The 72,089-nt window shown below is 45.0% G+C and overlaps 1 protein-coding gene across 1 annotated transcript; it reads right to left on the bottom strand.

Annotated features, from left to right (window-relative positions):
• Positions 1–16,956: 16,956 nt before the first annotated feature.
• Positions 16,957–40,423, bottom strand: DUSP10 (dual specificity phosphatase 10). The gene is made up of 3 exons (XM_008919861.3): positions 39,580–40,423; positions 21,380–21,757; positions 16,957–18,228 (listed from the first exon to the last, which is right to left on the bottom strand). The coding sequence occupies exons 1-3, from the start codon at positions 40,379–40,381 to the stop codon at positions 17,963–17,965; spliced, it is 1,446 nt and encodes a 481-aa protein (XP_008918109.1). The 5' UTR covers positions 40,382–40,423; the 3' UTR covers positions 16,957–17,962.
• Positions 40,424–72,089: the final 31,666 nt, after the last annotated feature.

The following is a 72,089-nucleotide window of genomic DNA, read 5'->3' as shown; positions in this document are numbered from 1 at the left end:
GATTTTATGTAAGCAAACTCAGAAAAACCTTACTCATCCTTATGTCACTAATCCACACACCTCATAATTTCCACAGGGTAGGGGGAGGAGAGCCGTCACACTGCTGCTTGCCAGCCAAAACATAACACTGATTTCTCACTATTTGGATTTCATTAATTTTCTGCAAGACAACAGTAGAATATTTACTAATACACAGGAAGTCATATACATACCCCTGTAGGCATTTATTGCCTTTGCTCATCAATAACTGCTATGTCTGACCAGATGTCTCTGCACAGGCAGACACAGAGGCACAGCTTTTTTTGACATGCTACATTTTAATTGTCATAATGAAATGAAAGTATGTCAGTGGCTGCTGTTAGGGACATCATCCCTCTAATTTCTGTATGGTTGAAGCTCAAACATTTTACAGATCAGTATATGTCTTAACATATTCTAGAGACAAGTCAGTCTCCCTCTTCATCCTTGTGCCTTCTCTGCTCTTGAAAAGACAGCACAGTCATTTTCTCCTCCGCTTTTCCATCCTTCCTTCCTTCTACCCACAAACACTTTGGAGTCATTGACTAATTCAGTCACTGCTTTCTTAGAACTGCCTCCTTACCCAATCCACTGTGAGAGCATACTTCTGAACAAGAGCAAAGAATGGAAGAGCACCTTTGAGGAAGTAAGGAAGCCTTAATGCACAAAGTCCCTTGATCAGTAGGAATACACGCACATCAAGCCCCAACACATGCACAATTAACAGAGTCATACTTGGGGACTTGGTAAGCTTCCACGCCATGAAGAAATGGATGTGTTTTTATCACCCACTGGCAGCACCAAAAGAGTGTCTCTGCATAACCAGAAAAAGCAAACTAATTAGTTGCTAAGACTTTTCCCGGGAACCACATTACCCTCAGATGTAATGATCTCCTCTGCTTGTTGCTGGCTTTCCCTGAGAAATGCTGTATTTCCCTGAGAATGCTGTATTTTTCATACACAAGCACATAATTGTCAAGGTCAAATGGTAACATCCACTCTACTTGAAGTTATTGCTGCACAATTACACCACCATGTTATGAAAATGTCCCAGCACCCGCACTCCTTAATCAGGTCCTACAAGACTTCAGGACTACAAACAGCAAGAAGGAACTGAACAAACACATCCACTAGGCAAGCCAAAATAGAAATATGTACCAAAAAGTTTCTAAGTGTTATCACCCCTGGAAACTTTGGTACCAAGTAGGTTGTGGAAAGGAAAAGGTGATGTCCTGACCTTACTGTCCCATCACTTAGTGTTTGGTCAGAGAGTCTCCCTGCCTCTTCAGCCAGGAGCAGCCCCCCACCCAAATTTTGCTTTAGTGACTTCCCGTACACGGATCTCCCTCCAACCAGCATCTGCCTCACCCACCCAGCAGTGGGAAACACCCATATCATCAGCCCTGACAGGTCCTGCTCACAGCAGCACTTAACACAGTATGGACAGTGGCACGTGTGGAGCCAGAGGCACCCTCAGGATTTCAGCTGGCAACAGCACAGCTCTGCTGTCACAAAGAGTAGGATTTCCTCTCTCCAAGAAAAGGAGGATGAGCACTCCTCACTCTGTGTCACACTGTGTTGTAACCCTCCAGGGAAACACGGTATAAGCTTAGGGAAACTGCACCCTGCATATTTCCTGCTTTATGTCTCCACAAGGCAGGGGAAAATGTGGACACGAGACCATAAGAACCTGAAGGAAGATGATGAAAAGTGCTCCCAGCTCTCCCTAGCCACAACCAGAAACCCATGTTTTGGAAGAGAACAAGTCAGTTTGGAGACCCTCCTGAGGAAGCCAGCTCCTTGTTTTCTGGAAACAGGGCACTGATAAATAAACAAAACCCCAAACCCAGACACCTGTGAGTAGTGCACACCTCTCTGACAGGTGTGTTTCACCACAGCTGCTGCTTCAGCCACTTCTAGCAATGAAGGTATGAAAACCGACACCAAGTTTCACAAGCTTTAGCTGTGCTATGATTTGCACTTTCCTGCAATTATTATAATTTAATGATTTCTAATTGTTATATTTCGATTCTATTACATCTAATCAGATAAGACATGGGTTTATGACAAGACTGTTCTTTACACCAGTAGATGGCTATTTAGTTTTATGTGACATTGAGCATTTTAAGAATTGTAATTCCCATTTAATTTCAGCTTTATTCCAAGCTCATGACACATTTATAATGAAAGGCTGGATTCCTGTTTGCCTTTGGGGCTCTCAGTCTGTAGGCTGTGGTAGCACAGGACCCTGAGAGCAGAAGCAGCACAGGAGCTACATCTCACCATCGTTGTGTCACAAAGGTTCAAGGTAAGGGGTGTCTGTAAACTTGCCACAGGGACAAGAGTCTGAGCACATGGCAGCACAGACTTTGGTAACTCACTATTGGCACTTCATACATGCATAAAACGGTATCTCACTCTCCCTGACGACCTCTCTTTGCAAGGGAAAGCATTGGGAATGTCAGGATCTCTCAGAAAAACTCACCGTTAGGATGAACTAGAACATTTATCAAAGGATGTGGTGCCAGACATGTCCCAGACTCAAGACTGTTTCCGAGTCAACTTTTAAGCTCTGTGTAACAATTCCATCAACCCATCATTTCCTCCAATGGAAATTTTCATTTACAACTGCCCATTTCCACCCTTTCCAATCATTTAGAAAATGTTATTTCTTGAGCAATCTCAGTCATAACCTATGTCCTCTTAACCAAGTACCCCCTTCGAGATCAGCAAGGGACAGATGTGGAGAGAGGATCATGGTTCTGCTTATTATCCAGAAAGCCACTTATTCTTTAAATATCTTAAATTTGTTTCTTTTGAGATATTTAATTCAATGCTTTCTCACTCCAAATTTTATGCCGCTAAGAAACACTATTCAGTCCTGCCCGGCAGCAATTACTATGGCCCCAGTTTGCTTCAGGATTTATGAAAAGGCTTCTATAGATTCTGGTGGCAGATTTGTTTGTTATTTTTATGGAATACCCATAGACTGCAAGTGATCACTGTGGGCAAGAGTGTTACTGATAAAGAACTTCCTTCAGGTTGGCAGTAGCTCAGTTTCCCTGCCCATGCACACAGACCAAGAACAGCAATGCCTTTAATTTGAAACTGTGAAGACCCAGCTGCCACTTATTAAATTTCTTACATATTAAAAAAAAAAAAAAAGAAAAAAAAAGGAAAAAGCATATTTTAATGGAGGACTGCAAGTTGCAGCCTACAGCAGGGTTTTAGTGATGCTGAAATCTATTCACTACTGATACATTTCTGATATGCCACAGGTATGTCTCAGCTTTTGGAAACTACCTGGCTGGACTGGATCTAATAAGTGACCTGACAATACAGATGGACTTATCCTGTCACCCTTCTGCTGAGCCACATGGTTAGCATAAGCTACAGAGTTAACACTCAAACTCAATACCATATTAGTTTCTCAAGTAGAAACCATGCTGCCCATTAGGGAGAGAGGAGACCACAGGAACACGGTGCTTCAGAAATTGAATTTGTCAGGTCAGAGTAGCTTAGTAGTAAGGCATTTACTTCTTTCCAACTTAGAAGTTAATTTAAGATATTCATCGGAATTTCAAAACCCAGCATTGCTATCAGGATTGTAATGTAGTAAGTATATAAAAACCTCAATGCAATTAAGGTAAAAATGTTGTAAAGTATGTTAATAAAATAATTACATTAAATAATTATCTCCTTACTTGCATTCGAAAAGAAATCCTTTAAAAGCTTACTGAATAAGCTTGAAATAAAATTAGTCAATCAGCCAGCTAGTATGTGATTAGGAGGACAGAAGGCAGGCTGGCTAATTGTTTGTGGAGGGTTATTTCTGTGGCATTCAACTTCAGGGTCAGGTAAGGAGAAGATTATGAAGGAACAAAGCTGAGCAAACGCAAAATAGACAGTATGAACTACCAGTAGCAGGAAAAATATGCTGTCAGTGGTTTGAGGTTGACCAAATTGTGAGCGTGACCAATGGTTGTCACTGTCTGTGGAGTCAGGGGCTATAAGCAAGTGGTAAAAAGCTGGTGCTAAACATGACAAGGCTTAAAAATCTGGATTTAGAAGTAAACAATTTAAAATAAATACACAGATTTTGGCTTGACCTGCCAACAATAGTGAGTAATTTTAAAAGCATGGGTACAGAGAGGCAGACATATTTTGTAATAACTCCAATACTGTGATTTTGATAACTAGATTGGAATTTGAACTTTCACTGTTTTATTTTCTGGGTTAGAGTGGGGCTGATAAGGAAGAAAAAAAGGACCACCTTTTCTGAGAAATATTGCGTTCTGCCTGGAACAGGGTAATCAAGCGGTCCAAATATAAGAAGGGAGGATCTAATTTAAAAAAAAAAAAAAAGTAAAAGGATATTTTCCTTATGAATTATCTCGAAGTTTCCATTTACAGAACATTTCCAGAACCTGGGGAGAGGAGCAAGAGGAACCAGGTCTGTGGTAAGGGCATCAAAGCTTCCAGCTCCCCGAAAGCTTCAGGCAGCATCTGCAAGGCTTTCGAGATGAGCAGTTTGAGAGGGTTTCACTTTGCAGGAGCTTAGAAGCTTTGGGGACTTCAGTCCCAAGGCAGTAAAAGGAAAATAAGGTGTTTAAAAGTAGTTTACTCACCAGTCACCTGGACTTTTTTAGAGGGCATGGAGCTGTAGATGTAGAAGCACCAGACTCTCTCTTGAGCTACATCACTTCCCACAACTGAGTCTCACTGAAGTGAAACACCATCTCTCCTTGAGAGCAGAGGGTGCCTGTGCCACCTCCAGTGGGTCACCAGCCTGACAGGTGGGACACCTCAGCCATAACCTCCATTTTCTTGTTTCTGAACTTGTGTTTGCTCCTCTTTGCCATGCTGAATATTTGGACAAGTTCTAACTGGGGTCTTCAAGAAACCACACATATCTTTCCTGAGGCCGCTGTTCAACATTCCTATGCAAAAAATGCCATAGCACAAAGACTCTATGTCTCTTACTTTCTTAAAAATTTACTCAAATTGCTAATTGCAAGGATGCTTTTGAGGAAATTACATTATTAAATGCTGTGATCACAGGTTTGTAAAACTTTTGCTAGCACTGTTCAAAAAATTGCTATAAACTTCTACAAAATAATTCAGAGGAGGCAATCCTAGTATCACCCATGCAAAACCAAAACTGGGTAAACAAGACACAATCCTGAAATCTACATTTTAATAGAGAAATGTTGCTGGGAAATTATTTTATTATTTAAAGTAATACCTTTTACCTCATCAGTGGAATTATCTGTAGGAGATATAACAAATATCCCTGACAGCTGTCCTGCAAACAACACGCAGACACTTTAAAAAAAATAAGAGGCAAAATACCAACTAAAGAACACATATCTGAATTATCAAGATATTAAAATCTCTTTGAGGCATAACTTGCTTGCTTCTAACTCAGCCTTAGATGTAGGGTTCTCCACAGGATTATGGTTTCATCATAATTATGAACCATTTTGTTCTTTTTGGCACATTTTCAGGTGATTTCCTTACATTGTATTGCAGGTCTTTGTACCAGCTTTTACTGCTTGTTCTCTTTCATCACAGAGAAACCAACTTCAACATGATGCTTTCTTCCTTTCACAATTCTCTTGACTACATTAAACGTCAAGCCTCCTTTAATTCAGCACTAATCATCCCTAGTGAATCCCTAAACCCTTTTGCTGCATCTCTGAATGACCCAGAATAATTATACACAAAGGCACGGGGGTCATAGAGCTGAAAAGACAACAGGAACCTTTTTCTCCCAAGATGAATTAAATGCTCCGAATTATAAAAGCCACGTGTTGCCTGTATCTCTTGCCTGGTGCTCGGGCATACCTTGATTTCTTATTAGCATCTTGCATTGGGAATACCATGCTTTCCCTCCAGCTCGGAACAAGCGCTGCACTTCAGGCACGCGGCTGTTGGCCCAGCCAAGCACGAGGAAAGCAGAGCTGAACAAGTCAACCCTAGACAATGTGAAGGCCTTGGCTTTCAAGCGAGCAAACTTGGATACTCCCTGCTTCTTGAATTGCTCTTTGGCAATTCAAAGCTCTGTATCGACTTCAGTTGCATAATATAGTTTCACAAACTTATAGTGTTCCTGATCTAATAATAAGCATTCCTATCCTGTTACAACATGCAGCATGTTAAGTGCTTTCAGGGTGAATCCAGAGAAGTGCACCATGGTAGGAGTGGAAATAGATGATCTTTAAGGTCCCTTTCAAGCCAAACCATTCCATGGTTTCTTGATTTTCTGCTTAGGCCACAACTTCTCTTGAAGGGTTTCCAACCTAACTTCTTCAATCCACACTTCCTGTGAGGAGAACCCCGAGATATAAACAATTCCCTTCCCTTATTCTACAGATAAGAATGCTGAGGATGAGAAGGCTATACTTCAGCACATAAATACCTGCCTGCCCAGAAAGAGGATCAGAAACAAGGAATCCCCCCGACATACCTGCAAGGTGAGATCTCAAGTAAGGGAGATCAGCCCCTGCTGTACACCCTGCACTGCCTGGTGGCCAGCCTCAGGCCAGGATGTCTTTCAGTGAAGGGCTGAAGGAGCTCACATCCCTCAGAGTGTGAGCATAGCATTGCTATAGCCACACACCCCCAGTGGCAGCATGATTTGCTCTTGATATTGGCTTGGAGTTGATAGTTTTCCCGGGCCCCCAGCTGGGCTGGACCCTTGCACAGAGATCCAACACTGAATGTCCAGCTCAAACACACGCCTCGGGTCAATAGCAAACAAGGAATGGCACTTCTCAAAACTACAAACTTAAAACTCCCCTGGAAGTCCTTCTCTTACATTTTCAGAATATCAAGTGAAGGCTTTTGCCAGCATACATAGCTGAATGCTTCTAGTCTGAGTGAGTGCTCCAGAGGGGATCAGACAAACAAACATTAGGAAGGAAGAAAAGAAATACCCACATAGAATATGTTGTAAGAAACTGTCATCTAGAAGGGAAGCTTCACTTCCCTCGAAGTCTGGCAGGCTGAAGAGACTGAAGTAGTAGTTTGGGAAAGCCTGAAACTCTGGGGAGCCTCTGTAAGTCAATATTTATTTTAAGGTCTCTCATGTGCATAAGAATATGTCATTATTTTCTATAAGGAGAACTTCACCTTCACATTAAGACTGAATTCAGGGATATGTGTCTATTTGGACCCTCCTTTGGAACCACACAGTCTTGGTAGAACAAACACATTGCCAACACCTGCCCTCCAGGCAAGGCACAGTCACCATGCAAGCCCTGTCTGCCATTGACATGGACATTTTCCTTTCCCAGCCATAACCCTACAAAGTCTGGTTTAGCGGCAGCATGACTGTAGAGTCCACTGCAGGGACGAACTGCACAAAAACAATACAAATAAGACATGGGAGCCTCTTTCTCTTTTTTCTCTCCCACCACAGCCAAGCTGGACCCTTCTCTTACCTGACTCCGACCACAAGTGAAATCTTGGACTCACCTGGAAGAGCAGCAGCCACATTTCAGGATGTCAGCACATTGCTCTGACATCATTAACAGATCTGGGTAGTGGAGGCTGTGCAACAGTGGTCCTGCTGGTGACCCACACCAACCCCTGCCAGGCACCTCCACACCCTCACAGTGCTTCAAAGGCTGTGAAGCAAACAAGACAGGCAGTCAAAGCTCCTCTCTCTCACACATTTACTATTTGGTATTATTATCCACTACATTCCTTATTGGAAGAAACACCATCATTTAAAAAACTACCTGCACTGAGCCATTTAAAAAAATGTTCATTTACAGATAAGCAAAAAGTTTTGAGGAAAGTCAGAGCACTTCTTTCCAACAGCAACTTTATTTCATTTTAGATATGCACTCAGAAGATGAAGTCCTTTTTTGGGGTGAGCAATTAAACAGTTTCATTGCAAAAAAGGTCAAAGCGACATGATCTGACCTTATCAAAAGGTTTCTTTACAATTATTTTCTAAACAAAAACCTCAGTAGAATTATGCATTCTATGCAATGCCTTGGTGTTAATGAAATTAATCATTTTCCGAATGAAAATTTAATTATTTTCATTTTCCTAATGAATAAAATCAAAACATCCCAAAAATTCTCACCGGTTCAAATTAAAAGAGCATTACCTAAGAATACAATGGCAATACAGCAAATCAGCTTCAGATGTGCCCAAAGGGGTGCTCAGCATCTAGCCAGCATGGAAAATTTTAGCCCCAAATAGCTCAGGTTCAGTATAAGGAACTGAAACCTGAGCCTTCTTGTGATAAGTACAAGGAAACCACAGTGAGACTAACAGAGCCAGCAGGGTGATGACAAAGTGCCCTGCCCAAGTCCCCTACATGAGGAGACAGAATTTAACCTTCATGGCAAAAGGGCTGCAGGGAAGCCAAAATGGCTCTCATGTGGGCAAAACTGCCAGTGAGCTGGACATCCAGCCTTGTCTCCCACCATTAGGATTGCAGTTGGACCCAACCAGCTTTCAGTCAGCTAGCTCCAGGCCCTTCCTGGGAAGCTGGGGATCCAGGAGGTTCTCAAACCCTTGGCACACAGTGATTCTGTTGCCTTCTACAGGTATCCAATCTCAACCCAACTCTCCCTGTGGCCCAGAGTGGGGACTAAGCTGGACTTTTGGCCACATAGAAACTCCCTGTCTATCTGGTCACTGTTTTCATCTCCCTGAAGCAGGCCAATATCATAAAGAAAGGTGTGAAGCAACACCAGTGGCTTGCTCCAGCCCAGTTCCCGGACCCAATTCTTTCTCTGATCAGCAGCTCATCTCAAGAGGTCCAGCTATCGGCTGCCAGAAGTGATATTCCCAATTCTCTACCACTTGGCAGAGAGCCATCAAAGATTGTCAGAGAGTGCCCCTCAAACCTAGGTGAGGAGGGACTCTCACTTCTGTGCCCAATTTTCCCTGTGCGTGCTATCCTCTGCTTCTTCACATCTCCCTTTCTTTTCAATAAAGTGGTTATGTCTTTTCCACCTCCAATCATTAAAAGCCTGATTTTTTTTTTTCACCTTAAGGGTGAAAAAGGAAGCAAAGAGAAACACCATCTCCAGCTGAAACAGAAAGGAGAATTTTAATAAGCAAAACATCAATACTCTGTGAGTGAAGACCATGTGCCTGGAGTGCTACCAAAGGCACCTGGCAGACAGAAACATAGAATAGGAGAGCTAAAGAAGTAAAAATACTATCATATACTTCCTTGGGATCTTAGAATGATCCAGAAATCCTTTTGCCCAGTTTCTCCATACATGACCCTTACTCTGACAGATTGCACCAAGTCATGGTTCCTCTGCTTTCTCATGTACAATGTGTGGTCATCCTAGCGAAAGCAAGGCAAAGGTAGCAGGAGTTTATTTTCTTAATTCCCCAGTGCTTTATCCAGCCACATCCCACCCAGCCACCTCAGGATTTCAGCTGAGAGGGCCATTAGGTTGTGCATATCCTGGACTGGACAGCTTGCAAGAAGCAGCTCTGTACAAGGTGGTCAGTGGAGAAGGGCTCAGTTCTACAGATGCCTGTTTTGAGATGGGCTGGTACTGACCAACCAGACACATCTGGCTGCCAGCATTCAGCCCACACATTCCCACCTCATCAGGGTGTGCTGTAAGATGCTGCTGTCTAACCCTACAGTCTTCAAAGCCAATATGTTATGCACAATTAAAATTAAGAAAATAGTTGAGGAAAAAATTCCTAGCTTTCAACAAGCATTATTATCCTGTCCCCAAACCAAATCTCCTGTCTGCACAGTATTTTGTGAGCTGCACACAAGTGCAAAAGACCAGATCCCCCTTGAGGAGCCAAAGCAGTGGTACCATCACACCTGTGCTTGCCCTGCACCGTGGTCCCTGGCTTTGCACAACTTTCCTCCCTCCTGAAACATCAGGTAGGCAGCACTCTGCATCCTGATGGACTCACAGCACAGCCTCTGCCATAAGCAGGAATGTTTCCTGACCTACTGTCAGACCACTACTTCGCCTTTCTTGTGTGTAGTCCCTGACTTCAAGCTCCTACCGTGAAGATTTCAGGATGATTGCAACAGTACTGAGTGTTGTTAAAGACTCAGGTGCAGTTTTCAAGAGGATCTTACATGTATCTCAAGAAAAAATTTCTGCAAACCCAGCTTAGACTGAAGTCACTGATGACAGCAAGGAAACACAAACCTGGCTTTTTAACAGCACTCACTATAGCCTCTGGAAAAGCTTTGTGTAAGTGTTAAAGAAGAAAGGGGAAAAAGAGTACGGAGAAGCAAAATAGCAGAGGCCCTTCACCAAACAGTGCTCTCTGAATTACATCCCTGTCTATAAAGCAGAGGTTGTAGCAGTGTAAAGCCATGCCAGCTTTATTCAGGGGGATGAGGGAATGCAACTCCCACCACACAGGTGCTTGTGCTACACAGGTGATGGTCATTGGCACAGGTAGCAGCCCCACCACCCTCTCAGCCACAGGAAATTCCGGTGTGATGGTTCACTGCTCACCAGCAGTAGTTAATGGTCAGACTTGATGATCTTAGAGGTCTTTCCCAATCTTAACAATTCTATGATACTATGACTGCCTGCACTGTAGTATCTGCCAAACCAGTGCTCTTACTGAGCCTAAAATCAGGGTTGCACAGACATCTGGATATACCCTGGTAGCCTCCCGAAATGCTGCAAAACCCCTCATGCCCTGGGTCATCTCTGCCATGGATGGGCAGCCTGGCCAAATGGAAGTCCCTTCGGGGCTCTGCTGGAAGCTCATCTTTTCCAAATACGTCAAAAACAGAAGGCCAGGGCTGGATGCAGGTTTGCTGAGATCAGGGCTATTCTGGTGCAGACAGGCTATGTGCTGCTGATAGGGAGGATTAATGAGCCAGGCTGCTCATCCGTTGCAATTAGAAACAACACTACAACTATTTTGGTGCCATTTCTCTGCAGAGTACTCAAACAGCTTACCAGCCCCTTCTGTATCAACACATGATCGTGGCTTTGTTAAATATAGGATGGCAACAGCCACACATATGCGATACTGTACGTTTGGAGCTAAGGTGTGGAGGACCATTTGCTAATGCTCACACAGCAGAGAAAGGGGTTTAGTGAATGGCACTAATAAGCCTTCAGTGTCACTTCATGGAAGCTAAAATTGCTCTGGCATTTTCAGTGCATAGAGGACAGCCGGACACAATGAGGACCTAATTTGCTCCGGCTGCAAGAAGGGCCTCAGTGTCTGAAGCTGCAGCTAATCACCACATTGATCAGCAACCAGCTGAAGTTTTAAGAAATGGCTATGTGATGTTAGTAAAGTAAGAAGAATTCTAGCTCCTGGCTTTTGTTCCTTACTCTGACCCGTGACTGTGGACATGCCTCTCATCTGCCCCAGCTGCAAAATGGAAGGGACAACATCCATCTAAAGGATGAGGTCTTGCCTCCTGCTTCCACATTGTCTGCTATTTACAAGTGTGGGTGATACTTAGAGGCAGAGAGGATTGCCAAAGAAACCCAATCCTCTCTTATATCCAGTGTACTATATACACACCCTATAGAGATTTAAAGTTTTTATCAGCCTAGATTCCCTGACAAAGGTTATGTATTCATGACCTTGCAACCAAATCCTCAATACACATCAAGATTCAGAGTAGGAACTGACTGTCTTCAAAGTTTCTGACATTTTTACTGATTCTTCATGGACTAGAGTTCAGCCAGCTAGAAGCAAGTGCTCACCCAGCACACTAGAGTTTCCCTTCCAGGCACTGTTGTAGATCCCAACCAAGAAGACCAAGGCCCAGAGGGGTTTCTCCATGAGTTGCTCTCCAGCTGGATTCCACACCATGACCTGATGGTCACCGCAGCCCTCATCACTCAAGGAGCGCAGCTGAAACCCTCCAAGGAGGGTTTGGAGAAGGGGCATAAAGCATCAGTGTGCCCCTTGGCACCTCACTTGGGGAACAAACCCCTACAAGCTGCTATCAGTAACTGCATAAGTTTAGTCTCAAGTGTTGAGGTTTTACAAGATAGAGTAAAGCATTTCAAGGCAGATGCACAACACTGCGTCAAAGCTGGATGCCTTGAAAAGAACTTTCAAATGGATGCTAGTAGGGCAAAGCTTGGTTCAGGACTGTCAAATCTTGTTCAGACCTCTGAAAACTTGAATGGCTCCAGGCAAGCTCCTCAGCCAGCTGCCAATATCTAACAGTTTTTCAGACCAGCATCCCCTTCCATCACCCCAATGGATTTTAACAAATGACCTGAACATGCTCTCGGGGAAGCCGCTGTCTATGCCTCTGACTGGACATTTTGTACCTGCATGTGTCCTGGACCAGAGAGAGATCCTACAATCCAGTAGCTCTTTATTCAGAGCCCCTGCATCACAGATAAACCTCTGCCCATCCTTATAGCAACTTACTACTCTGCTCTACAATGTGATCTTCTTTAAATGCTCCACTGGTGTCTGCCAGAAGTGCAACTTGATATGAAACCCACAAGTGCCAGACAGCTCCTTCATCTCTCCATGACAAATAAATCTTCATGATAAATCCATGCTCTCCAATGTCACCTCTTATATATAGACAATCAAAAAAGCTAAGGTACAGAAGTGTGAAGACAAGGCATATGAGTCAAATTATATTTAACCTCTGGTTTAGTGATTCTATCCATCAGAAATAGTTTGTTACATTTTTAACTTTACTCCCTGATTCACGTTAAGAATTTTTTTTTAAGTATTTCTGGACTGCACTGAACTCTTCCCCTCCAAGATGCAGCCATTCTTATCCTCAGGAATAAACCTTTAGGTTATTTTTCCTCATCACTAAAATGAACTTAGCCCTGAGGCAGGAGCTCAGAGGCTCTCTGCTCAATCTGACAAACTCATATCTCAGCCTGGGAAGATACTGAACAGATGGGCATCTCATGGTGGAGGATTTAAGCCAGACTGGATCCAGCCAAATTCAACAGGACCTCAGACAGTTTCCAAAGCCAGGAACTGCATCTCTACATACTCCAGGATACATAAAGATGCAAAAAGGACATCGGTCACTGAGTTAATAGCAGGATTTCTGGCTGCACACTCAGTAAGTTCTGCTATGGCTCACAGCACACCTGGGCAGCACCAACTGGAGACTGACGTGGTGCTCAGCAAGGGATTGCAATATGCAATTTTGCCATCTCAACAGTGTCTCTTGTTCCTAGTAATGAGGCAGTTGCAAGATGGAATTTTTGCAGGAGGTCTTGGGCTCTGGACTCCCTAGGAAAGATGCTGCCCAGATAATAACCAAATCAAACCATGAGCCCAGAGTCACTGGAAATATTCATCCTGCTGCAATATGCCTTAAAAATGACTGACTTTAAGTTGCTTTCCTCCAGTCTGAGGAATGACTGGAAAAAGTACAGAAGACAGCTAAAGCAAGACAAGAACCTGCTCCTCCGGCTCATGCTCCACTGGGACAAGGACCCAACAGAAGGAGTGAAGATAGCAGAGGAAAGTAACCCCTCAGCAAAAGGAGCACTGGACTGAGCAGAGGCATTAATACTGCATCCAGCAGTGAGAGGATGACAGGGGCTGGCAGCACCCAGGACCACTCCTGGGAACATGGCAGGGCTTGAACTTTGTTGCCAACGGCTGCACTCTTGTGGAGAAAGAAAATGGCACCAATTATCAGTTACTGATCTCAGGCTGCACTCAAACCATTCGAAACTGGCTCATCAGTAACCTCCTCTGTGATACCTACAGGAACAGCAAGCAAACAGGCCACAGGAAAGCAGATACCTGCTAATGAGACAGCCATCTCTTTCCCTCTCTTTGATTACCTCCTAAACTCAGTCAAGCGATAGTATGCTTTATTTTTGTCTCCCCTACCGAATCAGCATCTCCAATTCCCAGAGGCTTTCCTGCTGCTGGTAGTACACACACCAAGAGCCAGCTTCACCATGGCTAAGCAGGACTGGAGGCCAAAACACTCCCCCATTTGCTTGGCCCTTTCCCGCAGCCCTTGCGGCTCCCAACTCACTCTCTTCAGCTGCTGCCTGTGCTTTTGAACACATCTCCCTACAGCGAGTCCTTGGCAGATCTTGTGACCATAAGGTACCAATGCGCTTCCCACAGGATTGTTTCAGCTCAGAACAATCCTGGCCTGTATCTGTCAAGTGTGTAGGGGAGGGACCTTTCATGCATCTTTCCCCAAAAGATGTTGACACATTTGTGAAACGTAAAGCCATGGAAGCCCCAGAAAATCATCTGCCAAGACAAAAAGGGGGATTCAGTTAGCCCTGGTGTGACCAAGAAGAAAAAAGCACATGAGCTGCTTAGCACAGAAAGTTAATCTCCTGACTTTGAAAGCCAAACCCTTAAAATCAGAATAGTTTTCAAGCTGGTTAAATTGAACATGTTTTGCCTTAATAGAGCTTCACAACAGGTCTTAACAGTCTCACACACTGATAGGTCACCATTCGTAAAGAGAAAGTAAATTCACAACCAGAAGCAGCACTTGCTCCCAACACATTGCCTTGCTTTGCAAGTTGGATCTCAGGGACCCACTCACAGGAACTGGATCTCGAGAGCAATATTCCCAGAAACAAGCACTCAGGAGAGAAATGGAAAATAAGTTATGAAGGAACCAATTTTCCAGGACCGTGCCTATTTTAGTGTGCTTCGCACACAAGCACACAATGCTGACGCTAAGCAGGGAAAAGCAGGTCCTGTCCTCACCAACGCCCACGTGCACAACAAAGGCTACTCAATGATTTTCCCATTTCTTTTTAGCCGTGCCTTATCCTGGAGCAGCTGAGGGGGGCGTTGCAGGAAGCAGGGAGAGCAGGGGATGGGTGATCAAGCTTCAATTCTGATCTCAAAGTCAGAAATAACCTTTCTGGATGTTCCTGTGCCAAAGTAACACCAGTGTCTGCTTAAACCCCCTCACAACTTTGGCCCCCACACCTTCAGCCTTGCTCCCTGACAGAAATGAGAGAGCTCCAGCCCCTGACAAGGGAATGGGTCTGCACAAAGGAGGGTTTTGATCAGCCTGTCTCCACTATCAACAGACCCACAGCAAACTCCGGCTCACTCACAGCCTTGCATTGCCCTGCCCCATCATTTCCAAGATCATCACACTGGAGAACAAAATCAGGCACTGCTTCTCACCGAGACAAGCATACAGGCTGACAGGATTCCTGCAGCACAAACTCCAACTCCACATCCATGCATACAGCAGCAGCTGCACTGCTCAGACTTACTGAGGCAAACACTTTGGATCCCCTGCTGCCAGGAGTTTACTCAAGGCTGTGAGGGCTGCTCACTGGCTTAAGTAAAAACTAAACACAAGTACTTACATGGCTGCAAACTTCATCCTAAACCATGGGAGCATGTTGCGGGCGAGGCTGAACCAGAGAGGATGCTATGAGTCATGTTGGTGCAGCATACCCTTCCTCCCTCTCGAGGTGTTCAGAACAGGCCATTTAGAACAGGAACAAGGAAAGCAGTAACATGGAAGATCGATTTTAAACCAAGTCCTCCTTCCCTTCATGCTGAGTCCCAGGCAGGCAGCTTGCATGCTCCCCTTGCTGAATAACCTGTTTCCCCAGCAGAGAATTGGCACTATTACACAGCATTTATGGCCACAAACACAAGCTGCAAGGGCCAACTTTTGAGCCAGCCCTCGGCCCTACTGCAGCTGCTTTTGCTTCTCTGACAAGAGACAAAGAGGTTTACTAACCTCCTCCCTCCTATCAAACAAGTGGCACCTGCAGTTCATGGAGAACAGCTGGAAGAGGTTGGGCCCAAACACAAGGAAAGGGGGGAAGGAAGGGAGCAGAGCATCTTTGCTAAGGAACCTCCTTCCTTCCCAAAGCACAAGGCTCCCAAACAGCAAACGGTACCTTCTCTGTCCAGCCACTCTCTCCTTAGCCCCAGGAGTGGTCACAGTCCATGAGGTTTTGCTCCTGAGGGTGTTTTTAGCCAAAAGACCAATAATAATCATATAAAAGAAAAAATTTTTTAAAAAAATCAACTCCAGTAGAAAAATAATTTAATAAAGGGATAAGTTTCAAGAAAATATCTGTATAGTAACAACATTTTAAGTAAAATGTCCACAAAAATATACATGTCTACTGTGATTATACATTAAGTTTTCCGACAGGTCCTGTTTCACACTTGGTTCAGTCCATCTAGGAAAAGCCTTACTGCTAGCAGACTTACTGGGATAGATCAGTTTGCACAACAGAATCATGATAAATGTTTTCTAACTCATTTTAGGCTCATACAAATAAACTTTGGAGTTCGTAACAGTCCAGAAGAGATCAGGTTATACTGTATCATTAAAAATTTTTAAAAAAAGTAAATACAAACAAGGAAAGCAAAAGTCAGCCACCCAAGGGACACTGTCAGGCAAAAACAGCAGCCTACAATACACACCACACAACACTGACACAGCTGGAAAAGGAGGGGGATGAAGGGAGGATGGGCAAAAAGGAGGGGAAAATTCCAGGAAGAGGATTCCCAGGAATTGTGGAACTGCTAAACGAGGGGGCTATAGAGAGGCAGGGGAAAAGCACACACGTGACCAACATTTCTAGAAACCAGACAACTTTTTAACATAGAAGATAAGCTAATTACAGGAATATGGAAAGGAATCAGTGGAGAATGTTTATTTCTTATTTTTCCAAATGGCTACTGAGCTGTAGAAATAACAGGTCTGTCCCAAAGAGCCCTCACCAATAGTGCCAATTCAGCCAAACAGAAGAGAAAAATCCGGTTACAGAAATCGAAGATGCAAGAGTACAGTAAAAAAGTAAAGAAAACATGTTCCACCACCAGAGGACAGGGACGAAACTAAAGAGGAGATGCCAAACAAGAGATACCAATTTTGTCAAAGGAGATGTACAATGCCACAAAAAATAAACCAAAAGGAACAAAACAAAAACCCCACTCCATAGAAAATGGAAAATTGCTAAAGAAATAAAAGGACACACATTTTCCAAAAGATTTTTTCTTTTATAATCAAATTTTTTTACATAGACAACTGAACACACCAATATTTTGTGCGAAAAATATTTTTAAATAAACTTCTCAATTTTTGTACATTCTGATATACATATGTAACAAGGTTTATGGCACTGTAACCAGGATCAAAATCATATAAAGGAACAAAATAATTGCTCTCATTTATCCTTTCTGAACCAAGCTGGCTGCTGTTGCACTATTAGACTAAAAATTATTATTAGTGGGCAGCCAACTCTAATTGGTTTGAACACTCAAATCAAAGCCCAAATTATTATTGCACAAGAAGCCAGTGAAGGCATATGGCATAGAATGATCGAAGTCCCTTACTGTTAAAACCTTACACCCCAAAATAGAAAAATAGAACTGGAACATGAAACACACCAAATAAACTTTTTTTTTCTTCTTTAGTTTGAGTCAGGAGTGTGAAAAGTGCCTTGCAGACTTTTTAAGCTGCTCTGATTTCCTTTGCATTGGTGAGCATTTTGCTAGGTTATCTTTAGCAAAGCCTTTGCAGAATGAAGGCCCTTATGTTTCAGGGAGGGTTTTTTCTGCTTTGTTTTGGCTGTTTGTGTTTCGTCTTCAACTTAGGTTTCTTCAGTCTATGAACCTGCACAGACTACTTAGCCATAAACTCTACAAGTAGCTGGAGAGGTGGGAAAAATAAAAATTAAAAGAAAAAAAGCTCCATATTTCTTCTTCTTCTTGTTTTGATTTTAAAAAGTACTCCTTTTGCTCTGAAGCCTCCCTGCTCTGCCGGTGTCTGAGAAGGAAATCACAACAGCATCCCAAACCCGGCAAAGTTCTTGGATCTTTTAAAAACCTTTCCTTACAAAAAAGGTTTTTATTCACAAAAAGTTCGCCACAAAACTCCCCTTGAAAGCTAAAAAGAAAAACCCACAAGCCACCCATCATTGCCCCAAATCAGGTGAAGAATAGGTTAACCCCTTCATTGACCGCCACCTCACAGCTTCGCCCGTCACACGACAGTCTCTACGCCGATCAGCTTTGGTGTGAGGATTCGTGGTGTGACACCGTTGTTTAGATCTTCTTCGAACTCCAGTAACTGCCCCATAAAGTTAAGGTTAGGGGAAATGATTGGTCGTTTGCCTTTTACAAATTTATAGGCATCCGTCATGGTCATGCGTGTGTGCTTCATTAAGTAAGCGATAACTATGGTGGCAGATCGGGAGACACCGGCCTGGCAATGGATGAGGAGACCTTTCCCACACTGATGAGCTTCCTCTAGAAACAAGAAAGACAGAAGAAAGTAAGTTTTTTGCCAGTTCATAAATTAGAACAAGCTCAGTGCAATTAAGAGTAACTTAATGTGAAAAGTCCCTTGATTTGATTACAAGCACAGCAGCATCTCCTCCCCCCTCCCTCCAGCCCATCTTCCTCCAACATTTTAGAGTTACTGCACGTGAAACACCCAGTCCAGTCTGACACTGAAAATCCTCATGTCCAAATCCTTATCTCTTTATTAGATGAACCACACAGTGAGAGATGCTGCTGCACTGCTCACACCGGTGCCAGGGAGCATTTATTTGGGAGGTCGAGGTCCATGATGAAGCATCAGGCTCCATTTCCACCTCTGCTGCTGCACTACATTGGCATCTCAACCTCCCTGTCTTTCAAAGCAGGGCACCACCTGTTTAACAAACAGGTATTTTCAGATTCAGTTCATAACAATATATCTGTTTCAAAGCCCTGTTCTTGGAAGCTTTTACAAAGCTGCTCTTGAAATGAGCTTCAATGGGGCACTCTGCTGTGGTGCCTCCACAAAAGCAGGAGCTGGATAACACACACAGGACACACGCTCTCCACCAAGATACATCACTTAGACGGAGGCAACCCGGGCAGGATTTAGGAAGGACAAAGTCCTTGTAACCACCTCTTAACAGGACATGAGAAAGAGGAGAGTCAATACCATACCACCCTCATCTCCCACAGCTTGCTTTTAAAACAGGAGATAAAACTTTCAAGATGTGACCCTTCAATCTACTTCTTTTGTTTTAATCCACAGGACAAACGTGAATTTGGTTTGCAAGTTTTGGCATCAATCCAACCCCACCAAAAGTACAGTTCATCCCACCCCACATGTTCAACCTGTACTGTGAAAGCATAAATGAAGCCAACTTCCCTCTAGACATTTTTGGCAGTTAGTATTTCAGAAAGCTGAAACTCTCTAATGTATTTTGACACACTTTCACAGAGAGTTTCTGATGATTTCACTTCCTATGGCTTTAGTCTTAGCTAAACCTGGGGTCGGTTGTGGTTTTTTCAAGACATATTTAAAGAAACATAGGCCAACAATCTGCTGTTTAAACATTTCCAAATCTTCTCAAATGCAATTTAAAGTTTACCCAGAGGAAGGGAAAGCTTTGACTAGTTATTTCCCCAGCTGGCTAAATTTGCTATGGAGAAAAACTCTCAGTGGAGAAATATTTGTTTATTAAAAACAAAGACAGACCCCCAAGCTGTAATTATTAAAAAGGAGAGTAAAATGGGTTTTGAAACACTTTCTAAACCTTTTCAGAGCAAAGCTGCTTTCTCTGCCCTTGGTAAGGTCACAAGCCAAACACTATCTTTCAGTGGCTTTGAGAGCTCTAATCCTTCAGCTCATAGGAATGCTGGGTGCAGAAATCTCCATCCTACTCCCAAAGGACCTCAGTAGAGCTTTGCAGTCTCTTTATGTAAGCTTAGCCTACTGAATCTCCCCATCTTGTTGAACTCAAAATTTAAGGTTTTATGGGATTTCTTGGCACAGCTGTTTTCCCAGAGGATCAAAGCTAGGTTTCCTCTCCCCTACCCCTCACCCAAAATGAGGTGTTCACCATCCCATACACATCATAATCAGCAGCTTGGGGAGCTGACAGCACTACTGATAGAGCTGGGGTTGGGTTAGGAACACTGGGGAAAATTTGGTTTTAAAGAGAGATTCTTTGGTCCTTCACATTGTAGACCATAAGGGCTCCCAGTAGAAGCTCCCAATGGTAAGACTCAGGCTTTAATGCTGCTCTCCATCTGAACTGCAGCACAATCAGTGATTTCTCTGTTCACCTTCACTAAAGTAGCACAACTACAGGCCGTACACGTCAGCACACCACGGTCCCCTGCCAACCCAAACACGGCCAGGGAGGCTCACAAGCCATCTGCCCTGCCCAGGCACACAGCAGGGGCAGAAGGGCTCAGGAAAACATGCTGAGTTTGGACCTCCAGTCCTGGGACCCAGTCCCACAATTGAGCCCCAATCCTTGATGAGCCTAGGAGCACCTCCACGGAGCCAGCACAAACAGGTTTGAGTTTCAGGAGCCATGAACCCACCCCCTGACTCAAAGGCCATAAACACTGATGGTCTGAGGGCAGGGAGGAACACAGCTCTGCATCCACTTCCGTATGGGGTCAGTCAGGGATCTAAGCTGCGATGCAGCACAGAAACACACTTCCCTTGTCTAGTCCTCCACTATCAAGCCTGAAGTACTGACAAAGAGATTAGCCCAGCCTCAGCACAAGAAAGTAAAATTATATATCAGTGGTCCCCCCCAGCATATTTCAGAAAACCTCTCAGGGCACATAATTCTGCTGGAGCAGCACAGCTGGACATTCACTATGCCACAAAAGCGGTGTCCAGAAAGAGGGGCAAGATGTGGTCCTCAAAAGCTTTTGTATGACATGCTGAAGCCCTCGCTTAAAGTGGCCATCTGGCTTTAGCCTAGCTGACCAACCAGAGCTGAGTGTGGCCCTAAACTTGGCTGAGGGCTGTCCTGGGTTGATCTAGCGAGGTTCAGAACAATGTGGGCAACGTTGCTGGGTCATTTCCTCAGCAACCTCTGCAACAAGCTGCATGTCTCTGGTGAACTCTCTCACACAGCCTACAGGATTTAGAAACTTATTAATGCAAGTTTCCATCACTATCCACTCAACCACACACACACTTGGAAGCTATAAATCTAACTGTGGAACAAGCAAAGTGTGAAAGTTTGTCAGTTTTCTCATTAAGTTAGGAAAGACTGAGCCATCATTGAGAATAGTTACTATGAAAAATTGGCTGTAAGCCACTGTGGAAACTGGGAATGCAAAGGAATCAAGAAGAGGGGATGACGAAAGTCTCAATTTTCTCAGGTTTCCTGAATTTAAAGCCTGGAGGTAGGAGTCAGTATAATGGATAAAAATTGTAACCCCAGGCTACTTAACTGGATACATCAGAGATGAGAAAGAAAAGACATATGAGTTGCTCAGCATTTCTGACAACCTAAACAAAAGTAAATATGGCCTTATTCAGCCTTCAGAGTAGTTGGAGAAGCATAAAATTCACTCTAAATTCTTACAACAGGTAAAAATAAAAAAAAACCCAACAAAACAAACAGGAGTATTTCCAGTCAAGGGTAATTACCAATGAACTCAAAAGCCTCTTCAAAATACTGCCTGAGATTCTGCTTGTTGCTGTCAGTGGCCGGGAGCCGCTTGTAGTTGAACATGCCTTTCTCGTAATGGTACAGGGGCAGGTGGGTGGTCACATTAATTACGTAGCCTATGTTCATCCTCTGCATTTTCTCCAAGTCCTGAGCATCATGCTCATTTCCGAGGAAGAGGAAGGGCAGGATGGGGGTGAGCTCAGCGTTCTCGATGTCTGGCGTGGTGGGGATGGACTGAGGTAGCATGGGGGGCACAGCGGAGGCACCGCCCCCTCCTCCCCCCTCCGGGCACTCTTGCAGTTGGAGGGAGTTATCGCAGAGGTTTTCGTGGTTCTGCTTGAAACCGCTGAGTCCTCCTGGGAAGAGAGACCAAGCAGATATTTAGGTTAGATACCCCAAGGTGGCAACGCTTTGGATCCACCTTTTTTCAGAGCACGTGCTGGGACCACCAGGACTGGAGCTGGCTCTACTGTCCCCACTACCACTGTCACAGTGACCAACGCTGTGCCGTCAGCAGCAAGGGTAGCACGAATCAGCAGCAGGCATTGTCCTCCCCTCTGCGAGGCACACGGTGCCAAGGAACAGGCTCACAGACAAACACGCCTCTGTGCAACATCAGTGTGCTGGGGCTGCCTCACCTACCAGCCTGTGAGAGAAGGAAGGTATTTTTTCAAGAAGGAGAACATCATCAAAACTAGGGGCAAGTGGCCTATTAGCACACTAAAGTGAGCAGCAAGCCAGCTGGGACAGTCTTAGCTTTACCAGTCCACAGTAGATTTGCCTGTGGGAGCAAGCCCTGCAGGGCATCCCCCCATCCAACACCTCTGAGGATGGTGCAGCTCACCCCGGCATCGCTCCAGGGAACAGTACGTACACATTTGTGCACCCGAACAAAAGAAAACCACTCCTTGTAACCCAACAGAGACTGAGGTGCTTGCTTAACATGTGGCAAACAGCTCTCCTTTTGCTGCCCCGGTTGCATGAAAATATCTAGCAAGAGCTATTTTTAGGACATTAATATGGATTGGAAAATGAATCTGAGGGGGGAGGGAGAAGTCACTTTTTCAACTCATGCCTCCCCTGACTCTATTGCATGCCTTGCTGGTTTTTTCAAGCACCATCTCCCTCCCCCTCCAGTTTTTTGGTTTTTTGGGTTTTTTTTGAGGAGGGCAGCTTTGCAGAGCTGGAGCAAGCAAAGGGAACCTTCTTTCTACACCTCATTCGGGAATGACATCAGCCCCAGGCTCCCCACCTGCCTGGTTTCCATAGCGATTACACAAAGCACACAATGACATCAGCTGGCATGACATCAGCTCTTTGAGTGCAAACAATACAAGAACTACTACTTTGTGCGAGGCCTTTGGTAGGAGGCAGTGGCGTTCCTGGGAGCCGCTGATGTAATGCTAACAGGTGGCTCCTCCGAAAGAAAAAGGCGGAAAGAGGAGGAATGCAGTGATACATCCCCCCCCCCACCTCGCCCGCAAAAGCACACGTTGCTGTTGTACCAGGACACTTGAAGTCATGCTCCGCACTGAGAGGAGCCAAGTGTTCAGACTCAATTGCACTTTGTTAACTGCAAGCCAAAAAAAACCCCGGAGGGGGGAGAGTTACCCTGAAGTTACTAGAAAGAGCTACACTAGCCAAAATAAATGCTGAATGTCACCATCCCAATAATGTTATTTAAACAGAAAAATAAAATAAAATAAAAAAATAAAAGACAGGCTATTTGTCTTTTCCGTGCTCTTTCACAGTGATCTAGTGAAGGTTTAAAACAAAGAAAAACATGCTGTCACTCAGGCTCTGGATCAGACACAGCAAAGGGCTCCAATGCCTACACTTTGAGTGCTGGAATTCAAATGTCTGTGACATACCTGCCCATAGGGTAGTACCCAGCCAGGGCCATTTCAGCACCCTATACTGTACTCCATGGGCACAAGGCACCCAGACTACGCTACAACCATCTGAGCCCCTCTAATACATCCAGACTCCTATCCTTCACACTCCGCTAGTAACTCATTTTCCCAGAAATCTTTGAAATGTCTACAAAATGTAGAGTATTTCCTCTTCCCTTGAAAGTGTGCTTGTCTTCAGCTGTTTCTGCTGTTTACAGGACACAGAGCAAACAGTTTTGCCTTAAGGATCTGTACTCTAAAAGTTGTTACAACGAGGGAACAGGGGAGAAAGAAGAAGCAAGGACAAAAATCTGAGCTCAACTGCCAACTGCACCACATGGCCTCAACGGGATCTGAAAAGTCTTCTCAATCCACTCAAGAAAACAAACAAGACAATGGTCTCCAAGTTGAAGATGTTTGAAGTCTCATCCAAACCAACAGCCCCAGCCTAGAGTCTGGGCTAAAGGCTAAGCCCTAACCCACATTCCCATCCTTCCACGTAGGCAACCAGTCCATTCAGCTTCAATACTGCCGTTTGAACAATAACTGGAGCATGCTGGGATTCTCAGGAAAACCCCTGAAAAAGTTGCTTTAGTGGCCCAGAGCTAATGCTCATTTTCCACCTCTCCTGCAGGTTTTAGGGAATAGGCAGCTGGAGGTAGGATCCTATTGTTTCATCACTAAGGTGGACACACTGATGGTGTGGCAGACACCATCCTGTTTCACCAGCTGCCTTGTAAGATACAGCACAGCTGGAGAGTCTAGAGCAAGTTCTTTCCTCACCACCCATGTCCTACTCTCAGGTCCTCTGCTTGCCCCACTGGCCAGAAGACACTATTACTCCTGCTACCAACTCTTCCTCACTGTGAGCTTTGGTCCAGCAAATGACATGGAGGAGAGGATAAGAGACCATTACATTGGGCAGGGCTCCTCTGTTATCACTGCACTCGGAAGAAATCAAGAGGTGTAGGGCAATCCCCACCACTCCAGCAACAGCATCATGACAAAGGATGGGAAGGAGACCCCAAATACAGCATGTGGAAGATGCACAAACAAGTGGAGTAGCTAAATATATAATAGCTTCACCCACAATTTCTTTCCAGACATTTGCCAGTGGTCACTATTCCTAAAGTCAGGCCACATCCCCCATTCTCTTTGTTCACCTCCTCATGTGGGTGGGGAGTTAAAAAGTTAGTTCAAAGAATATTTAAAGTACCATACCCAAGCAGCTCTCAGAGCAAATGTCCCTGAAAGAACACATTACTGTGGAGAGGATTACTAACCTGAACTGGCTCAGACACGTGAACAAGAGAAGACTACACAAGAACACTGGTATTCAGAAAGAAGGCAGCAAGATGCAGTCACGAAGAGAAACTGAACCCTAGGCCAACAGCAGGAGCTGAGCTTGGATCTGCACTGCCATAATACTTAATTTTTTTAAAGTTTACAAGATTACTTCCTGAAGCAGGTCCAAGTAAAGTTAATTATGACCAGTCAGAAAGAGTAAAAGAGGGATAGACTTTACACATGAAGGTAAATACAATGTACAGGCTATTGAAATGCATCTGTATTCCTTTGTCAAGAAGCTGCTATTTCAGCACTTAAAGTCTTCATGTAAAAGGGGTAGAGGAAGTGGGAGAGGAGGCCAACACATAGTTCCTGCAAGCCTGGTCTAAGAGTTGATTAATTCAACTCAGTAAAGTCTAAGACATATCACTGCTGCTGACCACAACTCCAGATAACAAGGAAGCTCAAGGCATGGATGCAGAGACTCCACTCGTGGTTGTAACAAAAGCTGTTTTGTGGCTGACACTGCCCAAGCCTTCCCTACCCTGGGGCATGAAGGAAGCATTATACAGGGCAGTAACAGTGCCTGTGGCCAAGAGGCACAGCCTAGCAGAAGCTTCTCACTAGCACAGAGATAAGCTATATTTTAAAAGCAGCTTTTCAGATGGTGCAAAAAGCCTTCATCATATAGGGGAAGCCTAAGTAAAGAAGCAATATAATATATATCCACCATGAAAGCCCATCAGCATGCAAGGCAGGGCTGTTTGAACCACAGCCACAGAGCCTAGACTCAGATGTGCAGCCACCCTCAGTGACAAACCAAAATGCCAGCAGTCAGATAAGCCACCAACGTTCATTTCAACACAATGTCACGCTCACAGCCTGTCTCTTCTGCCTTTAAACACGCCACACAGCTGTAATAACCAAAGCACAGCAAAAAGCCTGAACTGCTCAGCCAGTCTGATGCAGCCCACATGCGGGTGCAGAGAACATCCCAAGTGCTTCTGTGCACTCTCTGCGCCAAAATGGCAGCTGGGCAGGCGTTTAGAGGGGCTGAACCTACCAATATCCAAACAAAGATGGACATACAAGGATGCTTGGCACTCTGGGGAACCCAAGGTATTTCTTGCATAAGGAAATGAATCAGTGAAGCAGGACCCTTCCTGGCAGATGGCCTTGCCTGGTATCTAGCAGGACACAACATAGGACTGAGAGCTCTTGCTCGCCGCTGATACTAAAACCAGGTATTTTTGCAGTTATAACTGCATGTCACCTTCGAGCATCCTACCCTGCCAGAACAGTTGGTGAGTGACAACAGACTTCTGATTGTCTGAGACTTCAAAACTTTTAGGAAGTTCCAAGTCAGCACCGGACGTGCTCCAGCTACTCACACTTGCTTGTTCAAGTTCTTCGCAGCCATCGGCCCACAAACATCTTGCTTAATGCTCCTCAAACTCCCCCGCTGAGCAGCGCCCAGGCAGCAGCTGCACACAGATTTCCCAGCCTCAAAGCCATCCAGGAGCCCAAGGCTTGCACCAGCACTATGAGACCAGGTGAGTGGCTGGACAGGAGCCAAAACAGCTCTGAACAAATGAAAAAAGACAAGCAGCATGGTGCTTGCACAAAAATCATGCTAAACACAGTGTCTGTCATTTGCCATCAGAAGAGGGCAAATACAATGCAGAGGAGGCACAAAAGGTAGAGTAGGAACTAGGCAATCAGCTTTTGTGAGGGACTGTAACCCTGCAATAGAACCATCTTCAAAGAAAGTAAGAAAAACAAACCTTACCTGTACACATTTATAAAAAGGATTGGTTGGTTGGGAGTTTGTTTATTTGGAGGTTTTTTTGTTGTAGTTGTTTTGTTGTAGGTTTTTAGTTTGGGGGTTTGTTGTTTGCTTTTTGAGAAGATTGAGAATTAAGTACAAGGAGTACAGTAACACCTGCCCTCCCCCTCTGTCTCTCCTTTGGCACCTCCTTCAGCCACCACTGCTGCTCTATAGCTGTGTGACTATATGCAAACTAGGATGTGGGCTTACAATATGCTTTGGGAGATCTGCAATATGTTTCCTATCTGGAAATGGGCTCTTACCCCACAGTCAAGGGAGTAAACGACCTTGTTCCCTCTGCAGTGACAGAGCTTAGAGGGAGGTAGCTACAATGAAATGCCCTCACAATAAAGCAACACCTTTGCATTACCTCATCGCTGTGGACATACTTTGTTCTGAGCGTGGCAGGTACTGGGTGTTCCTGCTACAACTGCAAACAGGAACATACTTTTATACATGACAGACTGCAGATGTGGGAGCCACATTTAGACAGAACACGTGGTCTCGAGAGACAACCAGACCTTTTATACAGCTTTCAAAGCTGTCCAGGAGGATTTCTGGATCCGCTCATCCTCGTTTACAATACCACAAAGCCCTCTCAAAAAAAAAAATAAATAAAAGCAATACACACAGAGGCAACAAGAGCAGAAATCCCAGGACACTGGGAAGTGTCAGCAGAAAAGATGTTCGATCTGTAACTTCCCCTCCTCTTGTGTTGCTGGGCTCTTGCAGGGTGCACAGCAGAGAATTCGGCAATACCACAGTTCTGGCCACCCCAGGCATTACTCGCTCAGGAATGAAGCCAAGTTTTAAAACATCCACTCAGCATGTGCCCTGTCAGTACCACCATAGCATACCAAGCCCCTGCGGCTGCGTTTGAGTGTGTTTGAGGTTGAAGTGTTACAGTGAGCATTTGGGGAGCAGGACAGAGACACTCACACAATTGGTGCATATCTGTTTAAGACGACGCTTTCAATTTGTGCAAGTACAGCCTGTTCCTTTAAACCTGTGACCTCATTTATTTACATTACTGCAGAAAAGCACTGCCAGAAGCAACAGCTGATGACAGTCTCATGTATTTTTCCACTAAGACAACAATTAAACTGCTCCTGTGTTATTAATGAACAGATGACTTTGTGTCAAGTTGATTCAAAGCACAGGATGCCTCAAGGTTAAGCAACTCCAGCATGTAAAAACAGAGGTTAGGTATTGTCCAGATGCTTCACCCACCTGGCACTTGCCCCCTTCCTCAGCCTGCCAGGAGGGTTCAGGTCCCTCAGCCACCCCCTGCCATGCTGCCACCAGTGTCTGGAGGTCCTGCTGCAGGGTAACACACTGGTGCTGAGCCACCACCATGATATGCCAGAATTTGCTCCTGTACCATGGGCCTTCCACCAAGGAAAAATGCTGCTGTACAGGTTAAAGCAGAATTCTGCCGTTATAGGTCAAATCCACTCCCAGGATATGGACAACCACCTAGACCAACTCTTCATACCACCCCACCTACACAGTTATGCATGCAGGTGTAGGTCTACTGACTAGCAAAGGCACTAGCAGAGAGGGCACAGAGGCACTGGGGTTGCACCCATAGGGCAAAGGAGCTACTACCACCTTGCAGTAGAAGATCCAGCCATGACACTTGCTCACAGCTCTTGCTGTCATGATTTTAGCCAGAGCAAAGATGGTTCATGGTGCATACTGAGGATTATGCTCTGTTCATCCTGAGGTACTTAAAGAAGAGATGCTCAGATTTCGTGAACAACACAAGACAGACTTTCCTTATCCAACCAGGGCTCTCCTTGCTGTCATGAAGCACTAGAAGTGTGGGAAGGACAGTTCAGCAGGGCCAATCCAAGCAGGTCAGAGTCTACTCTCCATACAGATGTCCTCCTCCTCACCACGCTACTGGTGAGCAGTGCTCAAAGCTTGCCCTCACTGCTGTAGAGCTCACTCTACATGAAAGCTTGACATGATTGAAAATATTGTATTTGGCCCACAGAGTGGGAAAGGCAACCCCCCTCTGTCCAAAAGGGTGGGGACTTATCGGACCACAGTCACCAGGCGACATTAGGAGTTGTTCCTTTGATTTCAAGGATATTGTGGTGAGGTTTGTTTGTTTTTAAACACTGGAGGGAGCTTTACACGAGATAAAGCTGACAACAGAGGGGAGCCTATCCTCCTACAGTACAGGGAGGCCACAGTGACACCAGGACTGCTTTACACCTTACCATTCCTGCTGTTAAAGAAAGGGGGAGGAAAACAAACAAACAAACAAACAAACAAAAAATCTATCCTTTTACAATATAAGTATCCACATTTACCTCAACAACCCACATTGCCCCCCTGTTTCCAAAATCAAAGGCACAACTGAAAGTTTTTTTTATTTCTGTTACTGATAGCAAGTACAATAGGTCTGACTTCCTGGTCCTGTGAGTTTACTTCTCACCTGTCTGCAGGACATTCAAAAGACCCATGGCAGGGTTTCTCTCCCTGCCGCCCGCACAGCATTCAGCATCAGCCTTGCCTCGAAAGATTAAGCTTTAAACAAACATAAAAAAGTAAAAGTAAACAGTTCACAAAGAACAGCTTCCACCTCGATACACTCAATCTAATCTAGTCTCTCCCTCTAATCGAGTTGCCAACAGCACTTCAAAAAAAGGCAAAACTCTGCATTCCAAAGAACTTGCAAGGTCAGTTTTTTTCCGTGTGGGAACTATCCTGAGAGGTCAGTTTGTACACAAATTCTGGCCTAGAGAATTTACAAGCACATCCTTGACACAATGGCTTTGAGGTTCCTTTATAAGTCAAGAGTGTGACACCAGATAAAGAGGAAAGGTTTCCCCTCAGCATCGAGGGACACGCACATTGTGTGTTATTTCTAATTTTATCTCACTACAGCTCACACCCCTTGCCACAGCACATCCTCTCCTGCTGGTCTTTGAGGTCCCTGGTCCCATCTACTTTTATTTTTTATTTTGACACCAGGCACAGCACAGCCAGCTGTCCTAGAGACATGTCCCAGAGAGGAAGGAAAGAGGTCACCAAAAGCTCCTTCCCCTGCCAGGCTGAACCAGAGATGCTGGCTCTGTGCTATTTCAGTTTGATTCTTTTTTCTTAAATACAGGTTTTTTCTCTTTTTTTCTTTCTTTATGCCTTTTTTTTTTGTCTTTAATTTAGGTTTTTTCCTCAGACCCTGGACACCCAGGAAAATGCCACACATCCCTTCCCTACCTTACCTTTACTTGTCAGCTTTTTCAAGAGATGTCACTGACTTCTGGACTACTCACCAGCCTGTCCAGAAGCTGCTCTGAATACTTCTGGACCACATCTCTGCAATCAAGACAGTTCTTCCAGCTTGTAACTGGAAATCTGCCCTATGCTATGAGAGTGCTGAGTCTGCCCCTTTTAAAGAAAAAACTAAAGTATTCATGGGAAAATAAACCAGCATCCTTCAAAGCACTGTGTTATCCTTGGGGAGTGGTCAGGAAGGTGAAAGAGGAGAAGGCCTGCTCCAAATTTTGGTACAAGGATTAAACTATGTAAGAATGTAAATAGGAACAAGACAAGAACCCCCACATCCCAAACACACTACGGTGACAACTCTGCAGCCACAGAGGAGGATTGGACTTACCCTCCCTGGAGGGCAAGCGTTTATAGCAGAAACTCAAAATTAGACACATTACAACTCCTCATAGCAAAAGTATGTGTTCCCGTGGGGATGTAGGCTAACATGAAGTCCAATTAAATAATCACTGGAAATGTCAGTGTAAACCCTGAAGGAATACATACTTCTACTGTGAAATGCTCCCACTGGAAATCATATTAACAAAAAGGTCATCAAGAAATGCTAAAGCTATGTACAGAGGAGGCAAGGGGAAGTGAGGGGGGAGGGAACAGAAACTATTTTAATGCAATAAAATACCACAAATGGGTTTATATTGGCAAAGAGCTACGGGTCTGCTTTCACAGAGAGGGGTAGAGCTGAGCACGTTTGCCCAGAACATCGAGGGTTTTTTGGTTTTTAATCTATTACCAGTTCTCTCCCTGCCCATCACCACGTGCATCTCTCAAGCAACTAGCCTGGAGACAGCCAGCAGCCGGTGCGACGGCACACGAGCAGCATGCAGACAGCCACAGCTCTCTGTGGCTCAGCATGTCTGAAGAGGGAGAACGGTCCCAGCACTGTGTCAGACATCTGTAATCCTGGATTTGTAGGCGTGGACCTTTCTGTTTAATTTGCATGTTTTCGAGAACGCTGACATTTTCATGGTTCAGCCATCCATTTATTCTCTTTACCCTTTTAAGGGCAACCTCTTCAGGACAGCTTCTTTCTAATGACAGAGCAGGCTGCTTTGTTTCTCTTGAGGATAACACAGGCTCTTTTCCAATCCAAACCACTGCTCCTCCACTTCAGAAACACCAGCACCATTCACATTAATATGAAAGGAAAACAAGGTGCTGATATACCACACCAGCATTTGAGAGTGCCATCCATTCCTGCTGAAGAACTTCTACCCTTTGGGCTAGAAATAATACTACTCCAATTTGACACCTTTCAGCAAGGTATTTCAAAGCCCATGAAGAAAAAACAGAAAATAAAGAGTGCTGACTTGACATATCCCAGTGCCACATAGCCAAAAATAAAAGCAGCAAGCTACTGGAACTAGCATGGTGCATGCCAGCCTCCACTCTGACACAAGATCCAGGGCCAGCCTTACTGACACTTAAATCCCAATCGTAATGGTCAAGGAACCAAGTCTAAAAACCAAAGCCCCTAAAAACTCCATAGGGAAAAAGAAAGTTGATCCAGATTGCATCCATATACTGCAGAGTCGAGGGAAGAAGGGAGAGAAGGAGGAGGAGGGGGAAGAAAAGAAAAAGTCATATTTACAGAAGCCAGAGCTAAATAGCAATAAAACAAGGAATATCTTCAGTCAGATCAAAATTAAACGTTGTCTCCAAATAAAATAACTCCTTGGTCTCCACAGGTGAGTTAACATTAACCTTTCCCAGGAAGCACAAGAACTGTGTTATCCCCCAACAGAGATACCACTCTGCTTTGCAGGACTAACACAAACACCTGTGAACTTACAATTAACCTCACATTTAGCAATCATAGTGGTTTTGTACCAAAATATGCCAAATTCTAACCAGCAGCAAAAGTCTTATTCTTAGCTTTCATCAGCTGGACAGAGAGACTCCCACTACCTTAACAGAGACCAAGAGAAATTAGAGCCCATCACCAACACAGTATAGATCAACTGCTTCAACAACAGCTTTGCTTTTAAAACATTAGTTTTCAACTGCTTACATAAGCCTTAATATCACACTTTGGCATAATGAACTGGAGACAACCAATTCGACTGAAATTACAGAAGCTTGCAAGTTAGCTTCTATTTTCCAAGTTTCTTAAAGGCATTATAAAAAAAATATACATATGATAATTCATGTGTGGACAAGGAATAACATTTGTTCTTCTTTTTATTACCTTTAATTAGAAGCAGTTCTTCTCTGTTGCAGTGAATCAAGTGGGAATTAATCCTGGCATGCTGTAGATGTTTTAAAGCTAGTGCATAGTAAAAGAGTTGGAACGAATGTGTTCACATCACTATTATTATTCTCTTAATTTAGTTTTTGCAGCTTCCTCCTTCAAAGTCATGGATCTTGGAAACGGGGTGTTGCATACATGCAAAGCAACAACTAACCTTACCAGGAGCAGTGGCTCCCAAGCCTTCCCATGCCCTGTCCACATTTGTGTCCTGCCAGCAGCAGATGATAAGAGACTTACAGTTCCCCACAACCCCACTAACCCCAGACCCCTCCAGCAACAACAGTCCAGTGATGACAGTCCAGTGCAGGGCCACAAGGGAGCTCCCACTGCAGGGAGCTGTGGGTGTAGTCGAGATAGACAAGGCTAGCATTGCCCCAGGGACTAGATGGTACCTAGACCCACAGGGTCCCAGTTACTCCCTGCAGATTTGCCAACTTGGGTCTCCTCTGCCTACACTCTCCTGGAACATGCTCACTAAAACCAAGTGCCAGGAGATCAGAAGCTTGTGCCCCATTCTGGATCTTAGCTTCTTCATTGTGAGCAGTTTTCCTTCAAAAAGGAGGTAACCTGCTCACCCAAGCAGAGAAACACATGAAAATGAACCTTGAATTTTTAAAAGCACAAAAACCACCTAGAGGCAAATCAGAGCCTACAGTTTATCACTTTAGCAAAAACACACCAGCAAGGCAAGAGAGGAAGGGGATGCTCCTCAGTCCATCTTCCACTTTCTGCAACAGGCAACTGTGTTGTTCCAGGGCAGCATTGTGACTATGGATGAACCTGGGTTAACACTTAACACCGATGGCAACAAGAGAAATGAGCTCAGTGTAACAAACAGTGCAAAGGACAGAAAAAAAGCCCAGTCAGATGAAAATGAGTTCTCTAAGGCCTCACAGCAAGTCTGTTGTGCATGCTTAGTCACAGAGCAGGAGACTAACCATCACTGAGCCTTGGCCAGAGCTTACCTGGCCACAAGACCGCCCTGCTATATAGGCACAAGTATCCCTCTAGTCAGATTACCTCCTTTCTGCATCATATGGGAGACAGACTTGCTTCTCCCAGCTCTTCCCCTTTCCTTCAAGCTCCAAAATGCTGCTATACAGTTACAGAACCAGGTCAGACCACCTTTGGCAGGACACAGGTTCCTCAGGAATCAACATCTTTCAGAGCAGCAGAGGACACACCAAAATCAACCTTTGGTATGCTGAGATACTTCCAGATGTGAGGTTGCCTTCGTCACAGATATTAATTGAAGCAAAGAGTTTCCTGTACTAAAAAGTCACAAGGTTTAAAAAAAATCCTACGAAACAAAACAACGATAACAAAAAAAAAAAACAACAACAACAACAACAACAAAAAAAAAACCAAACAAAAAAACCCCAAAAAAATCCAAAGAAACCAAACCAAACCAAACCAAAACACAAAAAAAACAAACAAGTTTAGCATTGATCAGCCACCCTGTGCAGAGATCATGAGCACCCCAGGACTTCCCCGCTGCAGAAACAGGCCCACTGAATTCCTCCATGCCTCCTGCTCACAGCAGTCCCTGGTTCTGCCTCCACAGAGGGTGTGCTGAGAGCACAGCAAGGACTGGTGGCTGAACCCAAAGGCACTAGCACACGTTTCAGTTTTCCCACAATTTTCAGCATTCAATGGATCAAGACTAGGTGAAAGGCCTGCCAGAAGAAGCTGAAGCTAGTGAAATGCTCAAGACAGCACCTTTATCCAGCCTGCTCTCAATGGGACTCTGTCAGCTTTTACTTTTAGGTGAGGCAGGCAAAGGTGATATCCATAATAAACACTGCTCTTTAAGCCTCAGCTTAGCAAACACCTTTGTGATTACCACAAATTAATTTTTACAGTACAGAGGTGTTTAAAAAACTGCTCAAGACAGATTCAGTTGAGTACCCAGAATCAAAGCTCCAGAGAAACAACTGCTTGCAGTAATTCAGGTCAGCCTTGTGATTTCTGTAGCCAGCACTCTCCCAGGCCCACCAGGGACTTCCCAACAAGGCCACAGCACCACTCATAATCTTATTTTACACACAAAGGGACAATGCACTAGGTCATCTTCAGATTACCATAATCTATTTCTTTAAACAGCATGACTTCTACAGCCCTGCAAACTGATGCTGAATATTTGAAAGGTGTTTCCCTCCTGGCTGACTAGTGAAATTGCAAAACAGGCAGATATTATGATGTGTGCATGCTGCTCATATTTATGGCATTTCTTTACTTCCAAGTTGCCTGCATAAATAAAAAACCCTAACTGTAATGGGGCTTTTCACAGAGTCAAGAAAGAGTTGTAGCCTAAAGACAAGTAGATGATACCCCCCTTTGAATGCAACATAAAGCCAAAGCGATCTCACTAACACTTTTTGTGCTACTTAAGTGTCATAAAAACTTAGAGTGCTCCTTTGGAAGGCAAACCTCCCATGTATAGGTCTAAAAAAAAAAATAATTCTATCTGTATCAGTTAAGATACAACCACCCTAAGTCTCTCCTAAAGGCTGTGCTCACCTCAAGAGTAAAAAGCCAGAAAACAGACCAGCAGCAGTCCTATAAAGATTTTACTTATACAGCTTCTTACCTCTGGCAGGGTAAGGGTAAGCACATGAAGGATTCGGCTAATTATAATCCAGCATCTACCTATCAGGAACATCAGGAATGTTCCCCCAGTTCACACAGAACTGGAGCAGTATTTCTTTACAAGCATCAGAGATGTCTGCCTCATGTAACAGTTTGCTTAACTCTCAGTTTGGTTTCCAAGGGTAGGACAAACTAGAGAGCCAAAAACAGGAAAACAAAACAAAACAAAACAAAGAAACAAACCTCCTTCCTGTTCCTCTCTTTCCAAGGCAGTCTTTCCCCCGAGGACAGTTTAAATGTGGTAGGTACCCTGTAAGCCAGTTCTTCAAACTCTCAGATGCCATTATCTGGGAGGAAATGCCACACTTTCCATTAGTGATGAATAGGCAAAGTTTAGAGGTACACTACTCTGCAGAAGTATCCCCTCAAAATACAGTAAAGACCGTGGTGTCCAACCACACAATTGCCCCAATTTATCTATATGCAAAAGGTACAGACACACACAATCAATTTTCAGGTGTTATGGCCAAGAAGATTACTGATTCCAGCAGAAAGATACTTTAAGCTCCAGCAATCAGTCTGAAAACTGAAGGTGAAATCTCAGCCTCAATAGAGTCAGCAGAAGTTTTTTTCCCTAGCGACTGATGGGGCCAGATTTCCTCTGCAGCACAGAGGGAACATGCTTTATTTTTAAATGTTAAGTAATGCATGTGAGACATCCAATGTGTTTAAAACTACACATTTCCCTATTACAACCATGACCTAATACTTATTCAGTGGAGATCTCTGGTGGAAATAAGTGCCAGGCACATGTTTTGTTGGTCAGCTGGATTTGTTGACCATTACATCAAGTTTTACTTTCAAATACTCTTGTGCAGTGTAATCCAATTAGGATTTAAAGCAACACTGACACTGTTGAATTATATAGCTAATAATAATAATAATAAATTATATATTTGCACAGATTATGACCAGGTCAGGTATTTCTAAGGCAGTTGCTCACAGTATTTTACACGAACATGGGGGAACATAATCCAGGTACTTATTCCTTGTGTAGGCACCTCGGGCCCTCTGTAGTTGTTTCAACTCTGCTGATATGCGACTCCGGTGTGGTAAGAGATCTGAAGCTATTCTTAGACCATGGCAGAAAGCACGAAGTGGTTTGTTGGCAGGTCTTACCCACTATAATGAGAGCAAGTTGCTTCATTTATTTCCCTGTTAGATGAGCAGTGAGAAGATTGAAAGTCAGAGCATAAATAAGCTCCTCAGACTGGGAACAAGAACAGAGAATCAATCAGTTGTTGGGGAGGAACCAGTCAGTTCCTCTCCATCTCCCTTGCAGCAGTCCAGCCATCAGTTTACAGCATGTAAGGACAAGAAAAAGAATGAATTATTTGCCAAACCACATTTTGCACCTCTGCTTTTGAATTCAGTTGTTTCCCTGCAGTCAAACACAGAAGCCTTTACAAACTAAACACAAGACTTGAGCAGGTTCACAAGGCACCCACTGCCAGCCCTCAAAGGTAGAAAAGAAACAAAAAGATGGAGACAATACTACCAGATAGTGGTCAGGGACTCCAAGGCAACTCCTCTTGTGTTAAAAGTTGTCAAGATGTGTTGGCACAGATGCTTCAATTTTTCATTTTTGTTCCCTTTGTAGATTTAATTTAACTTGGAAAAAAAAAATGCTGAACTCCAAACCTAAACATTTTAGTTTGGGGTAAAAATAATACTTTTCATCTGAATGCAAATGAATTTCCCACTTTCTATTTTTAGGTCCCAGTAGTGAACTCAAGCACACAAGCCTTAAAGACTCCAGGCCACTTCCTCTATGAGCCAAAGTTCTCAGGGAAGGTAGAGATGCCTCACCGTTGGGTTTGCAGGAGGGAAAGGAGCACAATCCCACCAAGGAGGGTCAGGGTTGCTGATCCCACCCAGGGTCACAGAGCCATGCTCTCCCCCTCCCCAAATTCAGCAACAGCTTTGACATTGGCCTCAAGCAGAAGGGACGCTGGGCTCACATCATTGGTTTGCTCCCTCTTCTTTCCAATGCTAAGAAAAAAATAAAAATAGGAAAAAAAAAAAAAAAGGCATCCAAAAAAGTGAGGCCTTTGGGTTTCAGCAAGCATGCAATACCACGGTCTAGTACGGTGTGACTGGGTGTTGGGGGAAATATGACTTCTTCCTATTTTGCATATAAACAGGCTAAGCAGCAGCTTCAGCCCTGATAGCTCAGGCTGCTACAGCCCGTGAAATGCAGAATTCTTATGGGCTTATTTTTTTCATAAAAGTAGGGGGTTTATGCCTGTCTCAAGTGCTGTTATGCCTTGTGAACAAAAAAATATGAAAATCTTTCTTCTAAAGAGCTTAAATCAAAATTATGCATATATTATGTTTATGACCAAAAATATGCTCTATGTTAAAGGAAGCAGCAAAGAGAGGAATGAAGAGAAAGGGAGGAATACGGGTTTTAAAATCCTCCCATACCACAGCATATGTAAACCCTCTCTTGTCACAATGCTAGTTTATATATTGGTCTGCTACATTAAAAATAAATCAGGCCACCTCTTTTTAACTTGAGCCTAATAAGGTGCACCATACATACATTTATCTGTAGATCACAGCCTGGCCTTGGAGAACAGCACAGAGTTTCTCTGCTGCTTAAAAAGACTGGGGCACCTAAAAACTAAATGCACACAGGGCCATGTCGCTACTCCAGCGTGCTGTAAGCCAAAGATGTAACCCAACCCTCGGCTTTGCCGATCGGATTCACCCCACAACGTGACACCGTGCCACGAAAACGGCGATGGGGCCACGGGCTGACAGGCAGCACCAAACATGGAGACGGTGGCACCGGATCAGGGGGACATAAACTTGGACAGCCTGGTTAGCAACCACTGTTTGCAAACACAACACAGGGGATCAGATGGGCCGGCAATAAATTAGGAGCAGATAGCAGAGAGCAAGAGAAATCACTCAAAATAACAAACGTAGGCAAAGAGGGCTCCCCAGCCACCCTCGGTTTCATTTTAGTGCCTGAACCCAGGTATGTGCATGTCCCAGCTCCCAGGCTGCCGAAGCACGACGGAAAAAACACTATCTGTCAAGTGAAACTAAATAACGAGTGGTTCCAGCACCACTCCTCCAGCTCGGAAGCTTAATCGCAGCCTTCCTAAATGCTGCTTTATCCCATGTTCAACTCCATTTGACCCCAGTTTGAGCTCCACTTCAAAGAAGAAGAAGGGAGTTTAGGTGATAGGGGGAGCTCCTCACTGTACACTCCCCCAGGTGAGGTTTGCTCTGATCCAGATGATCACTACATCCAAAAAGCTAAGGATTTGGGCCTTCTCTCTCCTCTGGCATGCTTCCAGATCTGCTGGCAGACCAGTTTGGGGAAGGGATTTCTGCTAAGCAGGTCTCTTAGGTAACATTTCTCAATGGTTGAAAACCAAAAATGGCCCAAGGACTCTCACAAGCAGTTGGTCAAACCCAGTGCAGCACCCAGAGTCGGCAGGTGGGAGAAAGGGCTGGCCAAAACCTGCCCACAGCACCCAACAGCTCAGTGCTGCCCAACTACAGCTCTGCAGCTTCATCTCCACCAGGATCTTACTTCAGGTACTGAAAAAGTACCAGCCTGAGGTCCACAGAAGCTTCAGTGTTTTCCCCTGTGTTTCTCTGAAAACACTTTCAGCATACCATTTTTCTGAGGACAGGAAGGCTTGCAGACTACAACCATATATCTAGTTGCAAAGGCTGTAGAACAGAATGATTACCACCAGAAATACAGGACTCCGGCAACAATCTCCCTCTGCTAAGCACCTCGTCTCCCTCTTTTACAGATGAAGGTCACCACCATAACCCAAGAGACTCAACAAAAGCATACACGGAACCCACACCAAGTATCAGAGCAAGTCCAGCATGACCATACACTTGCTGGGAGCAAGGAGACAGTTCACCAGTTTTAAGCTTCCACAAGAAACACCCACACAGAAGTATCTCACAGGACCCTTAGCTCCTATAAAGCTAAGAAACTCAACCGAGGAAAGGGGATAAACTATCAGCCCAATCCATTCTCCTGCCACATTGGGCAGGTGGGAAGTAGTAAGCTGCACAGAAAAATATAAGCGAATTAAATACATACAGTATGAGCTAAGCAGCAAATCCCTCCATAGTTTCTCAGTGCCACAGCCAGTCTCTGCCAACCATGCCTCTGAATGGCATAAACACCCAGGGGAAAGGAAATTCAATCTAGAGGGCAGCATTGTTATAAATAGGATCTACAGAATGAAGTGAAGAAAGGGAACTGTCCTTTGATGCTGCCTTAATTGGTAGGGCTTGTTTCCACCAAAGCATTAAGGGATAAACCAAACACCACATTAAAACAGGAACCTTTACAGGAAAGCCATACACATATATAAACACATATACATGCAAACACAACACTTCCAGATCACTTTTTTCAGTGTTTCCCTCTGTTCATTATTCTCACCTCATACCACCAAAACAAGGCTTGATTGCTCAAGTTTTGCTGACTGGTCCACGACAAAATGCCTCAGACCAAGTGACTTCCCTTGCCTTTCCTTCTCCAATCTCACTGCCCATCTCCAGCACCTATGAGTTCAGTTTTATACAGACTAAAATAAGGCTGCTAAGTAAAGGTCAGTCTGACAAGACAAATGAGAACTAACCCCTCCTGGACCTCTGCTCCTTGGGCTATAAATACTCAGAACAAGCAATGGGGGAAATTCTTTGTCTGCACAGACACCAGGAAGCACGTTTCCTCCTCCTTCCAGTTCCCATCCCTCTTGCTACTCAAGGACAATATTCAGAGAAAAGCAAGCATCTCCCTGCTACCAGCTCCATGGTTTGTCCACAAACAGCATTTGCTTTGCAACTGGTGACTGGAGGCACACAAGCCTCGCTAGAGATAAGCAGATGCTTTCAAGGTTCAGCCATCAGTGAGGCTGACAGCAGAGTGTACATGCTGCAAAGCAAACCATGAGCCTACATGCGGGCAACGAGGAGAATTACCTTTTAGGACTAGGGGCTCCTTGCCTTCTCGCTTGAGTGACTCTAGCACTATGTGGAGTGGCTGGGAAGGCATTACTCTGCTTGGCTCATTGGTATTCTCATCATAAACTATGATTTCTTTGGAAAATATTCTCTTGAAGGAGTCCTTGCCTTCCCGGCAGGAGATCAAGTCCAAGACGGTGATCTTGCCCTGCTGGAGCCTTCTCCGGCTGATCTTGTCAGAACAGTTAATGTGGACAGCCCCTTGAATGTGGCTCTTATTATACTCCATGAAGGGCCTGCAGTCAATGATGACAGGCCCTTGGTTCTGTTGGTGGCTCTTGCTGCATTTGGTCATCTTCTTGGCCAGATCATTGGGGTAAATGATTTTGATGCTAGTGAGTTGCTTGGTGGTGCCCGAGACAGGGCTCCCCACCCCGCCCAGCGGGCTCAGGCTGCCGGCGTTCTCATTGCTGTTGACCATTTGGTTGGCAGGGCAGGCGGTGGAGGCTCCGGCGTGGGTGCTGCTGGTGCTCGCTTGAGTTTGGGCCTGAGTGTCCTTGTCGTACGTTGCCACAGTGCAGCAACTGGCACTGCTGCATCCACAACTCAGGGAGCGTGCAGAGCCGTTGGATGAGGGCATATACGTGAGATTAGCAGTCTTTAGGGACACAACAGCTGCGCCGAGCAGACTGGAGTGGCTCTCACAGGCAGAAGAGGCAGACTCAAGATAGCTAGAGTCTAAACAGAGGTTGAGATCCTGAGGTCTCACTGGCCTCGAAAGTGCCACTACTACCCTGTCGTCTAGAGGAGACGGAGGCATGAGGAGGCTGAGCACTAGCAAGTTAAGAAGAACTCAAGATCACCCTGCAAAAGAAAAAGTGGAGGGGAAAGAAGAAAAAGGTGATGAAAACAGATCATGAAATCAACATTAACCTACAGATGCGACAACTTACTTTGCCAAGACCCATTATCCTCAACCTAACAACCCTTTCTGACAGTAGTTGCTTAAAAGCCTTTTAAATCCTGCAGCAAATACTTCAGCTATCTGCATGTGCACACATGGCACGCAGAACACACGCGACTAGCCTGGATGTGCAGTTACACCCAGGAGGAGGCATTTGGCTACATGCAGATGGTGCTGAGCTATTCTGAAACCCCAGGCTGCAAGGCACACCACTGATAATGACAAGGGCACATTCTCTCATCCAGTGGCTTACTGCAAGGGAAGAAACTACTGGGCTGACTCTACTGCTGGGAGGAACGCATAAGAGCTGAAGAGCTGAATGTGTCAGTGGTGATACACAACTTTTCCAGCAAGATGGAATAAAATTAGCTTGTGAACAAATTTCCTGAGACAGTTACAAACTTGAACACGTGAGGCTAAATAAAAAATACCCAGAAGAAAAGGAGAAAATCAGGTTCCGGAAATCCTTACAAAAAGTAAGTGCACATCTTGCACTTCCATCCCCCTGCTAGAGAGAGAGACAAATTCAGCCCCAGTCAAGCCCCCTGCTCCAGGCCCGGAAAGGCTGCTGTTCTCCAGCAGTCCATGAGGCAAGTTCCCTGCTCCCCACCACAGTTCACCGCTTCTACAAAAAGGGGTCCCCCCTGCCCCAATCAAGGTCACTGCCTGCCCAGCCTTTGCCTTCTGATTTGCTAAGACCCAGCGCGCAGGTTTAGAATCCCCCCATTTCCACTCGGGAGGGAAGGAAGACGACAGGAGGGAAGGAAGACGACAAGAGCAAAACAACCTAAGCCAGCCCTGACAGTGCCTCCCCTTCAGCAGCAACTTCGGGAGCAGCCGCAGCTCTCGCTGAAAAATACATCCCAGTACCAACTTCGCCAACTCCATCAAACCCCCGGAGCGGGGCGAGCGCTCGCAGCCCCACTGTGCCGCGCAGGCGGCTCCGCACCGGACCCGTCGGCAAGGGGCAAGGAGATGCCCCATTCACACGCCGGTGGGCCGGGGGCCACTGCCACCCGCAGAAGCCACCGCTGTACGGAAGGACCCGACGGGAACCTCCGGGAGCGGGGAAAGAGCGCGACCCGCCGCCTGGGGCACAGCCGGGCGGTGCCAGCGGGCGGGCGAAGCGGAGGGCTGCACGGCGCTCACCCGGAGGCTTCCCAACCCGTTTCTGTCCCCAAACCTTCCCTCGCTTATTCTTTTTTAGAGACTTAAGAAAGCGATAAAAGAATCCCTGGGTGGGACGAACGCCCGTCGCCTTGACGCAACTGAAAAAATTTAAATAAGCGAAGGGGAGACACCCGGCTCGTTCACGACGGGCCAAACAACTGAAGAGCACAGAGAGCGGGAAGCTTGAAGTTTTTGCCCCCGGAGCGCCACGGAGCGGGGGCACGCGCCGCCAAGCGAATTGCTCCCCGCCGCGCACGACCTGCGCAGGCTCCCGCAGCTCCCCGGCTCCGCTCCGCGCCCCGCATCCGCTCCGCGCGCTGCCCCGCACTCACCGGGCGGCGCGCTCCGGCCGGTGCGCGGCGATGGTTGGTGGGTGGTGGAGAGTGATTGGTGACGCCGGTGCTGCTAGGCGGCGCCGCCGCTCGGTGCCTGTGTGGCGTGTCGCGCCCGCTGCCGCGCGCCGCCCCGCACCATCCATCGTTACTTATCTCTTTTTTGCACCGCGTAAATGTACGGCCCGGCGGGGCGGGGCCCGCGCGACGGCGGCCGCGGGCGGGCCAATCAGCGCGCGGGGGCGGGCCGAGGGGCGGGGCGGTGATGTCATCGAGCAGCCAATGGGCGAGGGGCGCGACGCGGCCCGCGCCTCGGGCAGCGGGCGCTCGGCGGCGGCGGGCGGGAGCGGGGCTGGAAGCCGGCAGCGGACAGCGCCCCCGCAGGGCGGGGAGCGCCCCGGAAACACGCCCTGGGGCGGCCCCTGCGGCCGGGAACGGCCGCCGACGGGGCTGGCAGGCTGGGTGTTTACGCGTCCCACGGGAAGGGGCCAGCGAGACCGTCGGCTGGCGCCAGGAGAGCATCACCCGCGCTCCCGGGGCAGGGGACCGTGCTGCCTGTCCCCCACAGCCCCGCAGTGCCTCGGCGGTGTACCAGTGGAGCCAAACGGAGGAGGATGCTTTCTGGGTGCTTTTCCAAGCAATCCTCCGCTAACAAAAACAAGCATGCATGAGATACTTGGAGTGGAAAAAGAGTAACTTCCCTGCACGGCAGCGGTAAATCACGGGGAGGGCAGGAGGTGTGCCCTGCTCGCCGCTCAGAGACGGACAGGCCTGGAGGTCCTCACCTGCCTGACCCCCAGGTTAAAGATGGATCCAGTTGCTCCATGTTCTGGAAATTCAGATCAAATCCAGCTTCTGGCACGCTGTCCAGCAAAGATCATGAGTGCTCAGATTAGACTGGACTCTCCCAGTGTAAAAAGGAAAGCAATAAAGGCTCGAGGACAAGATTTTAGGGATCTGTTACAAGGACGGGTATAAATCCTTTTCATCCTTTCTGGCAGGTGTTGACATGGGTGAAATAATGAGCTCTCACCCTTGCTACATGTGCACTACAAGGCAAAAGGTGAGAATTGATTTTCAAGCCATATGGATCAGCTCATCAAACACTAGGAAGGTACCTGGCAGCAGCCCGAGATTTTTGCACCCTTTCCTCCCCTGCTGTGCAATCTATTTTCACATTTCCTGGTTTGCAACCACATCTCACCATGTATCAGTCCATCACATATCAATCCACCAAGTCGGAGACAGGGAAAGGGCCATCTCCAGAGCGATGCATCCCACCATGTCCTCCCTGACCACAGGAGTGCCGGAGAGTTTCACCTGCAGCCATGAATGCAAACCCTTTGAGCTAGATAGAGGAGGAAGGGTGAAGTGAGGGCTGATAAGAAGTTGTCAGCACGATAGCATTGAATCTAAATTAGCCCCCAAAGATTTTGTTTCTGGGATATATGGAGATAATTAGTTTTTCAACTGGGATTTTCAAGCTTTAACTACCAATCCAACTGCATCTATAGCAAAAAAAATAGTCTAAATGCAGTAATATCATCATTCAGCAACTCAGAGCAAAAAAATCTCACGGAAACAGGTAGGAAGATTTCAGAAGCACTGAATACTTGATTTTTTTTTTGATTAATGGTTCTAAGGTAAACAGCAAGTCAAATCCCTTTCCTCATAGTCATTCCTTAAACAATCAGCTGCTTTCCTCTAAATGTTCCTCTTTCGGACACTGACTCATCCAGCACAAATTCAAGCTTTTGGTTTCCAGTGTTGTGATGCCACACCAGGGCACAGTTCTCCCGCACACTGGGAAGGAAAGCGGAGCCAGGAGAAAGCTCTCCCATGCAACAGCTTCACCTGCAGCAATCTGCTCCCAGTGAGAGCAATGTGGGCAAGGACTTGGAGCAATTAAGTCACAGAATGGCTTAATCTTCACACAGCAAGGACCATAATCTGGAGGTATTACCTTCTGAAAGCTTATAAAATGTAAGTCACCATGCTACCCAGCATAAAGGCAAACCAGGCTTCTAACAGTGGTGTGCAATTGCTGCATTAACAGTTGTCCTCAATGAGAGAGCAAAGAGATCAATGGAGAAATGCACTGGTCTCAGACTCCACAAACATTGTTCAGTTCCCCAGAGGTGCCACTGTGAGACACCACTGTAGCATTTCCATGCTCTCCATTCCTCTTTGTCTGTGGCTTGCTGAGGTTGGCACTGGGCTCACTGCAGGAGAGGGTTAGCTCATGCCTCCCTCAAAACGTCCCTTTCAGGCCACACTCGGGCTTGGAGAAGGAGCTCCCCATGGGCTTGTGTTCAATTCACTGCTTGAAATGGTCCTTCCAACCAGGGGAGCTGGAAACCATGTTTCTGGGTTAGAGCATCTCCCAAAGCTAGACATCTCCTAAGGCAAATATTTGCTAGAAGACACTTGGAATCATTCATTTAGCAATCTTTTACTTTCTGACCAAACTTCTCAGTACTAACAATGTGTGCACCAAGGAAATGTTTTGTGACTTGTTTGTGGAGGAGCTCACCTCACAGAAGAGCTGTGCAGAGCTTACTCACAGCAAGCAATTCTCCTTTCTGAAGGATACTCAGCCTTTGCCAAGTTTTTTTACAATACAAACAGAGTCCAAATGTAATTTTGCCTCATATTTTACTTAACTTTTTATTTTTCTAAGAATGTCGACTCTAGGTTGCTATTCCTTCCCAGTTTCAGAGGATTTCCTATAGAACTTCTACTGACTTCATGCTTAATACATTTTATTAGCCTATGACATAAGATTGGCCTTTTTCCTGCTCTCAGAAACCACAACCCGTTGTGATTTTTTTTTCTGAGCATATTCAGTGAAGGCTTTCTAAATGCCTTTGCTTTCTGTAATTCAACACCCAAAACAGACAAGACTTATCTATTCCCTAAAAACTAAACTTCTATTTTCTGAAAAGCACACAAGAATTCTTACTATGAAAGCTGGCAGATTATAGCTAAATTCTCACTTCCAGCAGTAGCAGGACATGGGATTTTGACATTTATTTTCCTCAAATGCTTTTGTCATCATGATGCACTTGCTCAGATATTTGAAGAAAACCACAAGCAGACAAAGAGAAATCATCTCAGAATTGAAGCAAATCCTTACAAACTCTCACAGTATACTAATTGCATAAAATCCAATCAAACCCGTTCAACCTCACAAAAAGGGTAAAGATTGCTAAAAACACATGCTGAATATTTAACAGATGTGAAAAAGAAGCCATCAAAATTCTTGACAATAACACAGACATCCCTTAAGTGCTCTCAAACTAAACAGTTCCTTGTTACTAAAAGATTTCTTCCAGGTCAACCATTCTTCCACTCTACGATCATGGACTTTTTCTTTTGTTTAGGATTAAAAGAAATCCATAATTACTTTTGCCAACACAGCCATGTACAGAGTTTGCCCTGCACCTAAGCAGAGAACAAGGTCTGCTGTCCTATTCCAAGCCAAACATTCAAATCTCTGAAAGTTCCCAATTTTACTGGCAGAAATGGGAAGCAAGAGGCTGAGGGACTTGTCTAAAGATACACAACAGCTTATACTGTAGAGCAGAAAACTGGGAAACCTGGGGAAAATAAAGGTGCTAACCAGCACGATATTTAAACTACAAACCAGTATCTTGCACTTTAGCAGGTATCTCTTGAACTGGCTAAAAGCAGATTTCCTGGGGGCCAGACTGAACATCTATGTGTTAACTAATGAAGTTTGCCCATTTGTTTTTTTAAGCACTCTTTGATTCTTGATAGGTTTTAATGCACTGATTGCACCTTCATTTGTCCTCCTTAGGAATGTCATTTCAGTACACAGGATAAGGTGAGAAACCAATGGACTTTCTTTTAGCCTTTTGCAAGAAAAGCATACCCCTTTTTCTTTTTCCTTTTTTTCTGAAGTCTGTCTTCAAGGCACCTTCCTCAGTAAAATATAAACTTCCCTCTTAACTGATCCTCTAGTATGAGAGAAAAGATAACCTGTTTTAGACAAACAATTCATCTTCTAAGTAAGGGGGTGGGTTTAAAACCATGCACAAAATTAATTTATAAGGAAAATGAGATCCAGTAGTAAACATAAAGATGTATCCTTGTACTCCTGCTTGCTTTTTATGCTTCCCCAGTGGGGAAGCTGCTATAAAATGACCTAAGTGAGAAACTACAACGCAACAGCTATTTGGCACTGTAACTCCTCCACATGGGTGCTTTTGCTACTCAGTAACCAGCCTGCATGGGTTTGGTAAGACTGAGGTGATGCTAGGTGTCCCTTTCCTGGGGCACACCGCAGGACAATTAGGGCAAGGAGGTCATGGCAGTGAACAGCATCCTTTAAACAAAGCAACAGTGCAGGCAGTCAGACAGATGAGGTCAACCCCTATCTGCTGACCTCCATGCCTGCTCCAGTTTAGCTCTCGGTTGCTGCCCTGGGGCTGTGGTCAGATGCTCACCCCACAGCTGTTGCAGACATCCTTGCTTTCCTGGACCTTGGTGGCAGACCACAGCTAAGACCACCGTGCAAGAGCCCTGAGCTGCTGCAGGTGGGATGGGTTAGGTTGATGAAGTAGTGGACAAGCTAACCTGGGGGAATTTGCCTCCAGCAGTCCCATCAGCACCCCTGTGACCCTTCTGTCAGCTGAGTGTGGGGACAGCTGAACACTGGAAGGAGTGGCAAGTGATTCAACACCTTGAAGACATAGCGCTCGAGTGAGATGATATGTGCTCACAGTCTTGTTTATACAATTTCATTAAACAAATGCAGCTACAGATTGACATTTTAATTCCTCTATATGACATTTACCCAAGGCTTCAAAATAAACATGTTTCCACTTACCTGGCAGTATATGCCACCTTTTTCAAACCTGCCTGGGTCCAACTTGCTTATTTTTATCTAAGCTTCTCTAATCATCTCTGGCTGCAGCCTGGCCAGGAACCTCAGCAGGACAGACACAGATTATTATTTTTTTAACATTGTGATTTTTTATCACTATGATTTCCACACTTAAGCTGTGGCTGTTTGGGTGAGCAGGCAGTTACTGGCCTCCCCAGGGTACATGTACCATAGAGAGCAGAAGAGACTGTGGTCACGAGATGTCTTCAGCTGTGTTCCTGCAGCCCCCACACCACCAACATGAAGCAACGCCAGGAGAACATCAACAGGATAGGACAGGAGGCACATCTGTGCTGCCCAGGAGGGGCATGAGAGCCAGGGAGGGAAGAAATAAAAGAGCATGAAAAGAAAAAAGGAACTGCTTTCTGAAGGTCTTCATTTATAAATTGCCTTTAGGCCAGACATGGTCTTACTTGCTTTTCTTAGACATTGGGCGAGATCCCTCGCACTGTCTCTCCTTAGGAGAGCCAAAGGGGAAGACACTGGTGATGAGGAGCAGAGCAAGAGAACTGGAGAAAGTCCAGCTGGAGTCACTCCTACAGCTCTGTTCAGCAGTTTGGGGTCATAAAGGCTAGTCCCTCCTGGCTTCAAAAAGAGATCAGGGAAGGTGAATTATTCCAATTGGCCCTGTCAGAAGATAAGTGCGTGAATAGTCACTGCCCTGACAATAACTGTGAGCTGAGAGCGCTGCAGTGCTATTGACAGACAGCTGGGCCAAATATTGCTCTCCGTCGCACCCAAACCACCCGATCGATCCAGTTGAGAGCAAATATTGCCTTTCCGTGCACTGGCACAAGGTCTCCTTCCCAGAGGCAAATATCCTATTGTCCTGTCCCGGCAGCCTGGGAACTGCAGGCAGACATGCACAGGGTAGAGGAGGGCATGCTGCAGCTGACACTGTGGGACAGGGGACTTTTGGGGGTCCTTTCAGGCCTTCAGCTGAGAGAAACTGTAGGTGTGCTCCTGGGCAGACCTGAGCGCTACTACTCCTCTGCAAAGCCAGGAAGGGCCAAAGACTTTCTTCCTCATGCCATGGAGGATGACTCTGCCTTCTAGAAGTGACAGCTCTTACCTTTTGGGCTCTCTCCCTCCTGGTTTTTCTTTCATGGACCAATGTGGCTCCTCCCTCCTAAGCCACAACAATGAAAATATTCTGTCTTGCGTATTTCTGCCTCCACCCCCATAAACAAAAGGGGAAGCAGGACAGGAATATGACCTTTATGGCTTATCTGCACTTGGAAGTGTACCAGAACAGATCCTCAGAGATACTGGTTTCAAGTACCACTGTAGCTGCTTCAGCAGCAGCCTTATACAGCCCTCATTCAGGAAGGATAGACTTACATGAGAAGGTCTCCAGAGCAAGCTTCCACATTAGATCTTCCACCTGGACCACATTTTTGGTCCTCTGTGGCTGTAAACTCTAGCCAGGCTATGAAGGTTGGGGGTGTGAAAAAATGCAATGCAGATGAAGCCCTGCTAGACAGCAGATTTGTGTCGATAGCTGAGGTAAGAGCTGAGCTCTTACCAGCCTCACTCACTGCCATGAGTGACCTGACTTTCGGGGGTCAAATTGCAGCCCAGATAACTGGCATTAGCTGTCCTAATTTATAGTCAACTTTTTAACCCAGCCTGTGTCACCTCCAGCTGCTTCTCCTGCCTTGCTGCCTGCTCTGCATTGGACTGCACATGTGTGCAGATGTGGCACAGGGGCTCATCCCACTGAGATAGGAACCAACAGAAGAGACACGGATGCCCCTTCCTCTACCTCTCCTTGCACCAAGTCTGTTCTCGAATTTGCACCATCACTTGTGCCAGAACAGTGGAGGGGCACAGAGCAGAAGAACTCCATGGGCAAAGCATCACCCACGCAGGGAAACCACCAGCTCCACTTCTGTGCCTGCATCAGCCTTTTTCAAGGCATGACTGATACGGTTCACCCACTTAACTATCCAGGTGGAAGGATGACAGGCTCCCAACCCTCCCTCCAGCCCAGGGGATGGAGAACATGCACAGGCAGGCTGCACAGGAAAGTGCATCAATCAGCTGTCAGCAGTGCTGTGCTTTGGCATTTGCAGGTGTTTTGGAGGAAGCTAATTGAACTACCATAAAACCACTCCAAATGTTTGTCCTAAGAGAACATCCTAGCTAATTTGTTTATGGTGGACGCTTTGTACTGTAAGTTGCTGCTCATTTAGATTAGCATTCAGTGCCAGTTTCCACCCCACCCCATTTCCACCTGTATTAGACAGAGCTGTCAGCATCTCGCTCCCAATGAAAAGAACATCAATATTCCTTGGCAGCAGGCAGGGGAGGCTCTATGCAAAGCCAGAGTTTTAACAGTTCCATGGATGTGCAGACTTGCAAACCTGGAAACTTTTGCTTGGCCAGATTAGATGGTTCAACCAAATCACCTCCCTCCTTCAGTGCAGCTGGTGCCAGAAGGGAAGGAGAAGGGGTCATCTTCTGGCCTGTGTACCTTCTGTGTGGCCACACTGATGGCTGGATGGGAATAACTCCTGAGCCACACAGACTCTCCCCAGGGGCTAGAGATGTATTTCTTAAAGTACAACTTCAAGCAACTCTTCTCCTCCTGCCTGGGCCTCAAGCAACTTTCCCTCCATGGGATAAATGGCCTCTTCCTCATCTTGATTACAGCAATCCTAAAATTGGAACTGAGAAGCTAACAGGAAGAAAGAGCTGGGATCTTATTGAGATCAACTCTATTTCTGTCATGTTGACTGAAATAGGCAGTTGACCTTGTTCTACTTATGACTACCACAGCGCAAGCCACAGCTTGCTTTATCACCATCATGGGGTGAGCAGGTACAGAAGAGGCTCCTGGGCACCCTCTGCCTGTCTCACAAATCCCATGCCTCCCACTACTGTCAAGAGACCAGTGGTCAGCCCCATGCAGCCAAGGTAAGGCAAAAGGGAAAGTGGAATTCATGTTAATGGGCTCCAGATTTTCAACTCATTAGTGAATGAGCAAAGTGCTCTGGGTCACAGGACAAGCTTTTCTCCCTCCTCCTCTTCTGCTTCCCTGAGGCGGTTTGCAATAATTACTCTCACAATCTTCCTTATGTCGATATGACAAACCAGTTTAACTGCAGAGGGTGCTTCCCTTGCCAGTCTATTGTGCCAAAGGCTAGTGAGCCCCACTTGCATTTACACAGCTTTTATTGAAGAAATTTTCCCTTTGAAAGGGATGACAGTTTAATCAAAAGCATCTCTGCCTCCAAAGAGCCTCTCTCTCACCAGAAAACCACTCCTTACTTCGTTCTGCTCCCACAGGTGCCAGTTGAGTCCCACAACATGCTTGGGACCCCCCTTAATTTTGGCCCATCAACTGTGATGCCATGGGCTGCCAAGACTTGTTGAAGTCAGTACAGGAGGCCAAGCCCCTGCTAATCCCTGCAGGTGAGGTGATGCAATGCTGGTCACCAGCTCACATGTTGCTGGTGCTAAGTTTTTCCTTTGGTAGGTCACCACCACTTTAATCTTAGTGTGATGCTCTGGCCTTGCTGAGCCTCTAAAAAGTGTGCTGTTCCAGGGGGAACAGCACATTCTCTTACCATGGTTCAGGTGTCCCCTCTTCCTTTAGGAGGTTAATATATACCAAAGCCACCAGGAGATGAGGAAAGGACATTGGGTGTTAAAGAGGGTAGGAGAAAACTACAGATCAATTTGGCTCTTACCAGATGAGCCTGTCTCCGTGGTTCATGTTTGTGACCAAACTTCAAGCAGGCAGACTACACTCTTACCACCTAAATCAGTGACAAAGCAGTGGGGCAGTATAATCAGCTAATCAGTATAATCAATGCTTGCAATTGATAAACATTTTATGGCAAATCGTGCTCAGTTGACTCACAGGATTGAGGGACTTCCTAAGGGACTTCTACCAGTCCTGGTAGAAAGAAAACAACATGATGTAATCGAGGGAGAAGAGAAAGCTGGTTCCCTTGTGCCCACTTGCGAGAGCACAGCAAGCAGCATTTGGCCATAAATATAGATCTTGTGCAAAGTGCTTGCTCTCACTTAGCAGGTAGATTACCCACACTCGGGTTAGGCTGGCTGCTCCTAATAGAAAATCGCAGTCCCCTTCTCTTATATAGCAAGGTACTAAAAATAAAACCGAGTTTATTTAGGGTTAATATTAATGTCCCAGGCATTTCTTGTGACTTCTGCTTTCCCATGCTGATGATCTTGCAGCTGATAGATTGTGAAACCACAGCGCAGGGCTCACACAAGAGATGTCAGCAGTGGAGATTACATGCTATGGGCTTGCTTCCCCAACCCACTGAGGATTATCACCACACCTACCATCAACTTAGATACCTTCTTGAGAGATTAATGCATTCGTTGGAGCAATAATCATTTTCCCCCCTGCTACTCACTGAAAGCAATTTGGCACGCAGCCACCACCTGACTAGTTCTTTTTCTTACTCCAGGCCAATTCTTGTAGTTCTCCTGAACTCTAATGATCTCCTTTGGTCCTTATAAGTATCCCATTCTCACTAGACAGCCACATGGCTGCTCCTGGCTTGGCTATACAATCCCTATGAGCAAGCAGTGGCCTGGGCACCAGATCCCAGAAGCACTTTGCCCTGCAGCAGGTGCAATGTATTGGAAAGACATCTCGTAGTGAGATGTTCATGCCACAGCTTTGGGTTACATCTCTCTGCTCTGCCAACGGGAGTCTCTCAACGAGCGCTGCTCCAGCTCCACTTCAGTGTCTGCTGGTAGGGTTGGTCAGCTCAGCCCTTGTTTCTATGCTCAGCAGCAAACTGCAGATATTCAGAGCTGGATGGGCAAGCTTTAATTACAGCCCCCTTCCCTGTCTCAAAGCAGCACCTGAACCAGTCCTCCACAGCCGAGACAGTGATGCCCATCCCACGCACATGACAACAACCACAGCAATCCCCAGGCTGGCCTCTTTGCTCACCACTGAAGGACAGTTTAGTGTGAAGTAATAGCAATGGATCTTGTACATCCTCAGAGCATTGACAGCACATTGACCAGTCCTCTGTGCCACATGCATGAGACACGGAAAAGAGGACTTGGCACTTTGCAATCCAGTCAGAGGGGGTCATACTCCACAAGTGGCCATGTAGGCTTCAGAGTGACCATCTGAGATATAAGATCCTGTCCAAAGACAAGGTCACTGGTAGCTTAGAGATTCCAGGTGACTTAAAACTAGACTGTTTAGGACTTAAAAGGGTGACAATCAGACCCAGAAAGAAGAATCCAGATGTCTCTCGGCCCCAAGATCAAACCAGTAAGAGCATGCCAGGACACCCATCAGAATTTCAGTTCTACATGAATCCTGCATCAGCAAGAACACACTAAAATGGGCTGATGGCATAAACAACGCCTGGGTGTTTTTCATCATTGCATTCAAATTCTGCTCTTCTTCCTAAAGCCCCGATTAATTTTGCTTTTACAAACACACTCAAAAACACTGCTTCCTCTCCTTCTTCTCCATAACAAGGGCATTAATTACAGAGATATAGTAATAAAGGTACGGAAAACTTGCAGGACTTTGTATGTTATTTATGAGATGGTGACTCAGCCTTAAAATGCTGTGGAAGCCAGTGTAAGCAGCTGTAACCTAGCGGAAGAGAAAGATTCTGATAGCAAAAGCAAGTAAAACAATCACCTGTACACCAGAGGACTGTGCAAATATTTCTGAGTTGTTCTAATCATTTGTGCTGCATCAGGCAAATCAAGCAGATTTCCTCAAAAATGGAAAGGATTTTTCCTAGCCGATGGAGTACATTTACTATTATTCTGATTAAAGTAGTTTTCAAATATGACTAATCCCATCTGGCCAGAAAGAAAGTAAATAACAGGTTTTTTTCATCTGTCAGATGCAACGATACTATGGTAAACACTGTTGTCCCAGGTATCACGTGGGTCTGCTCCGAATCCTGTCAAAGGGCTTTCATTCAGAATTTTAGTCCTCTTCCTTTCCAGGCAGCAATGCCATCCGGATGAGGCACCCAAACCACCCAGATGAGGCACCCGACTGTCGCTGCCTAAATTAGACACCGCCCACGGATCACTCCAGTGCTCTGAGTCACTGTCCACTGCTTGTCCCTGGAGATCTAAGAGGAGAAGCCAAAGTCAACAGTGCGAGTAATTACTCAAGGTTTTAATCTAAGGAGTGTAAAAGTAATAAGTGATGATATAATGAAGTGAAAGATTCTTTCTTGATGATCGTTAATTAAGTCATGGTCACACAGGCCCTGGGGGAAACTGTGAGTAGATTACGGTCTTCAGGTGGGACAACAGACCCACGGGGGTTTGCTGAGCCTTTGGCCAATATGAGATTATTGTTCAGTGAGGGGCAGTTACTGTACCCACCCTCATTCCATGAGAGAATTATCTTTCTCACCATCTCCCTGGTCCATTTTGGATCTTCCCCTTCACAAAGAGGGGATTACACTCTTCATCTAGTGTAAAATACCATAGAATCATAGAATGGCTTAGGTTGGAAGGGACCTTAAAGATCATCTCGTTTCAACAACCCTGCTATGGGCAGGGACACCTCCCACTAGACCAGGCTTCTCAAAGCCCCATCCAGGGATGGGCATCCACAACTTCTGTGGGGAACCTGTTCCAGTGTCTCACCACCCTCACAGCAAAGAATTTCTTCCTAACATCTAATATAAGCCTACTCTCTTTCAGTTTAAGCCATTCCCACTTGCTCTATCACTACAGTTCCTGAATCCCTCTCTGGCTTCCTCATAGGCCCCCTTCAGATACTGGAAGGTTCCTATGAGATCTCCATGCAACCTTCTCCACACTGAACAGCCCCTAGCTTTCTCAGCTTGAATATCCTGGTACCTCTCAAAGTCCCATTCCCATTTTGCTTTACTGTTTGACCAGGGAAAATCCACTCCATTTGCAGTGACCAGGCACACATAGTGTTTCAGCAACACCACAGAAGATCACTGAGAAAGAAGTTTTTCCAAGAGGTATTTCCAGAGACATTGCAGTAGACACACATGCTGACAACAGAGGCTACCAGATCCCCACATGTCTGTGCAGGCGCAGCACATGTTCAGGAAGATTTAGCTTCTCTATTTTTTTACTTCCTACAGTGCAGAATGACCTCTTCAGAAATAAGCTCTCCAAAGGGACTTTTCCCTTTACATACTGAAGAGGTACTTCCCTGCCCACACCGGCAGGCTTAAACCACAATTCAGCAACTATTAGCATTAGCAGCACTGCTGTTGGAGGACAGAAAGGGATGGGAACTGGAGTTTCATTACCCTTTTAAGGGCACGGATTATCACCTAAACAGGTTCCAAAAATAAAAATGTAAAGGATTGAGACAGGGTTTGCATTATCTTTAAATAGAAATATTCTTTCTGGCATCATGGCCAAACAGGGGCCAGAAAATGTCACAACTCAGCCCAGCTGAGTGTCCAAAAGCATCAGTAGGCATAGCTGAGTGCACCAGTGTGGGCTTGTGTGCTGTTCCCACTGGCATACATGGAGAAGCTCTACGGTGTGTTATATGCTCAGCCATACAGCTGCCTGCATGTTTTGAGGTCAGAGAACAAGCCCTGAGTCCACATCTGGATAATTTCCCTTGTAGCTCTGTGCCCTGTATCTGCAAACTGTATATGTAAGTCCGTGCCTTCAGCTAATAGAGGGGGATTAATCTATTTACAGTAAATTTTGCCAAGAATGAGAAATCCATGCTATAAAAACCATACCTTCTGTGTGTTCAGTTTTAAAGATGAGCAACGCAATGTCAGTTTTTAGCTCTGAACTGATTTTAATGGTTGAACCGCACACAGACAACAGGGTAATGGAAATCGTCACAAGCCCTTATCTGCAGCAGCTCTGCCAGCTGCTGCTGTGATGCTGCTTCTCATTTCTAACTTTTTTTTCTCAAAAGAGTCTTTGCCTGTTGCCTGGTTATCTGTAGGATGAGCAGAACAGGGATTGAGAAACGTGCAGTAAAATTGTTTCAGACTCATGGAGGCTCTGATAATGAATCACCAAAGCTTTCTTTGGCAGGGAGCACACTTCTAATTCGAAGCACAGCCTGAGCACTGCTTCTCCTTTACCCTCATCCTCCCACCACGCTCTTTTCAGTGCATCAAGACCAGAAGAGGGGTCCTGCAGTTCCCAGAAATCCTGGGTTTTGTCCTGTTTTCTGGCTGGCCCCCTCCCAGCTCCTGAATCATACATTCATTCCCAGGAGGGCCTGGGATATCACAGGGCACCTGTGGCAGGGATAAACTCTGCTCCTGATGAAGGCAAATAGTGATGTTCCCACCTGTAGGTTTAACAAAATCAGTACCCCTCTGTGTACTACTCACTGTAGTAGTCTGACTACACTGCTCATGATTAGCACTAATTGTAAATGCCAAGGGAGTGAGCAATGTCCTCTGTGTTAAACACAGAGCAAACACAAACAATTAGCACTCAATACACAAATAAGGAATTGCTTCATCAGGCAAAGGATGTATGTAACTGCCATGATGAGCGATAAACAACAGGTCTCTTCATCTGTTCCATTTGTCACTGCAAATACAAGTCATCTCTCATCCACAGCATTTCTTAAAGACTGCATTGTATTATAGAATTATACATCCTTTCAAAATAGATGAAATAAAAGCTTAGCGGGACAGTGATCTTATGGATATTTAATTCATGACTAACATTTTTCTGGCAAACTGTGTAAATAAAACTTCAGCTTGGGCTCAGGAGAATGATGGGGGCTTCCAAGCATTCTGTCATCCTGGCTGGCTCAATGTCCTGCAGCCTGGCCTGCTGGGGAACAGCAGGGACCTTGAGCCACTGCTCAGAGGATTAGGACATGCACATTCCACTAAGATATTCCAAACAAACACAGATACCAGGAAGAGCTCGGAAATTTTAGATTTAGGGCAGATTTGGGGAGGGAGTGGGGAGAGGAAGGGAAAAGGAGGTTGTTTTAACTTGATTGCTTGTTCAGCCAATTATAAAGAAAAGATTTTGCAAAACTCAAACCTAGCTCAGTATAGGCTTTGGGAACATGCCTGTGTAAGCAGCTGGGAAGCTTTGTTTTGATTTTTTTCCTTGATATTGCTGTCTTCATCGCTACATTTGCTGAGGTCAGTATATAAAATGAAGCCTGCAAGCAAAAAGGTGATAAATGCAACATTTCTCCTTGACAATGTCATGCCTTCAGACTTCTCAGCCATAAAATTTAGTGAGGTTTGAACAACTACGCATATTAAATAGTTCCTATTTACATTGTGTGCATAGGCATATCTACACACACACACACAAAATGCTTTTGGCTGATTCCCTCCACGCTAAACAAACAAACTGGCATTGCAGGCAACCTCAGTGACCGACTACTCGGTCACTGAGCTTCTGAAAGCAGAGAGATTCAGCAAAAGATTGAATGAATCCCTCAGTAGACAACCAAGTAACAGCCACAATATCCAAGCCTTGGCAAATGCTCCTAAAGGCCAGACTCCTCAGAGTCTTTGATTCCTTCTAACAGAGCTGTTTGGAGCAGTCTCATTAGGCTTTTAAGTGTTTAGCTCATTCTCTTAACCCCTCTCTCCTGCCTCTTGACCTTGAGGCTCTCTCTGAAAAGGAATTCCCATGTGTTAATTATGCCATGTGTAAAACAGTGTTATTACTCCACACACATTCGCTGCCTCTTAATTTTTCTGGGATACTCCCACACTGCAAGAAGCACATAAAAATTTGGTGAGCTAACTTCCCGATTCACGTGTTAGTTAGCTGAGTAAAAAGTAAAAAGGGCCGTGATAATCTCAGGCAGTTTCAGTGCGCCATTCCTTAATCTTTGAGTTTGATCTTTCCCATTACAGGAGCCTTCCTGCTCCTCTGTGACTTTATTCCCCTGCTAATGAAGAAAATGCCTGGGAAAAGAGTCACACTGAGGCCTAAATGATGAGGTCACTCCTTTTCATCAGGGGACAAGTCTTCATCAAGGGACAATATTGCACAATTTGCAATCATTCACAGCAGCGATGACTGGAGGTGATCAGTCATGGCTAGACTTTAAGGGAAAAATATTCATTATCAAGCTATGGAAGAGGGAAACAAAAGGTGACTCATGAGCTTTAACCATTTAGAAATCAAAACTGTCACAGAGGTGGCAATTACACTGCGAATGTTGTGAACTGTATAAAAAGAGAGGTGAATATTTTCAGTAACTATACTCAAACCCTTCGTGCAGCTCACACCCTGCCAGGTCACCACCACCCTGCAGAGAGAGGATTTTCTTTTCCAAGAGAATTATACATAACCCTTGCAGGGTGCGAAAAGAGAGGTTTTGTTGAAATGCCACCTCCAACATAAGGGATAGCATGTACCCAAGGGTTTCAAGGTGCCACAGTTTATCAGCAGTCAGGTGGATGTGCTATAAAACACGATCATACCCTATGGACACTGCAGTCCCTCCTGAGACTCAAGAGATTTCAAGAACAAGACTCCTTGGGCTGCAAAACACCTTCCTGCCGGTACAGTACGACAGCTCCATAACCCCATGAGCCTGCTCAGCTCTGAGTGCACATTATGCATAAATATAAATCCACAAGCAGGAAGGATATGGGTCTTTTGACTTTTCAGCTCAGATCTACTTAATGAAATCAGGCAGTTCATTTTTGCTTTCTTCTGAAGATACCTCTTTGTTGGCAGAAAAACAAAGGATTCGTAGGATTTTTCTATGCCGATGGACTTTTTTCCAGGTTTTCAGGCTCTCAGAGGCAAAGAGATACCAGAGAGCTGCTACCAGCAAGGGTGTAAAGCCAGACACTGGTATTCCAGTGTCAGAGGAGCACGACAACCCATCAGTACTGCACACCCACCATACAGTAGAAAGACCAGGGTCAGTATTTCTTGGGACAGCTGTGGGCAAGTGTTGCCAAATATCTCAGACTGCTTCCTTCTGCACAGACATCACGAGCTAAATATTACAGCAAATTTAAAAGCCTTTTTGCCTCCCGGTTCCCTTAGTGCATCATTTTACATAGCCCTGTGGAGCATTAAATACAATTCTCTATATAGTTGCATGCAAAATAGTAAGCATCGACTGCCTGAAAATTGATATTACAAGTCCCCATATATAGTATATTCACATATAACACTCATCCTCCCCAATATATATGCTTTTCATAAATCAGTACATTAAAAATAATATCATCTTATGTTAGTGTAAGATACGTGAACTATGCTAGACTCATCCAACCCTGCTTAGTCACCACACATATCCCATTTGAAAAAATGATATGAGTAATTCTGAGTGGAAATCAGCAAAAATGAGTAACAAAGGCCAACGGTAACAATGAGGCCAGTGTCCCCTGTCATGGGCAGAATAGCTGCAATGGGAGTTTTGCCTTTTTATGCCACTGCAGGCTCATGCCCTTATTTACAAAGGATAGTTGAAGTTATCAAGAAATCCCTTTAATAATCCCAAAGAAGGGCAGATGTTTTGTCATGGTTACCAAACCCATTAGTAACAAACTACTGATTAAAGGCTTCACTCCATACAAGCACATGCCTTGAGCCATTCTGATGGAACAAATGTTTAACATTTTGTTCCCTCAGAGAAGCAAGTGACCAGCTCTGATATTGCTCCAATCTCCTGATATGTGCTGGGTGACTCTGACCTCAGGGAAGAGTTCTCCCTCTCCAGCTATATCCACTTGTATGGGTGGACCAGATCTGCAGCCTGCAGTGATGGGCACAACAGCAGCACTGGTCTATTCAGCCACTGATCCAGGCTTGCCTGTTAAAGCTGGTGCCAGAGCCATTGTCTCCAGCTTACATGCACTGTTAATATATTCTCAGGTTACATGTAACCTGAGAAGAAAAACCCTGGGAAATAATTACAAGAGTTATTCAATCGTGCATTAGTGGTGCACAACATTCAAGAATCTGTATTTCAGGTTTGGCAGTGACATCAACATCCTGACCCTACTGAAGATACCACAGATTCACCACTGGTCTCCAGCTGAATGGAAGAGCTTGAACATCATGCAAAGAAGAAAAATTTACATAGTGTCATGCTGGGAGATCGCTATGTCAAAAGCCTGGCTATAATCCTGACTTTCAAGTGACACTTTCGTTAGCCCTGAGGTGTAGCCTGTGTTACCATTCTCCCACGTGCTGGTATGCCAGGAGAAGCAGTGCCCTGCTGAATGAATGGAGGATGGGAAATGGTTGAACATCCCTCTAAAATAAATTTTTATATACAAATACATGGATGCACACATACTAACAGGGTGGAGGGCTGAGGTTTTTGTTCTTTTTTTTTTTTAATTGTGGAGTTTCCTTGAATGCTTAAAGCCCAAAACAGACAAATTCTCATTTCACATACTCCTCCTAATCTCCCTGCACCTCCCACGTGCAGCTGTACAATGTGGACTTTTCTGACTTACAGAAGTCCCCCTTGTGCAGAGACCCAGTCCAAGGTCCATGTGGCACCTCTGTTCATCTAAGCTTTCAGCTACAGCTAAAGTGATTCAGAAAGTGTGACAAGGGCTCCCAGTCACCCAGAGGAACGAGATTTACTTGCAACCACTACAGTTCATCTTTATCTGAAAGATATTAATAAAACTGTCTATAAAACTCAAGAATTTTCCCCGTGCTTCCTTATACTTCCTGCACCAGACATGCAAGAGATGTGCAGCACTTGCATCATGCAGGCTCTTGCCACATCATCCCCTTTCTATTCAGAGCCCCAGATGCAGTAAAACCCCTGCCACTCCCACAACACCTCCTGAATCCACTCACGGTCATGGGACACCCTGTGCCTGAGCCATCCTGGCCTGAACAGTCACCTCTGGGAAAGTTCACCTAGGTAGGGGAACAACCTCTAAGTCCATCAGATGTCCTCCACCCCAGAGAAGAGCAGTCAAGAAAACAATTGGGAGGTGACAGGGACACACAGACACATCTCTCATCATACTTTCCCTTTCAAGTATGTTAGCTCCCTAGCTTAGTTGGCTTTCTCTAAGACGGGTCTCTAGAGAAGCATAAACAGGGATGGCTGCATTTGTAGGCAGAGGCTCTGCATGCATTTACCTTCCCATGAGGATCTGGCCCCTTTCTATTTACCTGTATCAAGGTCTCTGTTTCTACACAGGGCATTTCTTCACCAGTGCTTCAGTCACTCTCTTCATGCCAGCATCTAATAACCACAAGGAAGCACATCAAAAGAAGAGGGCAATGAAAGGAAGCATTCTATGGCAGAAGAGAAAAAAGAAAAGCCCTCTGAATAAAAAACACTAACTTTTTCCTGCAATGTCTTGTGATACATAGGCCATGAAATGCAACCAAACAGATGCAGTGAAGTCTACTCAAGGCTTCCGCTTTGGATCATCCGTCTTGGAAAATCCCCAGTAGCTGCAGACAGACCTTGCCTCTGGAAATCCCCTGCTCGCTGCGGTTCAGTCCCTTTGTCTATGGAGAAAACCCCAGCTGTGCACTTTACTCTCCTGTGTGGGTACTGCAAGGCCCATCTTGCATGAACAGTGTTCAGAAAGGAGGCAGAAGTTATTTTTGGCCACTCCGATAAGGAAAGAAGTGCAGGCTGAGGAAGATAGGGAAGAATCAGGTGTGCCTCAGCTGGCATTTATTGTCCTATTCAGGGCAGGCCTTGGGTAGTTCAGACTGAAGAGGCAGAAAATAGGAGTGTCACATGTATCAGACCCAGCTCTTACCCATGCTCCCAGGCCTTCTGCAGCCCAAGCCAGGCAAAGAGGACATATCCTGACCACAGGAACTACGTTAAGTGGTCTGCTATGGAGAGGTGGCCTTAACCAGCACAGTGCTGGCAGGATTGTTCCCTCATCCCTCTGGGTTGGCTGGAAGGAGCAGCCCAGCAGATCTCCAAGGCGTGGGGTGACCGAGTCCCTCCTGGGTGACCTGGAAGCTGCAGCCACCAAGTGAGTGCCATGGTCATTCACAGACTGCAGCAGCTTTAAAAACTACCAGCAAACCTCAGAGATAGCTGCAGTTCCTGACAAACGCACCTCTCTCCTGTGCCAAGCAAATCTTGGCACAAAGAAAGAACTTGGCACAATAAACTGAGGGCTTCCCTTCAATGAAATCAATGCTGGCAGCCACGACAAGCATGTTTGAGGGCAGACACGTGGCTGGCATCACACAGCACTAATGTGGTGGCCTTCAGCAGCAAGGGGAGCTGCCGCCTCCCTGCACAAAGGGTTAAAGCAATGTGATCTCATGCATTGAGGCAGGGCCCAGCATGGTGCCAAAAAACAGGTACCTGCTGCCAGCCTGAAGGTGCCCCACATGAGGGACCCAACTCCTCCTTGACCAAGTTACTACAGAAGTGGACCTGCAGGAAGATATCCATCACAGCTCCTAATGGGACATAAGGAAATGTAATTTTTACTTAGGACAGCACTGGTCATGACTCATCTGCCAAAACTGGAGGAGCAGTGACAGTTCTGTCACTCAGTACAAGGAGCTAGACCACCAGCTCTTCTCTTGCTACCTCATCATAAATGGAATCGGAAAAAACACAAAATATCACAAGAATTGACCCTGTTCAGTCACATCCACAGACCCAAGGGCTTGCTCACTGCTGAAGTCAGGCTACCTCCCTCCAGATCCTGGAGGGCGATTGAGCAAGAAGTCAAACTGCCATGACTTTCCCAGTGGACTTGCTGTGTGATGAAGCAAATACAATCTCCTCAAGGACTACATGATGCTGCCACGGTTTGTACTTTTCCTGCCACTTTTCAATTTTTTTCTAAGCCTCAACTCCTTAGCTATTTCATACTTTGATAATAGAGGTCAGTACAATAATTTCCACCTTCTAGAGGGAGGAGACAAAAATGGGAAGCATAAGTTCATGACAGTGGAAATGGGTCTCAGCAGGCCTGAGTTAGACCTTAGACTTGCCTTAGCAGGAAGTCCAGCCTTCCTGTTTTCCCTAGTGCTTCCTATGGGTCTGAGCTTGGATCTCTGAAGGTAAGTGAAAAGGAAAGGAGGTTGTGGTCCTGTAACTCAAACTGAAAGAGGAAGGCAACACTTGACAGACAAAGCTTTAATTAAATAAGCTCTAGGTCAGACCAAATTCTGCATCATGTAGGTCCTTGAATAGCACCATTTTCTTCTACAGAACTGTGCCAGGCACAAAATAACACTGATAGTTTTCCATGACTGATGGTGAGGAAACACTAAGATTAAGCAGTGATCGTTTCTTGGTCACTGAACAACTAATTAGGATGCAAGTAAAATGGATAAACTCTTACCAAGGCAGTTCCAAGGCAGGTGGATGAACCTGCAGCCAGCTCTGCAGCAGTGTGTATGTCCCTGGGGACCTGACTTCGACACCACTCTCACACCGCTACAATGCCACTGATACTGTTGATTCAGGTGGGATCTCTGGGAGTTATCTGGTGCAACCACCTGCTCATGGCAGGGCTTGCCTCAAAGATGCAGCTGACCTTGAAGCCAGACCCAACTGCTCAGCCTTTCTACAGGGTTTTAGTAATTACGGAGGGGAAGAGAGTGGGAAGTAGGAAGCAATTCCCAATCTGGCTGTCAAGCTGCAGGGACTCCCAGGTAGTGTGTTCACCACCCTGGAAGGGATGTGATGAAATGTTAGTGCTGTACCAGGCATCTCCTGCTGAGTTGCTGCATGCGCAGTCAGCGCTGTGTAAAACCCACCACCGAGGCACCGCAAATCTGGGTCAGCATCTTGATGCACCCCCTGGAAATGAACGTTCCTTCCCTCTCTCTGCCCTGTCTCCAGCCAGGGTATGCACTGGCATCATCTTTTCTTTGTATCCCCTCATTTTACAAGTATTTCCACCCGTTAGCCTTCACCCATGCAACGCACCCACCCACCATTTTTTGGATGCGTGCCCAAATTCATTTCAAGGCCCCAGCAGCCGCAGAGCAGACATTTTGAGCGGGTGAAATGCAAAGGAAAATTCACATGGAACAACATGCCTTGCAGCTGGCATCTCAAGTGAACAAAATCAGGGCGTGCTCCAGATTTGCTGCAACTGCCCTGAGAAAGGTTTTCGAAAAGCCACTGTCGCGCAAGCACTTCTGCTGCGCCGCGTTCATTAAAGTCTCCTCCTAATCTCCGGTGAATATTTGCCCAAGGCCCTCAGCCATGTCTTAAAATTGACATGGGACTGGAAGTCTCTGATAAAAGAAGACGTGAGACAGCAGCAACAAGAGATATCAAAGGTCAGAGTTGAAATACACTGCAGGTCCAAACAGATTTAGCCTGCTCATTTTTAGCCTCTTCCCATTGGCACGCCACACTTCCCCCTAAATATTACAGACAGAAAGTATGTGCAGGCTGCAGTATCCGTGGGGCATGGTCCAGTGCAGAGTGGAGGCTCAGCTCCAGCTGCATCTCCACCTCCCCTGAAGCACCCTTGGAGAGGATGTGTGAGGGCATCCCCATGGACACCAGGCACCTACAGAGGCATCCCTAATCCCTTTCCCAGGGCTGAGAGTCTCATGGCTCCATTGCAATGGAGCATTTTCTCCAAATAACAGTATTTTCCTCACTCAGACAAAGGTCTGATGGGTTTGTTTGTATCTAAACCATCTCACAGTCAACAATGGGCTCACAGATTAATTTTCAGCTCACAGCCCTTTATATCTCATCTCCTCACTCTGCATCAGAAACATGGGCAACCACCTCCCTGCCATTAAGAGCTTCATCCTGCCCGACTGGGAAAATAAAACTGCCATCCCTTTGATCCTGCTGGGCTAATTAAGGCTAGATAGGAACAGGAAAGGAAAGCAATTCAGGGGAAAATTGTATCTCGTTCCCCACTGTCCCAGAGAAAATGGTCTCCAAAGTCACCACTTCAGGTAAAAGAAAAAAAAAGAGAAAAGGAGAGGCATTGAACAGACCTTAACTTAAATCAAGGTAGTGACAGCGAGTAAAAGTCCAGAGAACTTTCTTTCTTAGCAAGGTATTAGCAGACAGAGACCAAAAGCTGTACACAAAAAGTGATTTTTTTATTTCCCTTGGTTCAGGGAGCTGGCCTGCACCACAGTTAGCAGCTCTGTTGCCAGTTTCTCCATCTCAAGAAAGTGAGTCCCAAAGACTCTGACTCAAGGTAATAGCTCCCAAATAAAAACAGTTATTTAATTAGGCATGGCCTAATGTAGGGTTTGGAGAAATTATTCTTTCCAAATGGAAACATTCTTTTAAGGAGTATTTTGTTTTGTAGAAAATAGCATCAGAAAGAAAGGAAACCAAAACCTGCACCAAATTTCTGCACAGCCTGCAAAACCTTATTTCCTATTTCCAAATAAAAATGCTACCATGAAAATGTTTAAAATCTTTAAAACACTGGGAAAAAATGTTAACAGTTACTGACCACATTTAATTCAAAAGAATCATATCTGATAATTCTGAGTCACCAAAACCATACTAAAAATCCTGCAAAAGCAGGCATTTTGCAAGACTATCATTATTCTGCCCCTTAAATAAGACTTATTAACAGGAGGAATCTAGGTGGCAACGCGATAGCCCGCTGCATGAAAATCAATCAGGAGGAGATAATTTCAGATCCAATTTTCCTGAAACCTTTTGCGGGCTTGCTGGAAATTCTCATACAGCCAATTTAAGAAGTCTTTTTTTAAGGAGGTGATTGTCAGTTTAACCCATGTTTGACATTATTATTTGCCAAGCTGAGAATAGACAGCTTGCACACCACAAAGGGCTAGTGAAGCGGAGGGCTCTCACACAAGACAAGTCCAGATGAGACTTGCCTGAATATAATTTCCTTCTTTATTTGGGAACTGCTAAAAGGCAATCAATAGCTACACAGCCCTTTCCTTTGTTTTAGAAGATTCTGAGGTAAGGAAGAAACATTGTTCTTAGCACAAAAATCCATCCAAGTAGAACATGTTTGAAACAATCCTAAGTGCTAAAACTGTTTTCATTAACAAGTTGCAGTAGTTCATTCTTTTCTTGAGCCTGTTGGAAGACATTAGCAAGACAGGAGCTCATGGCAGGGCAGCAGTCTAAATCCCATGGATGATTTTAAAAATTTCTATTTTTAGGAAAGCTGAGAACCAATCTGCTCCAGCACTTTCACCTTCTCCATGGCTGAGGCAGTTAATGAAGAAGAACTGAGGACACAAACCATACCTGCCTCACCACCAGCTGATGCTCCTCTGCAGCCCACTGTGGGATTCCAGCTGAGCCCCTAGGCTTGTCCAGCTTTGCCCTGCTGTGGGAGCAGTCCCATCCAAAAAGCACTCAGATGAAGCTGTACTTCCCCCAGGATCACATGCAACCACAGGTTGCTTGGGAATGAGGGAAAAGTGAGAAGGCAAAACAGGCACACAGAATTAGGGGAAAAAACTAAGCATTTTTTTAAAAGCCCCAAAGTGGGATCAAGACCCTAGCATAGGGCACCAGGTACAGGTGGGATGTGCTGGTCTTGCTCAGGGACACCTGGCTGCAGGAGGCTCATGTTGCACCAGGCAGAGGAAATCCCACCTTCTGTGGGAGCTCCACTGTGTCACTTACAACAAAAATTTTAAAAAGGGTTATAAGTGAATCAGTGAATAAAAGTCTCCTAAGCTTTTTGGTCTGGAAATTTAATTTTTCAGACATTGATATCTGGCACAGGTCAGAGCAAGAAACGATGTGGTCTCAGGGACACATTCAACTCTAACATTTTCAAGTCTGTGTCATGATAAACCTGAAAAGTCCAATTTTTAGATTTTTCTGCTAGCTAGAAATTATTTTAAAATAAATCAATTCAAATGTGCAGAAATACCTCCCTTCTACAATGATACCGCAATATAAAGTGCTGCTTCCTTTGATAGTTTTAATATTAACATTCCCTTCAACTTAAATAGACCAAATGAAAAATAATAGGAGCATTGCCAGTTGAACCAAAATGCCTTCCTCTTGTCACATCAATCCAGTCTGGTACCACTTGGAACAAACCAAGGATGTCAAACCATCCATGCATCCCCTCCTGCTACCTCGTGAATGCTGGTGTGATCCCACAACATGTTTCGATTTTGACAGACTCCATTTTCCAATGCAAATGTGGTTTGGAGTAAAGCTCTGAGCCAGCTCTGGGGAAAACAGCTCCAAAGCCTCCCTGACGAGGCACGTGCATACACAGGCTGAGTGCTCTTTGTCAAAAAACAGGCAGAAATTCAGCGCAAGGAGGGACAGAAGACATTTTACCAGGGGTGCTACAACTTCTTCCTTGCTTTTTATATCCCCGTGTAACAATTTCATACTCGGGCTGCAAGGGTTGTTTTTTTTTTTGCCCCTTAGCTGCGCTCTGGGCTGTGCGGATTCTACCGCAACACACACGTTAAACAGTCTTTGGCAGAATTCTATAATCACCTAGGAATGCACTGGGTGTCACATGGGGCTTTGCTCAATACAGCTGTTCACTAGCCCAGCTGAACAATAAACATTTGAAGTATGGCAAATGTTCTTTGAGGGGGAAGGTTTGTTATTAATGTAAATACAAAAGGACTCTTGAAATGGCCCAGTGACTTCAGCTTCACTTGAGGAGTGCCCGAAGTTAGGAAGCTGGAGAACACAGAAATTGAAAACTAAGATGTTTTTTCCCTGTTATTCAAGCAGTGAGAATTCATTTAAAAATATCTGTATGACCTCAGGGGAGTCACAACCACAGAACCCAGAAGATTAAAGAAAATAAGCTTTAAATACCTTCCTCACAGAGTCATGCATTTCTTTCCCAATTGTAAGAAGTGATGGGGAAACCTCAGAAGGTCCAGAGGTTTGGATACATCTCCAGAGCAGCTGATGCCTTCTTAAAATCCCCCTCAGGGAAGATCTCTGCTCACATTTATTGGGAACAAGAAGCTGGCAAAGTTTGAGCTCATGCCTGTGCACTTCCAACCCAAGTCCTTCATTACCTTCTTGTCCACGCTGGTTCTCACTAACACAAATAATCAAGGCTTCAAATCCAATACCATTATCAACAATGTTGGCCAAACCACAGAGGAGGTCAGAAGCTGTGAAGAGCCAACAGTAAGTTGCTCAGATGACATTTTCTGTGGGCAGAGACTCACAAAATAAAAGAAAATACAAACAGTAGGCTTTCTTTGGAGGTTGCAGTTTTCCCCATCAAGAGATATTCCTCCCATCATGCCAGACTACCAATGGCTGATTGCATTTGCACAGCAACCAGTCAGCAACTAGTTGTTTTTTTTTTCTTTATTTATATTTGCTCTGAATTATATGTTTTCTGGTGTCAGCTTTAGAGGTAGATAAAACCTAGCTGCAGCAACAGCTTTAAAATCAGCTATCATCTGTGCTTCAGTCAACAGAAACCTTTAATTAAAGCATTGAGTTACACGGGTTTTGGTTACCATATAACTAGCAACATCTTCAAATATTTGGATTGTAAACAATCTTCATAACTTGGAGACAGGCATCATCTTTCCTGCTTCACGTCAAAGGCTTTGCAGGCATTTTGTAGGGGTCTGGCGATAGGGAATGACAGAAGGAAGTGCTGATAAGCTCAGCAATAAGGTAGTGCAGGAAAAATACAGTATATATGTAATGGTTTGTGATCTCTTATTTTCCATGGCTTAGGAAAAAATTCTAGGATCTCTACACTTATCCCAGACCTTCATTTGATAGTACAGCAAGCCATGAAGCTCACCAATGCTCTGGTTGAAAGTACAAAAAGATGCTGATTTTACAGTACTTACTAGCCAGATGCTTTCAATAGTATAGAGTTATTTATTTATAAGTGATATTGTAAGCATCCTATTTCCTCTTGCTCTTCAGATTCAGGAGAAAGGACTTGTATATTAAAAAAGAGCATTGGACATTACAAGTATTTATGGAGAAAAAGAACAACTAAAGAGATCCCTATTAGCTAAATGAAAAACATTAAATGTGCTAAATCAGTAGGTATTCTGATTAGTATTCAATAAGTATCTGCTCAAATTAAATGGGCTGAGCCTGCTAAAACACTTCACAGGCCAGATGTAAAATGGTATTCAGACAGCCTAGTAAGTAACTTCAAATTCTTATTAATATCAAGGCAATAGAATTTTGTCTATATGTACATTTTTGTGAGTATCCACTATGAATGTTTTCTGCCCCATATTCCTCTACCTTCAATCACAAAGTATAAGTCTGTTGTCTATAATCCAATACTAAAATACATGTCAAAGAGGATCCCTCACAGAAGAACAGACAAGAGAAGCAGCAGATGACGCTAAACATATGGTTATTTTTAGAAATCCTGTCCTCATCAAAAAGTATGAAATAAATATATTTACCTATTCCAAAAAGCACTTTTTTAAAGGTCTCTGTATTTAGGTTTCATTTTAATTAAGCACTACAGAAGAGGAGAAGCATCTAAGTGTAAACCTGTATCCAAAACAGAGTCTTTACCTGCCACCAAGCCCTGAAGGAACACATGTTCAAGAGATCCCTGTAGGATTGCAAGTTTATCAGGTTCACCAGAAAGTCTCTGCATGATGACAGCTGCCCTAGATGATAATATTCAGAACCTGATAATATTCGCCCCAAGCCTCAGCTATAAACTAGATGTCTCCTCCATCTTCCTCTTTTCTTGAAAGATGAGTCCAGTAGGCCCTCTCCTATGGTCATCAATTCTCAAAAATGAAACTTTAGGGATGCTACCTCCTCCCTTAGCCATTGTGTATTAACCACATTTTTATAGCAGCTGGTCTGGAAGCGCAGATTCAGCTCCTTTCTCAGCCCATCTCATACCTTCTCATGGGGCATTTAATTGTCAAATGCAGTCCAGATTAGGAAGAGAGCTGGTGAAGAACCAAAACAGAGTCAAGAACAACCCTTCACCTCTCCCCTTGGGGCTCTGTCATCGTGCAGTAAAAAATCCACCATTCATGGGACTGGACAGAAAGAGGGAGAGAACAAGCATGGAGGGGACATCAGTCTGGAATCTGGTCAGGATAGACTGGGCCCTGCTTCTCAGGTTGTGTTTGGGTTTTAATCAATGAGCACTCAATTTTAAGTGTATAAACAGCCACTGAAGGAGCTCCTATCTGGGGCAATGCCTAAGAGAATGCTATTAAAATGCAACAGACATTGTCTCATTAAGAATCACGCAGCACAAAGTGTCCTATTTTGCAGAGCTAGGCATGAGACACATTGTCTTGTCTTGGAAGGCTTTTAAAGGATTATAGTATGTTCCAAACCCATTCACCTCAATGGGGAGGTTTGCACTGACTCACCAAAGTTGGATCAGGTCATTATGGCAATAGATCTTGCTATACAAAGAGACATATCCCCGATTCTGGAGTGACCAGCACACTGCCATGCACACATTTCTGTATTAGGCCACAGGACAGGCAAATGCTATTGTTATTCTTCCTGTGTTCCTCAGCGACAAGACCACTCAACTTCCAGCATCACCCTCAGGCACTTAACATTTCCTTGCTTGTGTGCTCCTTCCAACAGATATACTTCTGTTTGGGTTTTTGGGGATTTTTTTTGGGCTGCACTTTTAAATCCTTAATCACTGCATTGGTTAAAGAAGCAAGAATGCATTGTGTGTTCAAAGCAGTGTAGATATAGCTAGGAAGGCCCCCTCCTCTAATTAAAACCACCCATTTGCTCTTCGTGTAAAGAGAAGCATAACACAGCAGGAAACAACTGTCATATCAAATACCCCTTTATGGTAATTGTGGTTAAATATCATCTTTTTAATGGTAACATACTTATACACGTTTGGCAACAGATGTAAAAATAAGTAATCACTTTAGCTGGAGGGCTACCAAAATGGCAGGTTTCCCAAGTCAATCAGTTCTCCCAGGGACTGGGAATGTAGAAAGCAATTTAGTGCTGCAAGGAATATGACAATCTATTTATAATGGCACACTATGCGAGGCTGAGAGGAGAAACTGCAGCTGTTGTATAAGGATTATAAGTGACTGATTGTTTCTAACAAAATGTATTGCTATATCAGAAGGAAGTACAAGTTTAGCTGCGTGGCTGATTTTCTTCCCCTTGTACAGGTGTGGTGCCAGCTTGAATGAAATCAGGCGCTAAGACTAAAAATGTTCTTTTGTGATCTCCCCCTTGACATTCCTGGGTAACCTTTGTCAACTCTCTTGGGGACCTACTCCATCAGAACCCATCCAGCCTTTGTTAAAATGAAGAGAAAGGCCAGCCTAGATTCAGAAGACCCCCAGGGAGCATCACAAAAGATAGAGAGCATCCCTAAGTGTTAAATAATAGTCCGCCCTCTTAGTTCTTGAAAAAACTTTGCTTCCTGTTTCATTTTTACTTCTTTTCCAGCTGCTATATGTATTTCTATGGGCAGTTAAATAACAGTCCCTCCATCCTAAGGGAAGGCTGCTTGCCAGTGCAGAAAAGTAAATGATTCCTGCATTCCATGTACAGCACATTACACATGCCAGATGTTATGACTATCACGTTTAGGATCAAGGACATAAAAATTAGCAAACAGCAAAATTATCAGAGCACCCAAAGCCACTCAGACTGAAGAACCCATGATCCAGCAGCTGACCCAGTCACAGGAGACATGGGTCCATGCTGTGCTTCCCATCCTAGTTTGAAAGGTCCCAAGGACTACAGCAGAACCAGGATGGGATTTCTCTAGCAACATATTCAAGGCCCTACATCCTTTGTAAATACTGAAACAGAAAACAGGCTCAGCAAAACCTGCTTTTATCAAGTAGGATGCTAAGCATGATCTTGCTGTTATATAAGCAAGGGGATTTTTTGCTTGTTGATGTGGTTAACCATAGTGCAGGGTGTAGTCTATCTCCTAAATATGTGCTCACTCTTTCCCTGCAAGAAGATAATCCAGGCCTGATGACATCTTTCCTACACTCTTATCTATTACATAGTCAGCTGAAATCTGGGAGACAGAGAGGAGTCTGATGAGACCTCTTGCATGTAAATAGCTGTATTTTACACCCTTTATATCCTTGGAACATGCATTTTCCATGGCTGTTTGGTGGAAAGAAACCTAGTCCTCAGTTTAGGCATCCAACTACCCCAATCTCCTCAAAACCAAATACCAGCAGACATTTAAGAACTCATAGGCCTCTTGATTATGGAGACACAGGACTGATAGAGGCACCCAGACAATTAACCTGTCCCCTGCTGCTTTGTCTTTCTCCACCACCTCAAGACCATTCTCTGACACAGGAAGGCCTGACACACACACACTTGGGCTGTGGCCAAGGGTTACTCCTGTGGGTTGCCTTCAGCTAGCATGGTACATCTTCAAAATGGGCCACTTCCACACGTTTTTTCAAACAGCTAGAAGAGCCCCTGATTATTTGGCAGGCAAGCTACAGTGCCAGCTAGTGACACTCAGAGATGCCACCACACAAGGTGGGGAGTCCCCCCAGCATTGAGACAAAGCTGAAGCAGACTACAGCATATTATTAAGGAACAGATCAGGCACCTGGCTGTTGCAATCCAGCCACCAGCAGCCCTTCATTTTCACCTGGATCTAGCACAGCAAGTCACCTACACGCACAAACCCTGCACCTGGAGGAGATGGGGGTGTTTTTCTGTGCTGTTTGTAAAGAGGTTTATTGCTCTTTGCATCATACAGACAGCTGCAGCAATATGACTCTACCTGCTCTCCCGGCCCTGCCCAGTTGCACAGAGAGAAAATAACTTTTCGTTACATTCTAGATGGGCAGCTGGGGTATGGGAGTAAAGACAGATCTATCTATAAATATACACACACACAGAGTCCTAAACAGACTATTCTTTGTGTGTAAGAAGGTGCATTTATACAGTACCTTTCATCAGGGATCTTAAAGCATTCTGAAATACTAAACATCATCAGACCCCTGTAAGGGCTTGGGTAGTCAAGGGAAACTGGGAGAGAGCTCTTACAGTGCCATGTTTCAGCAGACTGGTGTAAGAGCAAGAAACCACATAGGTAACCTGAGAAACTGTGTGGGGCTTCAGGGAATTTTTGCTTTTAGAAAGTTTTCATTTGCATCTTTCAAAACTTTCTCTTTTAAATCGATTAAAAGATAATTTAAATGATGTTCAGAGACAAAACCCTAATTCTGGTACATTCTGGAAAGCTTAAGTCAGCTCCACAGCTCTGTTGCATGCACTATAGCTCTCCAGCCATTGTCAAGATACGCCGGCATGCACATA

The sequence above is a fragment of the Manacus vitellinus genome, unplaced genomic scaffold (genome assembly GCF_001715985.3).
Source record: "Manacus vitellinus isolate BGI_N305 unplaced genomic scaffold, ASM171598v3 scaffold_8_pilon, whole genome shotgun sequence".
Lineage (NCBI taxonomy): Eukaryota > Metazoa > Chordata > Aves > Passeriformes > Pipridae > Manacus > Manacus vitellinus.
The sequence above is the reverse complement of the archived record's forward strand: the minus strand, read 5'-3'. Positions and strand labels throughout refer to the sequence as shown.

Excerpts from the sequence above, each read along its gene's own strand:
- DUSP10 (XM_008919861.3), bottom strand. The coding sequence starts at position 40,381 with ATGCCTCCGTCTCCTCTAGACGACAGGGTAGTAGTGGCACTTTCGAGG. Across the intron at positions 21,758-39,579 it reads GGAGCCCCTAGTCCTAAAAG|GAGGACTCAGCGGTTTCAAG; the intron begins GTAATTCTCCTC and ends CTCTCTTCCCAG. Across the intron at positions 18,229-21,379 it reads AGAGGCTTTTGAGTTCATTG|AGGAAGCTCATCAGTGTGGG; the intron begins GTAATTACCCTT and ends TCTTGTTTCTAG.